Source organism: Bos indicus x Bos taurus, chromosome X (genome assembly GCF_003369695.1).
Source record: "Bos indicus x Bos taurus breed Angus x Brahman F1 hybrid chromosome X, Bos_hybrid_MaternalHap_v2.0, whole genome shotgun sequence".
Lineage (NCBI taxonomy): Eukaryota > Metazoa > Chordata > Mammalia > Artiodactyla > Bovidae > Bos > Bos indicus x Bos taurus.
In genome coordinates this window covers 110,703,966-110,776,054 of record NC_040105.1, presented here as the reverse complement: position 1 = coordinate 110,776,054, position 72,089 = coordinate 110,703,966, and the positions used below count along the sequence as shown (strand labels likewise).

The following is a 72,089-nucleotide window of genomic DNA, read 5'->3' as shown; positions in this document are numbered from 1 at the left end:
GAGGTCTTAATAAAAAGACATAGAGTTCCTCTTGACTACTGATAAAATAAGCTTCTCATTTAGGTTCCTTTGACTTCTGATCCACTCTCTACTTTATTGTTTTTACTATATTTTCAAACAGATTCTTGGACTTACTTGGCAGAAGTGAGTGATTCTCTCCCTTACAGTCTTAGATAATCCAATTTCTGATAATATTTTATATCACCACACTGTTGATTTCTACTCCTTTTTCATCTCTGGCATGCATTTCTGATAAGACAAGTACTCAAAAATCTATTCTACAAACTGCAGGTAATGAACTGCAAGTGATTAGAGAACGTGAAAATATTAATACACAAGAGAATGATTAAGAACATTTCCTTAGGAGGTGACCATTAGGCTGGCCTCAAATGGTTGCTAGTTTCTGAGTCACAGAATATAGGATGGACACAGGCATAAAGAAAGTAGCAGGTCTTAGGGAAATCATTGTATCAGTCAATAGAGGTTGTTATGGCCACAGCTAGAGGGGTCAGTTGGAATTTTTTCACAGCGAACGTGTATAAGTGGAAGTATAAAGAGTTTCTACTACTCTTTTTGAGTGCTAATGAGCAAACACCCCACCCCCATACAACACAGCGTTTGCAATAGGACTTGTCATGTTTGAATCACAATATACTGTCCTTTTCCAGGAGAGCTACAGGAGTCTGACATTGATTTATTGTTGTTGATCTAAATGGATATACCCTTTCTCAACTCATGACTTAGTGTTTATGTTTTTCTCTTTTAACCCTAAGAGTCTTTGGATCCTTTTTGAACTCTATGCATCCTCAATTCTTTCTGTAAGGTGGCAGTATATCCATGGATACTAAAATATATACCAGCGCTACTTTAGGGAAACAAGGCCCTTCTAACCTCCACTTTTGGTACACCTCAGAAATTTCCTGATAGCTCAGCTGGGAAAGATTCTGGCTTCAAAGCTGTAGACATCAGTTCAATTCCTGGGTAGGGAAGCTCTGCTGGAGAAAGGATAAGCTACCCACTCTAGCATTCTTTGGCTTCCCTGGTGGCTCAGCTGTTACAGAATCTGCCTTCAATGTGGGATACCTGGGCTTGTTCCCTGGTTTGGGAGATCCCCTGGAGTAAGGAAAGGCTACCCACTCCAGTATTCTGGCCTGAAGAATTCCATGGACTGTATAGTCCATGGGGTCACCAACCATCGAACACGACTGAGCAACTTTCACTTTCAGGTCCTCAAGCCTAATAATCTGTTACCTTCCCCTAACAGCAAGTATTTCGGTCAGTCCTACAACAGGGCGTTAAAGTGTGATAATGTTAAATGGTGATAATATATACAGATCTGGAATCACAGCAACCACCGATAAGGTCTCTCTGTCCATATCAGCCTGGTAGCTGCTTACCTGATTAATTTTCACTGGCAGGGTTGATAATTCTCCCACTTCCTTTGAAAGGAAAACAAACCTAGGGTCTTCTTCACTCTTAATGATTTTAAATCACATTCAGTGACTGACTTTGAATCATCAACTGTGTCTCTTAGGAGTTAAAATGTCAAAAACCTTTAACTAGGGAGCTGCAGTCCAGATAAAAGATACCTTAGCATTGACTTAAAATCTGAACTCAACTCTTTTGATGCTGATGGTGAAACACTGTTTTAGTTGTTTCTAAAATGCTTTCTGAAAACACACGGGATTCCTCTGGTAGAGACTCTGCCTTATATATCTCCATATTTGATTGACTACTCCTTGAAACTATTCAAACACTTCAAAACTAAAGTTAACACCAAATATTCGAAACTCTTCTTTTTAAACCATGAAAACTTGTAGAACTTGGACTAACAAAAGTGTTTATTGGGGAAGAATGTTTTACGACTGTAGTTATTTAGAAATACTAGGGGATGGTGATAAATATAAGACCAGCTTTTACACAGTCTTCTACTAATACTTTTATCAAAAGTCTCTGTCCTGACTTCTCTGGCTGTTCTGTGGTTATGACTCCATGTTTTCACTAGAAGGGGAACCGGTTGAATCCCTGGTCAGGGAACTAAGATCCCACAAACTGCATGGTGCCCCCCACACAAAAACATTATCTGTGTGTTGTGATCCTGTTAGTCATCTGCACCAGGATTGGGCTACCTCCACTGCCCTGCCGTTGGGAACACACTGCTCCCACACATCTTAGGATAAGAGTGGCCTAATTGATATTTGGTCTCATCCCTCCAAACATTATTTTAATCTTTGGGAGTGCTAATTATGGGTTTTAGTTGTATCAGCATTTTGTTCCTCCTGAGCACCTTTAGCTGACAGCATAGGTGAGTGATGCAACGAAGTCTGTTATGACGTAAGTGGCCAGGAGGTGATTTCTGCCTGCCTCACTCAGGGGAAGTATGACATTCACCATCCCCATGTGAAGCCCTCTTCCCATCTGGGTTCTGGCAATCTAGACCCTAATGTCACTCCACACCCCAATCAATGGCAGTAACACCGCACCACTACTCCTTGCCACTGAGATCAATTGTTAAGCAGGGATATTCACATTCAGTGCAGACTCCTGACCAAGTTGAGACCTCTGCTCTCTGGCTAACTGGGGACCTGAGGGTCTGTTCCTTCAGCTCTTGGGACCCCATATCCCTCCCCACTCAGGTGCCCACCTCTTTGCTTCCTTCCCTCCCTTGCCATCAGAAAATTCACACACACACAAATATCATCTTTTCACCATTTGATGTATATTTTAGTCACAGCCATCAGTTTACTATGTTAGTGTGAGAGTCAGTCGTTTCCTGGTTGGCCATTTCTAAGAAAGCAGACCTCTGGAGATAAAATTCTAAACTGCCTGACCTTTTCTATTCAGTTCCTGGCTGGCCAGCTTATACTTCTCCAGATTCTCTCCTTCTGGGGTGGCTGAGCTTACCTTCTCTTTTGATTCTGCCTCCTTCTTTGACTCTGCCTCATATTTTGGTACCCTTTTCAGCTTTGATTCAGTTTCTTATGTGCACAGGAACAGAAAAAACAGTTTGGTTTTCTTGTTTTCTTCACCTTCTTCGACTGAGTGGCATATGATCGGATTTTCTTTCTCAAGGTTCCTTTTAGAGGTCTTCTGACCCTCATGGTCATATTCCGTGCCTTGAAAGACAAGAGAAGGGTATTAGTTTTGAGGAAAGGGTATAACATTTGAGTTGCAAAGGAGATTTCATGAAAAGGCAGGTGGGCTAATGAGGGCTTTTGTGTCAAGCAAGGGCAGTGTAGAGGTCTTGGGCAGCAATGTCAATGGAGAACGTGGGGAGCATAGATGGAATTATCTTACCTTCACACTGCCTCTGTATCTGTGTGGACAAAGGGTGTTCTTTCATCCTTTCACCCTTGAAGCACACCGCATTGGAACTCTTCTTGGATGCCGTGGCTTCCTGGTTACCTTAAGATGATAGCATGACATGGCCTAACCCAGAATCTCTGCCTCTGACCTCCCTATATATACCTTCTCAGGACAATGAGGAGCCACACCCTTCAATGTGATTGGTCAGCTAGACACTCCCCCAGCCAATGGTGGCTTTGGGGTCTTAGACATCACAATGTACCACTGTGCCCATCAACATGGGTTAGTGGGTGCTGAGGGAGGCCATGATACAGCTTTCTCACCCCTGACACCTCTGTGTGTCTGATTCTGGGGAGTGGTGATTCAGGGGTATGCTGTTTCTTCTCATGACCCTCAGACTTTCCTTCAGTGCCCTTAATTCTTTGACTTATATGTCCCCCTTCAACACTCCTGCCTCCTCCATCCCTGTATGAACCTCTACCAAACACTCTTCACTCCAAATCCATTCCTCAGAGTCGTCTCTTCATTTCATCCTTCGACCACACTCTTCCTAGTGGGGATTCTTGAGGGGTTTAAGGAACTTAAGAGCAAGCACTTAACATGGAAAAAGGTAATTAAGAACAGATTGGGAGAGGAGCTAAGATGGCGGAGGAGTAGGACGGGGAGAACACTTTCTCCCCCACAAATTCATCAAAAGAACAGTTAAATGCCGAGTAAATTCCACAAAACAACTTCTGAATGCTGGCAGAGGACATCAGGCACCCAGAAAAGCAACCCAAGTCTTTGAAAGAATGTAGGAAAAAATATAAAAGACAAAAAAAGGGAAAAAAGAGGGAGGGATGGAGTTCTGTCCTGGGAAGGGAGTCTTAAAAAGAGAGAAGTTTCCAAACCCCAGGAAACCTTCTCACTGCCGAATCTGTGCCGAGCCTTGGAAGCACAGAGGGCAACATAACAGGGAGGAAAAATAAATAAACAATTAAAACCCGCACATTGCCAGCCCTACGGTAACTCCCCCATTGGAGAAGCAGCGCAGATGCCTGCATCCGCCATTAGCAAGCAGGGGCTGGGCAGGGGGGCGTGGCGCGGGCTGCATCGCAAGAATCTGGACTGAATACCCAGAGCACTATCTAAGCGAAATAATTTGGGCTAGCAAACCAGACTGTGGGATATCTACCACGCGAAAAGCCAGCCCTAACCTAAGACACCGCCAGGCCCGCGCATGGAACAAAGAACTGAACAGAGATAGCCGGCGGCAGACCATCCCCCTCCGGTGATAGGCAGCCAGAGCCGGAAGGGGACAATCACAGCCCCAGAGAGACATTATCTATAAAGCTGTAAGCAGGCTTCTTTGCTAACTAAAACTTCTTGGGGGTCTGAACAGTCAACATCTGCCTGAGAAGGTGTGCCGGTGCACACCTAGATAACCGAGTGGTGGGGAGGCGATAAGTAGCAGCAATCGCACGCGCCAAACACCTCATCACCTGAGCTGCTCGGATCTGGGAAGGGCACAAAACGCAGGCCCAACTGAGAGATGCGTCTCTGAGGACTACCCAAGTGCCTGAACCTGAGAGGCTTGGACCTGGGAAGTACAGGCAGCCCAGGGCCGCCACGGATGGTTCCCGGCGGAGCAACCTAGAGCCTGATCAGCGTGGGCAGGGAAGCTACACGCGCCGTGAATGGGGGGCAGACCCAGTGTGGCTGAGGCACTGCGAGCACACGCTAGTGTTACTTGTTTGCAGCATCCCTCCCTACCTCCCCTCAGCGCGACTGAACAAGTGAGCCCCCCCCCCCAAAAAAAAAGTGTCCTCCACCGTACCCTTTGTGTCAGGGCAGAAACCAGACACTGAAGAGGCCAGCAAACAGAAGAAGCTATAACAGAGGGAACCGCCTTCGAAGCTACAGGCAATAGATTAAAACCCTGTGGTTACTACCAATTACATAGGAAGGGGCCTATAGAACTTGAGAAATATAAGTAGGACCAAGGAACTAGCCAAAAATGAACTGAACCCACAATACTCACGACAAAACTGGAGAAAGTCCTAGATATATTTTTACTATTTGTACGATCATTCTTTCTTTCTTTTTTTTTTAATATTTTTTTTAAATTTTTTTAAAAAAATTTAAATCCTCTATTATTCCTTTAATTTCAACTTTTATAACCGATTACTTTGCAAAAAAAAAAAAAAAGACCCTATTTTTTTTAAAAGCAAACTTCATATATATATATTCTTTTATAATTTTTGACCTTTTTTTTTCCTTCTTTTCTTTAACATTATATTTTTGAAATTCCAAATTCTACTCTAGATTTTTAATTTTAGCTTTTTGGTATTTGTTATCAATTTTGTACCTATAGTTTTTTTTTTTTTTTTTAATAATTTCTGTGACCCTTTTTTCTTTTTTCTTTTTCTTTTTCTCTGTTTCTTTCTCTTCTTCTTTTAAATAACATTGTATATCTGAAATTCCAAACTCTACTCTAGATTTTTAACTTTTGCTTTTTGGTATTAGTTATCAATTTTGTACCTATATTTTCTTTATAATTTTTGCGACCTTGTTTATTTTTGTTTGTTCATTTGTTCTCTCCTTTTCCTTCTTCTTTTCTTTAACATCGTATTTTTGAAATTCCAAACTCTACTCTAGATTTTAAATTTTTGCTTTTATGTATTTGTTACCAATTTTGTACCTTTAAGAACCCAATCTTCAGTACCCATTTTTCACTAGGGAGCGAGATTACTGGCTTAACTGCTCTCTCTCCCTTTGGACTCTCCTTTTTCTCCACCAGGTCGCCTGTGTCTCCTCCCTAACCCTTCTCTACTCTAACCAACTATGTGAATTTCTGTGTTCCAGACGGTGGAGAACACTTAGGGAACTGATTACTGGCTGGATCTGTCTCCCTCCTTTTCATTCCCCCCATTTATCCTCCTGGCCACCTCTGCCACCTTCCTCCTTCTTCTCTTCTCTGTATAACTCTGTGAACAACTCTGAGCGGTCCAGTTGTGGAGTGCACATAAGGAAGAGATTACTGAATAGCCCACTCTCTCCTCTATTGACTCCACCTCATCTCATTCGGGTTACCTCTAACTCCCTCCTCACTCTTCTCTTCTCCATATAATGCTGTAAACCTCTCTGGGTGAAACAAGTTTCAGGGCAAGACATACCAAGCAAATTCTCCAGCAGCATGGAACACAGCACTGAGCTCCAAGATACAGGCAGCCAAAGTCACCCCAAAACCATAGACATCCCATAACTCATTACTGGACATTTCATTGCACTTCACAGAGAAGAAATACAGCTCCATCCACCAGAACACCGACACAAGCTTCCCTAAACAAGAAACCTTGACAAGCCACCTGTACAAACCCACACACAGTGAGGAAACGCCACAATAAAGAGAACTCCACAAACTGCCAGAACACAGAAAGGACACCCCAAACTCAGCAATTTAAACAAGATGAAGAGACAGAGGAATACCCAGCAGATAAAGGAACAGGATAAATGCCCACCAAACCAAACAAAAGAGGAAGAGATAGGGAATCTACCTGATAAAGAATTCTGAATAATGATAGTGATATTGATCCAAAATCTTGAAAACAAAATGAAATCACAGATAAATAGCCTGGAGACAAAGATTGAGAAGATGCAAGAAAGGTTTAACGAGGACCTAGAAGAAATAAAAAAGAGTCAATATATAATGAATAATGCAATCAATGAAATTAAAAACACTCTGGAGGCAACAAATAGTAGAATAACAGAGGCAGAAGATAGGATTAGAGAATTAGAAGATAGAATGGTAGAAATAAATGAATCAGAGAGGATAAAAGCAAAACGGATTAAAAGAAATGAGGACAATCTCAGAGACCTCCAGGACAATATTAAACGCTACAACATTCGAATCATAGGGGTCCCAGAAGAAGAAGACAAAAAGAAAGACCATGAGAAAATACTTGAAGAGATAATAGTTGAAAACTTCCCTAAAATGGGGAAGGAAATAATCACCCAAGTCCAAGAAACCCAGAGAGTCCCAAACAGGATAAACCCAAGGCGAAACACCCAAGACACATATTAATGAAATTAACAAAGATCAAACACAAAGAACAAATATTAAAAGCAGCAAGGGAAAAACAACAAATAACACACAAGGGGATTCCCATAAGGATAACAGCTGATCTTTCAATAGAAACTCTTCAAGCCAGGAGGGAATGGAAAGACATACCTAAAATTATGAAAGAAAATAACCTACAGCCCAGATTATTGTACCCAGCAAGGATCTCATTCAAGTATGAAGGAGAAATCAAAACCTTTACAGACAAGCCAAAGCTGAGAGAATTCAGCACCACCAAACCAGCTCTCCAACAAATACTAAAGGATATTCTCTAGACAGGAAACACAAAAACGGTGTATAAACTCAAACCCAAAACAATAAAGCAAATGGCAAAGGGATCATACTTATCAGTAATTACCTTAAACGTAAATGGGTTGAATGCCCCAACCAAAAGACAAAGACTGGCTGAATGGATACAAAAACAAGACCCCTACATATGTTGTCTACAAGAGACCCACCTCAAAACAGGGGACACATACAGACTGAAAGTGAAGGGCTGGAAAAAGATTTTCCATGCAAATACAGACCAAAAGAAAGCAGGAGTAGAAATACTTATATCAGATAAAATAGACTTTAAAACAAAGGCTGTGAAAAGAGAAAAAGATGGTCACTACATAATAATCAAAGGATCAATCCAAGAAGAAGATATAACAATTATAAATATATATGCACCCAACACGGGAGCACCGCAATATGTAAGACAAATGCTAACAAGTATGAAAGGAGAAATTAACAATAACACAATAATAGTGGGAGACTTTAATACCCCACTCACACCTATGGATAGATCAACTAACAGAAAATTAACAAGGAAACACAAACTTTAAACAATACAATAGACCAGTTAGACCTAATTGATATCTATAGGACATTTCATCCCAAAGCAATGAATTTCACCTTTTTCTCAAGCACACATGGAACCTTCTCCAGGATAGATCACATCCTGGGCCATAAAGCTAGCCTTGGTAAATTCAAAAAAATAGAAATCATTCCAACCATCTTTTCTGACCACAATGCAGTAAGATTAGATCTCAATTACAGGAGAAAAACTATTAAAAATTCCAACATATGCACGCTAAACAACACACTGCTGAATAACCAACAAATCACAGAAGAAATCAAAAAAGAAATCAAAATTTGCATAGAAACGAATGAAAATGAAAACACAACAACTCAAAACCTGTGGGACGCTTTAAAAGTATTCCTAAGGGGAAACTTCATAGCAATACAGGCATACTCAAGAAACAAGAAAAAAGTCAAATAAATAACCTAACCCTACACCTAAAGCAACTAGAAAAGGAAGAAATGAAGAACCCCAGGGTTAGTACAAGGAAAGAAATCTTAAAAATTAGGGCAGAAATAAATGCAAAAGAAACAAAAGAGACCATAGCAAAAATCAACAAAGCCAAAAGCTGGTTCTTTGAAAGGATAAATAAAATTCACAAACCATTAGCCAGACTCATCAAGAAACAAAGGGAGAAAAATTAAATCATAAAATTAGAAATGAAAATGGAGAGATCACAACAGACAGCACAGAAATACAAAGGATCATAAGAGACTACTATCAACAATTATATGCCAATAAAATGGACAACGTGGAAGAAATGGACAAATTCTTAGAAAAGTACAACTTTCCAAAACTGGACCGGGAAGAAATAGAAAATCTTGACAGATCCATCACAAGCACGGAAATGGAAACTGTAATCAAAAATCTTCCAGCAAACAAAAGCCCAGGTCCAGACGGCTTCACAGCTGAATTCTACCAAAAATTTAGAGAAGAGCTAACACCTATCCTGCTCAAACTCTTCCAGAAAATTGCAGAGGAAGGTAAACTTCCAAACTCATTCTATGAGGCCACCATCACCCTAATACCAAAACCTGACAAAGATCCCACAAAAAAAGAAAACTACAGGCCAATATCACTGATGAACATAGATACAAAAATCCTTAACAAAATTCTAGCAATCAGAATCCAACAACACATTAAAAAGATCATACACCATGACCAAGTGGGCTTTATCCCAGGGATGCAAGGATTCTTCAATATCCGCAAATCAATCAATATAATACACCACATAACAAATTGAAAAATAAAAACCATATGATTATCTCAATAGATGCAGAGAAAGCCTTTGACAAAATTCAATATCCATTTATGATAAGAACTCTCCAGAAAGCAGGAATAGAAGGAACATACCTCAACATAATAAAAGCTATATATGACAAGCCCACAGCAAACATTATCCTCAATGGTGAAAAATTGAAAGCATTTCCTCTGAAGTCAGGAACAAGACAAGGGTACCCACTTTCACCATTACTATTCAACATAGTTTTGGAAGTTTTGGCCACAGCAATCAGAGCAGAAAAAGAAATAAAAGGAATCCAAATTGGAAAAGAAGAAGTAAAACTCTCACTGTTTGCAGATGACATGATCCTGTGCATAGAAAACCCTAAAGACTCCACCAGAAAATTACTAGAACTAATCAATGACTATAGTAAAGTTGCAGGATATAAAATCAACACACAGAAATCCCTTGCATTCCTATACACTAATAATGAGAAAACAGAGAGAGAAATTAAGGAAACAATTCCATTCACCATTGCAACGGAAAGAATAAAATACTTAGGAATATATCTACCTAAAGAAACTAAAGACCTATATATAGAAAACTATAAAACACTGGTGAAAGAAATCAAAGAGGACACTAATAGATGGAGAAATATACCATGTTCATGGATTGGAAGAATCAATATAGTGAAAATGAGTATACTACCCAAAGCAATTTATAGATTCAATGCAATCCCTATCAAGCTACCAACAGTATTCTTCACAGAGTTAGAACAAATAATTTCACAATTTGTATGGAAAGACAAAAAAACTCGAATAGCCAAAGTGATCTTGAGAAAGAAGAATGGAACTGGAGGAATCAACCTACCTGACTTCAGGCTCTACTACAAAGCCACAGTTATCAAGACAGTATGGTACTGACACAACACAGAAATATAGATCAATGGAACAAAATAGAAAGTCCAGAGATAAATCCATTCACATATGGACACCTTATCTTTGACAAAGGAGGCAAGAATATACAGTGGATTAAAGACAATCTCTTAAACAAGTGGTACTGGGAAAACTGATCAAACACTTGTAAAAGAATGAAACTAGACCACTTTCTAACACCATACACAAAAATAAACTGAAAATGGATTAAAGATCTCAACGTAAGACCAGAAACTATAAAACTCCAAGAGGAGAACATAGGCAAAACACTCTCCTCTGACATACATCACAGCAGGATCCTCTATGATCCACCTCCCAGAATATTGGAAATAAAAGCAAAAATAAACAAATGGGACCTAATTAACCTTAAAAGCTTCTGCACATCAAAGGAAACTATTAGCAAGGTGAAAAGGCAGCCTTCAGAATGGGAGAAAATAATAGCAAAAGAAGCAACTGACAAACAACCAATCTCCAAAATATACAAGCAACTGCTACAGCTCAACTCCAGAAAAAAATGACCCAGTCAAAAAATGGGCCAAAGAACTAAATAGACACTTCTCCAAAGAAGACATACAGATGGCTAACAAACACATGAAAAGATGGTCAACATCACTCATTATCAGAGAAATGCAAATCAAAACCACTATGAGGTACCATTTGACAACAGTCAGAATGGCTGCAATCCAAAAGTCTACAAGCAATAAATGCTGGAGAGGGTGTGGAGAAAAGGGAACCCTCTTACACTGTTGGTGGGAATGCAAACTAGTACAGCCACTATGGAGAACAGTGTGGAGATTTCTTAAAAAACTGGAAATGGAACTGCCTTATGATCCAGCAATCCCACTGCTGGGCATACGCACTGAGGAAACCAGAAGGGAAGGAGACACGTGTACCCCCATGTTCACCGCAGCACTGTTTATAATAGCCAGGACATAGAAGCAACCTAGATGCCCATCAGCAGATGAATGGATAAGAAAGCAGTGGTACATATACACAATGGAGTATTACTCAGCCATTAAAAAGAATCATTTGAATAAGTTCTAATGAGGTGGATGAAACTGGAACCTATTACACAGAGTGAAGTAAGCCAGAAAGAAAAACACCAATACAGTATACTAATGCATATATATGGAATTTAGAAAGATGGTAACAATAACCCTGTGTACGAGACAGCAAAAGAGACACTGATGTATAGATCAGTCTTATGGACTCTGTGGGAGAGAGAGAGAGTGGGGAGATTTGGGAGAATGGCATTGAAACATGTATAATATCATGTATGAAACGAGTCGCCAGTCCAGGTTTGATGCACGATACTGGATGCTTGGGGCTGGTGCACTGGGACGACCCAGAGGGAGGGTATGGGGAGGGAGGAGGGAGGAGGGTTCAGGATGGGGAACACAGGTATACCTGTGGCAGATTTATTTCGATATTTGGCAAAAATAATACAATATTGTAAAGTTTAAAAATAAAATAAAATTAAAAAAATAAAGAACAGATTGGATATTTTTGCTATTCCAATGAGATTTAGAGACCCCAAGACTTGGTGAATCCTCAGTCTGTTGCCCCAAGGTCTATACACCGTCTCCATAAAATTGCACATCATAGCAAAAAAAGTCATAAATATCTCCTCCACTAATATTGTTGGGGACAATTCAACTCTCATATTGAGTAGGGAAACTCAATTTGCCCAATCTACCAGAAATACATTCCCGATTAAAAAAAAAAAAAAAAAAAGGCAAGGTGCCCAAAGGCAAGAGTCAGATGACCAATGCACCACTGTCTCTTGACTGAATCACTTCCCCAGTGGTCCCTCATTGACATTTATCATCAGGTAGGGCCCAATGTGGAGCTGAACAATAATTGAGCAGGAGAAGTACCAGTAGATATCTCACTGATAGTTGGTTGCTTATTGGCAGGGCCGAGAGATGCACTGTCCAATTGCTGTGCAAGACCTGTTGCTTAGTAACAGGATGTGGAATAACACGGCAAAGCAATGGCTACCTGCTAATGGCTGTGCTCATGCTGCTCTGTTCCATAAGGATACGTTGGGTCCAGTGTGCTTTAATCTTTTTAACTGACTCCTTTCCCACCTCAGATTTTGATTTCACATGCTTGTTTGACTTTTGTACATCATTCTTTTCATTGTGTTCCAGGCATGCCAGTCAGCAGTGCTTACTATATACCTCTCCAACAGCTGCCACATGATGGCATGTGCCGCATATATTATAGCTAATATTTCAAAGCCAACAAGAATGTCAAAGCCAGCCCACCTTGAGAACTACTTTGAGAAACCTTAAACTCACAGTGATTCTTATTCTATTCACAGTGTAACAGAGCAGAGTGAGCACGGCCCTATGAAGTTAGCCATTGATGTGCTTCATTTCAACGCATGCTGTTCCTAGGCAACAGGTGTAGCTCAGCCTTGCTTGGTGCCTCAGATGGCCCCATTCACAAGCAGCCAACTGTCAATAAGTGACCATTCGTTGTTCTGCTCAGCTACTGATCAGCACCACAGTGGGGCCTGCCCCCCAGTTACTGTCAAGAAGGGAGTATTGGGGAAGTGATTAAGGAAGGGTGGTGTGCTGGTCATCAGCTGGAAAGTGAGAGAAGAGGCAGATTCAGGCATTCTTTTCGAAGGCCTGGAGATCACCCAGCCTTGGGCCATTGGGTGAGCTGGAGGTCCCAGGGAATAGACTGGGGACGACACCCTGTAGTGCCCCAGAGCCCTCACTAAGGCCCTCCAGTAGCCTTGGCCCAGGCCTTGAGGAGTGGTGAACCTCTCCCCCATCCCTGTCTCTGCAACCTACTAGCAGTGGCCATCTTCCTGGGCATCAGTCTGTGAGAACTGGTCTCCTCACTTGGACAGCCTGAGGAGACAGGACCTATTGGGTTGGGTGGCTGATTCCATCAAGGATGAGAGCTGGGCAGAATGTGGGAACCTTGCCCTGAAAGAGCTGCCAAATGAGATCTGTTTCTGCTTATCCAGGATGGGATATTTCAAGGTGAAAGTTGTGCCTTGAGACTTTGCCCTCTCCTGACAGGGCAAGAATGACAGAATATAACATTCATCTGGTAGAGATATATAGGAACATTATTACCTGACTGTGACCTAACTTTAAGCACAAAGGATGTGACACCAAGAAGTCTATAACAACTTACCACAACTCTCTGTGACATTTGGTTTTAAATGGACTTAACTGAAAACGTTCAGTAACTTTGGGTTCTTAGGGCAAGAGCCACCCACATCCTTGTATGAATCTGTAATAAACCTTTCCCTGTTCCAAACTCTAACATTTAGTTTTGATGGGCCTCATTCTGCATCAAGCACATGGATTTGCAATTTTGATAACAACCATAATGTCGAAGGGCTGACTTGGCCTCTCTTAAACAACAGCAGAGACTAGCCAAATGCTCACAGTCATCCATAACATACCCACTGACAAGACTTGGCTAAACTTTAGCCATGCTTCTCTCCTCTGAACTTCAGCTTTCCCCCACGCTTGAGCAAGCACTAAGAGTCAGACTTTTCTGACTCCTTTAACAGCCCATTCTAAGAATCAGCTCACTACAGAAAGAAACACTTCCTGTCAAACTGCTCCATCATGCTGTCTCTTCATCCATCCCACATATTTCCCCATCTCACACACACACACACACATACACACACACATCTTATACACACACATAGTTGCTGCGCACCCTCCTTATCTTCCTTGTTAATGAAATATCTTTTTCTGTTCCATTTTGAGACACGTTAAAAACTTGTGTTCAAGGCATTCTTCCTATTGCAATCAGTTCATTTCATTTGTTCCATTGTGTCCGACTGTGTGCAAGCCTATGAACTGCAGCACACCAGGATTCCTTGTCCATCACCAACTCCCAGAGATTGCTGAAACTCAAGTCCATCAACTCCCCAAAGTCATCCAACCATCTCATCCTCTCTCATCCCCTTCTCCTTGGCCTTCATTCCTTCCTAGATTCAGGATCTTTTCCAATGAGACAGTTCTTAGCATCAGGTGGACAAAGTACTGGAGTTGCAGCTTCAGCGTCAGTCCTTCTAGTGAATAATCAGGACTGATACCACACGTCCATGGAGTGGTGGCTGCATGGGCACAGGAGGGACTAGAGGAGCTGCTCCACATTCACAGTCAGGAGTGGTGGCAATGAGGAGATATACCTCGTCCAAGGTAACGAGCAGTGGCTGCGCTTTGATGGAGCAGCCATGAAGTGATTCCCCAGGTCAAAGGTAAGAGAGACCCACGTAAGACGGTAGGTGTTGCAAGCTGGCATCAGACGGCAAACACAATGAAACCATAATCACAGAAATCTAATCAATCTAATCACACTAGAACCACAGCCTTGTCTAACTCAATGAAACTAAGCCAGGCCCTCTGGGGCCTCCCAAGTTGGGCGGGCCATGGTGGAGACGTCTGACAGAATATGATCCACTGGAGAAGGGAAGGGCAATCCACTTCAGTATTCTTGTCTTGACATCTGCATGAACAGGATGAAAAGGCAAAATGATAGGATACTGAAAGAGGAACTTCCCAGGTCAGTAGGTGCCCAATATGCTACTGGAGATTGGTGGTGAAATAACTCCAGAAAGAATGAAGGGATTGAGCCAAAGCAAAAACAATACCCAGTTGTGGATGTGACTGGTGACAGAAGAAAGGTCCAATGCTATAAAGAGCAATATAGCATAGGAACCTGGAATGTTAAGTCCATGAATCAAGGCAAATTGGAAGTGGTCAAACAGGAGATGTCAAGAGTGAACGTCAACATTCTAGGAATCAGTCAACTAAAATGGACTGGAATGGATAAATTTAAGTCAGATGACCATTCTATCTACTACGGCAGGTAGGAATCCCTCAGAAGAAATGGAGTAGCCATCATGGTCAACAGAAGAGTCCAAAATGCAGTAGCTGGATGCAATCTCAACAACTATAGAATGATCTCTGTTCATTTCCAAGGCAAACCATTCAATATCACAGTAATCCAAGTTTATGCCCCACAACTAATGATCAAGAAGCAGAAGTTGAATGGTTCTATGAATACCGACAAGACCTTTTAAAACTAACACCCAAAAAAGATGTCCTTTATGTTATAGTGGACTGGAATGCAAAAGTAGGAAGTCAAGAAACACCTGGAGTAACAGGAAAAATTGGCTCTGGAGTATGGAATCAAGCAGGGCAAATGCTAATAGAGTTTTGCAGAGAGAACACACTGGTCATAGCAAACACCCTCTTCCAACAGCACAAGAAAAGACTCTACAGATGAACATCACCAGATGGTCAACACTGAAATCGGATTGATTATATCGTTTGCAGCCAAACACGAAGAAGCTCTATACAGTCAGAAAAATAAGACTGGGAGCTGACTGTGGCTCAGATCATGAGCTCCTTATTGCCAAACTCAGATTTAAATTGAAGAAAGTAGGGAAAACCACTATACCGTTCAGGTATGACATAAATCCAATCCCTTATGATTATACAATGGAAGTGAGAAATAGATTTAAGGGACTAGACCTGACAGAGTGCCTAATGCACTATGGACGGAGGTTCGTGACATTGTACAGGAGACAGGGATCTAGATCATCCCCATGGAAAAGAAATGCCACAGATCAAAAGGACTGTCTGGGGAGGCCTTACAAATAGTTGTGAAAAGAAGAGAAGTGAAAAGCACAGGAGAAAAGGAAAGATATAAGCATCTGAATGCAGAGTTCCAAGGAATAGCAAGAAGAGATAAGAAAGCCTTCCTCAGTGATCAGTGCAAAGAAATAGAGGAAAACAACAGAATGGGAAAGACTAGACATTGTTGGGGGCCAGAGTGAGGTACTCCACCCATGGCAAAGGTCATCAGGAAGGAGGCTCGACATACACAAAGGCGGGATCGAGCCTCAGGAGTCCCCCTGGAAATCCTCGAGCATCTACCCCCATAACCAGAGCCTGCCTACTTTAGTACTTTGTGCTCTCACCTACACCTCTGACTTTACGGGGGGCTGTCCCCCACCACCTCTTTCGGAGAAGGAGTTAATTTAGAGTTCCAGTTAATAATAATTCCTGGGCGTGATAAGAGTGTTTTAACCTACAAACTCCTCTGAAGGTTCTCTAGCCTGCCTGACAGGCTTGTCTGGCCACATGTGATTGCTCACAGCCTCCTAACCGTGAGAGGCACGAGATGCTTTAAACCTTCTAAAAACAGGTTCCTTAGAAAAGTTAGAAAACTATTAGTATAAGTGTAATGGGCTGATTAGAAATTGTATTGGTGAAGGGTTTTTCATTTGTTGAGCCAATGTTTGTTGCTAAGTCTCCATATCCCCTGCCCTTACACACATTAATGAATATATAGAAGAAATAAGGATTAACCTTTGATATTAATCACGTTAGACCTTAGGCTAAGTAAATTCTTTCCTTAACTAAAACCCACTACACCCTCACCCTATAGGAATGTAACTTTATTTGGGTGGCATCTGTTTTAAGAATAATCACCCTTGGAGAAAAAAGTGTTCTGGTTGACTGACCACTGTCACAAGGAGAGGGTCCTAAATTGTCAGCAGGTCCCCCTGGCCAGAAGATGATGTAACACCCCTAAGACCTCTGTATACATTTGTGTGAAGCACCTGACTTTAATAAAAGTCAGGACTGCTGTCCCCGCATGACTTTTGTATAACATCTCAGTGTATAAAAACAGACTCTGGAAAATAAAGAATTGGGATCAGTTTCTTGAAATACTGGTCTCCCCATGTCTCTCTCTCTTTCACTCTGGCTGAGTCTCCATCTGGAGCACGGAACCCACCATGCTTACTAATTATGCCTGGGCTTCTAAGATCCGACCGGGGAGGCCTCAGTGTCTCCTCTCCTTCGGGAGAGTGGAAGGACGCCTGTGGCCTACGTAAGTGGTGCAAACTTCTTGTCTTGAAGTTTTATTGGTCTCCCGCATAAACCAAGCCACTCAGCCTCTTTTCTCCACTGAATTTTCCTACTGAGCTATCCTTATTCTATTACTCTTTATATCTTTAATTAATATCTAATTGAAGCTATTGTAACCTGACCCTCGCCGAAGCCGTCCCTGCTTCCAATACCCTGGATCAGCCAGGGCTGGACCCCGGCAAGACATCTCTTCAAAAAATTCAAGGTACCAAGGGAACATTTCATGCAAAGATGGGCTCAATAAAGGACAGAAATGGTATGGACCTAACAGAAGCAGAAGATATTAAGAAGAGGTGGTAAGAATACCCAGGAGAACTGTACAAAAATAATCTTCATGACCCAGATATTCATGATGCTGTGATCACACACCTAGGGCCAGACATCCTGGAATGTGAAGTCAAGTGGGCCTTAGTCTGAGTGAATTCCGGGAGATGATGATGGACAGGGAGACCTTGAGTGCTGTGATTCATGGGGTCGCAAAGAATCAGACACGACTGAGTGACTGAACTGAACTGAACTGAAGACACCTCTTAACCCTTAGTACATGGTTTAGCTCTTCAACCTAGATCATAGACTGGCTTTGCAATATTCCTGGATATGAACTTAATGAACTGGCTCTCTCCCAGAAACCTCCTTACTTGTTTCACTTGTAACTCAAGTCACTTGGTATTTTATATGTACAGATATCTGTGTGCCCTGTGTGTTTTACGCCCTAGTTTTTCAAATCTGCAAACAACTAACTTTGTCAGCAAAAGGACCACTTTCTTTTGCAGATAGCCTCTTTTACAGAGAGTAAACAGGCTTTTCCCTCTCCATTTGCACAACTCTATTTTGACCCCAAGCAATACAGACAGTGCTTGTGCAATCATTCTGGTGTCTGTCGTTAACCCATGGTAATTTCAGCCAGTCACTTGCTGCCCAGTTTCCTCCTTGAATTCTGATAGCAAGGTCACATTAGAAGGGGAATGTTTTGGGAAGAAATGGAAATGACTAAAGGTTGCAAGTGTGTGTGTTGGCAAGGGGAGGGTTGGGTGCAAGTATATTCCCTTTAATTATACTTAAAAGTCAAATGTAAATTATATTACTGGTTGTTTGGAGATCCATGGTTTTTCTTCCACCCATTAATATAGTGTATGAGTTCCTATTGCTGCTATAACAAATGATGACAAACTTAGTGGCTTAAAAATAACACAACTTTATTACCTAACAGATTTGAACATCAGAAATCCAAAATGATTCTCACTGAGTTAAAATCAAAGTGTTTATAGGGCTGCATTTCTTCTGAAGGCTCTAGGGGAGAATCTGTTTCCTTGACTTTTCTGCCTTCAGCCCACATTCTTTGGCTTATAGCTCTCTTCCTCCAACTGCAAAGCCAGTGATGTTGGGCTAAATCCTAATGCTGCCATCTTCCTGATTCTCTTCTGCCTTCTTCCTCTTCTTTTAAGGACACTTTTGACTACACTGGGCCCAACTGAAAAATCCAGGATTATTTCTCTGCTTTAAAGTCAGCTGATTAGGAGCTTGGGATTAAAATGCACACACTACTATACATAAAACAGATAATCAACAAGGACTTACTGTATAACACAAGAAGCTTTACCCAATATTCTAAACCTACAGGTGAAAAGAAGGGATATATCTGTATGTATAACTGAGTCACTTTGCATTTGAAATGAATATAACATTGTATATCAACTATACCCCCAAATAAAACAAAGATTAAATTTAAAAAAGATAATATTCTTGCTTGATTTTGTAAGAGGTCATGTGATCCATTACAGTGACTCTCAAATCTGGAATTGTGTCAGTTGTTAATAACACAACATTTAATGGACAGCCATCTGTCTCAAAAAAGCTTATATAAAATAAATGAATACATTAAAAACTTCAAAAAAAAGAAAGCATCACTACAAACAAAGCTAGTGGAGGTGATGGAATTCCAGTTGAGCTATTTGAAATCCTGAAATATGATGCAGTGAAAGTGCTGCGCTCAATATGCGAGCTAATTTGGAAAACTCAGCAGTGGCCACAGGATTGGGAAAGGTCAGTTTTCACTCCAATCCCAAAGAAATGCAATGCCAAAGAATGCTCAAACTACCACACAATTGCACTCATCTCACATGCCAGTAATTAATTCTTAAAATTCTCCAAAGCAGGCTTCAGCAATATGTGAATCATGAACTTCCAGATGTTCAAGCTGGTTATACAAAAGGCAGAGGCATCAGATATCAAATTGCCAACATCCGCTGGATCATGGATAAAGCAAGAGAGTTCCGTAAAAATATCTATTTCTGCTTTATTGACTATGCCAAAGCCTTTGACTGTGTGGATCACAGTAAACAGTGGAAAATTCTGAAAGACATGGGAATACCAGACCACCTGACCTGCCTCTTGAGAAACCTCTATGCAGGTCAGGAAGCAACAGTTAGAACTGGACATGGAACAACAGACTGTTTCCAAGTAGGAAAAAGAGTACATCAAGGCTGTATATTGTCACTCTGCTTATGTAATTTATATGCAGAGTGCATGATGAGAAACGCTGGGCTGGAGGAAACACAAGCTGGAATCAAGATTGCCGGGAGAAATATCAATAAGCTCAGATATGCAGATGACACCACCGTTATGGCAGAAAGTGAAGAAGAACTAAAGAGCCTCTTGATGAAAGTGAAAGAAGAGAGTGAAAAAGTTGGCTTAAAGCTGAACATTCAGTAGCAAAGATCATGGCATCCGGTCCCATCACTTCATGGGAAGTAGATGGGGAAACAGTGGAAACAGTTGCTGAGTTTATTTTTCTGGGCTCCAAAATCACTGCAGATGGAGACTGCAGCTATGAAATTAAAGGAAGCTTACTCCTTGGAAGTAGAGTTATGACTAACCTAGACAGCATATTAAAAAGCAGAGACTCTGAGGGTGAGGGTGTGGTGATTTGGGAGAATGGCATTGAAACATGTATAATATCATATATGAAACGAATCACCACTTCAGGTTCAATGCATGATACAGTATGCTTGGGCCTGGTGCACCGGGTTGACCCACAGGGATGGTATGGGGAGTGAGGTTGGAGGGGGGTACAGGATGGGGAACACATGTAAACCTGTGGCAGGTTCATGTTGATGTATGGCAAAACCAATACCATATGTAAGGTAATTAACCTCCCATTAAAATAAATAAATTTATATTAAAAATAAAAACTAAAAAGCAGAGACATTACTTTGGCAACAAAGGTCTGTCTAGTCAAGGCTATGGTTTTTGCAGTGGTCAGCTAATGATTGAGAGTTGGACTATAAAAAGCTGAGGGCCAAAGAATTGATGCTTTTCAACTGTGGTGTTGGAGAAGACTCTTGAGAGTCCCTTGGACTGCAAGGAGATCCAACGAGTCCATCCTAAAGGATATCAGTCCTGAGTGTTCATTGGAAAGACTGATGTTGAAACTGAAACTTCAATATTTTGGCCACTTGATTCGAAGAGCTGACTCATTGGTAAAGACCCTGATGCTGGGAAATATTTAGGGCAGGAGGAGAAGGGGACGACAGAGGTAGAGATATTTAGATGGCATCACGAACTCAATGGACATGGGTTTTGGTGGACTCCGCGAGTTGGTGATGGACAGGGAGGCCAGGTGTGCGGCGGTTCATGGTGTCGCAAAGAATCAGACATGACTGACAAACTGAAATGACTGCCTCTCAGTCTTTAGTGGAGACCAGTCCTTCTGTCTTCCCATTTGTCTCTGCCTCTCTGAATTTAAGTGCATCAATTATGTATTATGGTCTTGAAGGGGTGATCTTGTTGGGGAGCATCACTGTACAGTCTATACCATAGTCAGCGGGTGGTGGGTGTGGGCGTGGGGCTGGATTTGATGGACCACAAGTCAAATCTTTCCTTAGGGTGTGCCAGCACCTATGGCTGGGAAGTTGAGTGGTACCAGGTCTGAAGCCAGATGTGAGGCAGAGACTTCCTTTTCCTCAGTGGCTTTCACTGTTCTAATGGGGGCAGGGTGGGCTCCCAAGTTGTGGAGCAGAAGCCCTGAATGTCAGGCCAGATCTGGCTGTGTTCCCTCAAGTATGTACTCTCCCCTCTCCCAGCACTGCAACCCTTGCCACAGAGGGCCAACAGCAGCATGTTCTGGTTAGAAAAATAACAAAAGGAGCAAATCTCCAGGCTGGCTGCTTACAGCAATCCAGGCTACCTCCCATGTGCAATCTGTGCCATCACCATCAGTAGCGTCTCCTGCCCTGCTCAAACATACCTTCTGATCCGAGACCTCCATCAGAGATCAGGACTTCTCCTGATATGCTGCCTATGTAAGCACCCTCCATGAGCATGATCCAGGCCCTTCTACCCACATGATGCCCTGGGCAAGATGCATCTCTGTTTCCCACATCCCAGCTGTCTGCCTGGTCATGGCAGCCCCTGCTCCAATGCAGATTGGCCACACAGAGTAAGCAGGGTGTGTGTAAGGGTGGGCAGTTGTTGGGTAAACAGGCATCCCCAAATGGGGTCTCAATCTGTCCTCTTTACTGTGGCTTGGAAGCAAGCCCCTGAGCACATGCTCCTGGAGGGGGGAGTCTGGGCTTCCCACAGACCTCCTGTTAGTCCACATAGCCCTGCAACCATCTAAGGTTGTTTGTCTTCCCTGTGTGAGACCCCAGGACTTGTGTGTCCAATATATGGCTCGAACCACTCACACCCAGGGCATATCTCCAACCATGTAATTTCCCTTATATTCTGAGTCCTCTCCCATGGGCACACATCAGGACTTGAATCATCCTTTTCCCTTCATGCCCTGTTCCCTGTGGATCTTTCTTTGAGAGTAAGCTTGGGAATCTTTCTGCACTTTCCAATTAGGTTTTTGAGCTAATTGTTCTACATGTTGACGGATTCTTTTTATTTTTTTCATTCAAGTATATTTGATTTACCATGTTGCATTTCAGAAGTCCAGCAAAGTGATTCAGCTTTACATATACATGTATTTGGGCTTCCCACTTGGCTCAGTTGTTAAAGAATCACCCTGCAATGAAGGAGATTTGGGTTCAATCCCTGGGTTGGGAAGATATGCTCAGTGTGACATGACAAGCCTCTCCAGTATTCTTGCCTGGGGAATCTCATGGACAGAGGAGCCTAGCAGGCTACCGTCCAATGGGTCACAAAGAATAGGGCACATCTGAATCAACTGAGCTTGCACAGGCACACAAACATATATCTATTCCTTTACAAATTATTTTTCCTTTTATGTTGTTACAGAATTTCTGGCAGAGTTGCCTGTGGTTTTGTAGTAGGTCCTTGTGGTTATCTATTTTATATATACTGGTGTCTATATATATGTTAATCCCCAACTCCCAATTCCTCCCCCCGCCTCAACTTGCCATTTGGTAGCCATCAGCTTGGCTTCTATATAGATGTGTTTTTGATGTTCTTTATTGGAGGCAGTATAATCATTTGAGGTAGTCCTACTTTTCTATTTTTGCTTTGGTTGCCTATGCTTTTGGTGTCACATACATAAAATCACTTCTAAGATCAATGTTTACAACTTCTCCAGGATGTTTTCTTCTAGTTGATTTATAGTTTCAGATCTTGCATTTAAATCTTTAATCAACTCTGAGTTTGGTTTTTTGTGGTATAAGGTAAGGGTCCTATTTCAATCTTTTGCATTCAGATTTCTAGTTGCCCACGGCAGTTAATTGAAGAGGTGATGAGGTGAAACTTAATCATGATCATCTGAAGGCAGTAATAAGTGACAAGCCTTTAGGAAAGGCACTGGAGTGAGGGACTTGGCCAGGAGCATGTAAAGTTTGGGGACTCCACTTGATTCCTGCTGATACGTGGATGTGATTCTGGGCAGATGCGTTCTGACCCTAGGCACATAGACTTGCTCTTGACCTCTGCCAATCAAGAGAAGCCTCTGGGCCAGCAGTATTGTGCACTCATCATGAGTCCATGGACACTGCTTTGGCTTTTGCATTTGGTGTCATGCAAATGGGTGGTATTAATACAAAGACATAGAGTTCCTCTTGACTACTGATAAAATAAGCTTCTCATTTAAGTTCCTTTGACTTCTGATCCACTCTCTAGTTTACGGGTTTTACTATATTTTCAAACAGATTTTTGGACATGCTTCGCAGAAGAGAATGATTCTCTCCCATACAGTCTTAGATAATTCCAACTTCTGAAAATATTGTATAGCACCACACCATTGATTTCTAAACCGTTTTCCTCTCTGGCATGCATTTCTGATAAGATACATACTCAAAAATCTATCCTTCAAACTGCATGTAATGAACTGCAAGTGATTAGAGAACGTGAAAATATTAATACACAAGAGAATTATTTAGAACATTTCCTTGGGAGATGATCATTTGGCTGGCCTCAGGTGGTTGCTAGTTTCTGAGTCACAGAAGATAGGATGGACACAGGCATAGAGGAAAGTAGAAGGTCTTAGTGAAATTATTTTATCAGTCAGTAGAGGTTGTTATGGACACAGCTAGAGAGGTAAGTTGGAATCTATTCATAGCGAACCTGTATAAGTGGAAGTATAAAGAGTTTCTACTACTCTTTGTGAGTGCTAATGAGCAAACACCCCACCCCCATACAACACAGCGTTTGCAATAGGACTTGTCATGATTGAATCACAATATACTGTCCTTTTCCAGGAGAGCTACAGGTGTCTGATATTGATGTATTGTTGTTAATCTAAATGGATATACCCTTTCTCAACTCATGACTTAGTGTTTATGTTTTTCTCTTTTAACCCTAAGAGTCTTTGGAGCCTTTTTAAACTCTATGCATCCTCAATTCTTTCTGCAAGGTGGCAGTATAGCCATGGATAATAAAATATACCAGCGCTACTTTAGGGAAACAAGGCCCTCTAACCTCCACTTTTGATCCACCTCAGGATTTTTGTAATAGCTCAGTTGGGAAAGATTCTGCCTGCAAAGCTGTAGACATCAGTTCAAATCCTGGGTAGGGAATCTCTGCTGGAGAAGGGATAAGCTACCCACTCTAGCATTCTTTGACTTCCTTTGTGGCTCAGTTGTTGAAGAATCCGCCTATAATACGGAATGCCTGGGCTAGATTCTTGTGTTGGGAAGATCCCCTGGAGTAAGGAAAGGCTACCCACTCCAGTATTCTGGCTTGGAGAATTCCATGGACTGTATAGTCCATGGAGTCACCAATCGTCTGACATGACTGACAAACTTTCACTTTCAGCTCTTCAGGCCTAGTAATCTGTTACCTTCCCCTAACAGCAAGTATTTCAGTCAGTCCTACAACAGGGCATTAAAGTGTGGTAGTGTTAAATAGTGATAACATATACAGATCTGCAGTCACAGCACCCACCTATAAAGTCTCTTCGTCCATATCATCCTGGTAGCTGCTTACCTAACTAATTTTCACAGGCATGGTTGAAAGTTCTCCCACTTCCTTTGAAAGGACAACAAACCCAGGGTCTCTTTCACTATTAATGATTTTAAATCACATTCAGGGACTGACTTTGAATTATCAACTGTGTCTCTCAGGAGTTAAAGTGCCAGAAAGATTTAACTAGGGAGCTGCAGTCCAGATAAAAGATACCACAGCATTGACTTAATATCTAACTCTTTTGATGCTGATGGTGAAACTCTGTTTTAATTGTTTCTAAAAGGTTTTCTTAAAACACAACATTCCTCTGGTAGAGACTCTGCCTTTTATATCTCCATATTTGATTTACTACTCCTTGAAACTATTCATACACTTCAAAATTAAAGGTAACACCAAATTAAATATTCGATACTCTTCTTTTTAAACCATGAAAACTAGTAGAACTTGGACTAACAAAAGAGTTTATTGGGGAAGAATGTTTTACGACTGTAGTTATTTAAAAATACTAGGAGATGGTGATAAATATAAGACCAGCTTTTACAGAGTTTTATATTAATACTTTTATCAAAAGTCTCTGTCCTGACTTCTCTGGCTGTCCAGTGGTTAGGACTCCATTCTTTCACTAAAAGGGGAACCGGTTCAATCCCTGGTCAGGGAACTACGATCCCACAAACTGCATGGTGCCCCCCACCCAAAAACATTATCTGTGTGTCATGATCCTGTTAGTCATCTGCAACAGGATTGGGCCACCTCCACTCCCCTGGTTTTGGGAACACACTGCTCCCACAAATTTCTTAGAATAACAGTGGCCTATTGATTTGGGTTTGATCCCTCCAAACATTATTTTAATCTTTGGGAGTGCTAATTGTGGGTTTTAGTTCTATCCGTATTTTGTGCCTCCTGAGCACTTTTAGCTGACAGCATAGGTGAGTGATGCAACAAAGGCCGTTATGATGTAAGTGGCCAGGAGGTGATTTCTGCCTGCCTCACTCAGGGGAAGTATGACATTCACCATCCCCATGTGAAGCCCTCTTCCCATCTGGGTTCTGGCAATCTAGACCCTAATGTCACTCTACACCCCAAGCAATGGCAGTAACACCGCACCACTATTCCTTGCCGCTGAGATCAATTGTTAAGCAGGGATATTCACCTTCAGTGCAGACTCCTGACCCAGTCGAGACCTCTACTGTCTGGCTAACTGGGGACCTGAGGGTCTGTTCCCTCAGCCCTTGGGACCCCACATCCCTCCCCACTCAGGTGCCCACCTCTTTGCTTCCTTCCCTCCCTTCCCATCAGAAAATTCACACACACACAAATATCATCTTTTCACCATTTGATGTGTATTTTAATCGCAGCCATCAGTTTATTATCTTAGTGTGAGAGTCAGTCTTTTCCTGGTTGGCCATTTCTAAGAAAGCAGACCTCTGGAGACACAGTTCTAAAATGTCTGACCTTTTCTATTCAGTTACTGGCTGCCCAGCTTGTACTTCTCCAGGGTCTCTCCTTCTGGGGTGGCTGAGCTTATCTTCTCTTTTGATTCTGCCTCCTTCTTTGACTCTGCCTCATATTTTGGTACCCTTTTCGGCTTTGATTCAGTTTCTTACGTGCACAGGAACAGAAAAAACAGTTTGGTTTTCTTGTTTTCTTCACCTTCTTCGACTGAGTGGCATATGATCGGATTTTCTTTCTCAAGGTTCCTTTAAGAGGTCTTCTGACCCTCATGGTCATATTCTGTGCCTTGAAAGACAAGAGAAGGGTATTAGTTTTGAGGAAAGGGTATAACATCTGAGTTGGAAGGAAGATTTCATGAAACGGGATGTGGGCTGATGAGGGCTTTTGTGGCAGGCAAGGGCAGTATAGAGGTCTTGGGCAGCAAAGTCAAAGGAGAACGTGGGGAGCATAGATAGAATCATCTTACCTTCACACTGCCTCTGTATCTCTGTTGACAAAGGGTCTTCTTTCGTCCTTTCATCCTTGAAGCACACGGCATTGGAACTCTTCTTGGCTGCTGTGGCTTCCTCGTTACTTTATGATGATAGCATGAAATGACCTAAACCAGAATCTCTGCCTCTGACCTCTCTATATACCTTCTCAGGACAATGAGGAGCCACACCCTTCAATCTCATTGGTCAGCTAGGCACTTCCCCAGCCAATGGTGGCTTTGGGCTCTTAGACATCACAATGTACCACTGTGCCCATCAACATGGGTTAGTGGGTGCTGAGGGAGGCCATGATACAACTTTCTCACCCCTGACACCTCTGTGTGTCTGATTCTGGGGAGTGGTGATTCAGGGGCATGATGTTTCCTCTCATGACCCTTAGACTTTCCTTCACTGCCCTTTATTCTTTAACATATATGTCCCATTTCAACACTCCTGCCTCCTCCACTCCTGTAGTTCCTCAGAGTCGTCTAGTCATTTCATCGTTCAACCACTCTCTTCCTAGTGGGAGTTCTTGAGGGGCTTAAGGAACTTAAGAGCAAGCACTTAACATGGAAAAAGGTAATTAAGAACAGGCTGGATGTTTTTTCTACTCCAATGAGCTTTAGAGACCCCAAGACTTTGTGAATTCTCAGTGTGCTGCCCCAAGGTCTATACACCATCTCCATAAAATTATACATGAAAGCCAAGAAAGTCATAAATGTCTCCTCCACTAATATTGTTGGGGACACATCAACACTCATATTGAGTAGAGAAACTCAACATGCCCCATCTATCAGAAATACATTCCCAATTATAAAATAATAATAATAAGGTGCCCAAAGACAAGACTCAGATGACCAATGCACCACTGTCTCTTGACTGAATCACTTCCACAGTGGTCCCTCATTGAGAGTTATCATCAGGTAGGGCCCAATATGGAGCTGACCAATAACTGAGCAGGAGAAGTACCAGTAGGTATCTCACTGACAGTTGGTTGCTTAGTGGCAGGGCCGAGCGATGCACTGTCCAATTGCTGGGCAAGACCTGTTACTTAGTAACAGGATGTGGAATAATACGGCAAAGCAATGGCTACCTGCTAATGGCTGTGTTCATGCTGCTCTGATCCATAAGGATACGTTGGGTCCAGTGTGCTTTAGTTTTTTTGACTGACTCCTTTCCCACCTCAGATTTTGATTTCACATGCTTGTTTAACTTTTGTACATCATTCTTTTCATTGTATTCCCAGGCATGCCAGTCAGCAGTGCTTATCTATATGCCCCTCCAACAGCTGCCACATGATTGCATTTGCCGCATATATTATAGCTAATATTTCAAAGCCAACAACAATGTCAAAGCCAACCCACCTTGAGAACTGCTTTCACAAGCTTAACCTCACTGTGATTCTTATTCTATTCACAGTGTAACAGAGCAGAGTGAGCATGGCCCTATGCAGTTAGCCATTATGTGCTTAATTTCAACCCACCCTGTTCCTAGGCAACAGGTGTAGCTCAGCCTTGCTTGGTGCCTCAGATGGCCCCATTCACAAGCAGCCAACTGTCAATGAGTGACCATTCGTTGTCCTGCTCAGCTATTGATCAGCACCACAGTGGGCCCTGCCCCCCAGTTACTGTCAAGAAGGGAGTATTGGGGAAGTAATTAAGGAAGGGTGGTGTGGTGGTCATCAGCTGGAAAATGAGAGAAGAGGCAGATTGAGGCATTCTTTTGGAGGGCCTGGATTTCACCCAGCCTTGGGCCAGTGGGTGAGCTGGAGGTCCCAGGGAATAGACTGGGGACGACACCCTGTGGTGCTCCAGAGCCCTCACTAAGGCCCTCCAGTAGCTTTGGCCCAGGCCTTGAGGAGTGGTGAACCTCTCCCCCATCCCGGTCTCTGCAACCTGCTAGCAGTGGCCATCTTCCTGGGCCTCAGTCTCTGAGAACTGGTCTCCTTACTTGGACAGCCTGAGGAGACAGGGCCTATTGGGTTGGGTGCCTGGCTCCATCAAGGATGAGAGCTGGGAAGAATGTGGGAACCTTGCCCTGAAGGAGCTGCCAAATGAGATCTGTTTCTGCTTATCCAGGATGGGACATTTCAAGGTGAAAGTTGTGCCCTGAGACTTTGCCCTCTCTTGACAGGGCAAGAATGATAGAAAATAACATTCATCTGGTAGAAATATATAGGAACAGTATTACCTGACCATGACCTAACTTGAAGCACAAAGGATGTGACACCAAGACATCTGTAACAACTTACCACAACTCTCTCTGACATTTGCTTTTACATGTACTTAACTGAAAACATTCAGTAACTTTGGGTTCTTAGGGCAAGAGCCACCCACATCCTTGTATGAATCTGTAATAAACCTTTCCCTGTTCCAAACTCTAAACATTTAGTTTTGATGGGCCTCATTCTGCATCAAGCACATGGAATTGCAATTTTGATAACAACCATTCTGTCCAAGGGCCAACTTGGCCTCTCTTAAACAACAGCAGAGACTGGCCAAGAGCTCACAGTCATCCATAACATACCCACTGACTAGGCTTCCTAAACTTTAGCCATACTTCTCTTCTCTGAACTTGAGCTTTCCCCCACGCTTGAGCAAGTGCTAAGAGTCAGACATTTCTGACTCCTTTAACAGCTCCCTTCTAAGAATCAGCTCACTACAGAAAGAAACACTTCCTGTAAAACTGCTCCATCATGTGGTCTGTTCATCCATCCCACATCTTGCACCATCTCTCTCTCTCACACACACACACACACACACATCCACACACACACATGCACACATACACAAACTTTCACACACACACATAGTTCCTGCACACCCTCCTTAACTTCCATGTTAACAAAATATCTTTTTCTGTTCCATTTTGAGACACGTTAGTAACTTGTCTTCAAAGCATTCTCTCCATTGCAATCAGTTCATTTCATTTGTTCAGTTGTGTCCGACTGTGTGCAACCCCATGGACTGCAGCGCACCAGGATTCCTTGTTCATCACCAACTCCCAGAGCTTGCTGAAACTCAAGTCCATCAAATCGCCGATGCCATCCAACAATCTCATCCTCTCTCATTCCCTTCCCCTTGGCCTTAATTTCTTCATAGCATCAGGATCTTTTCCAATGAGACAGTTCTTAGCATCAGGTGGACAAAGTACTGGAGTTGCAGCTTCAGCGTCAGTCCTTCTAGTGAATAATCAGGACTGATACCACACGTCCATGGAGTGGTGGCTGAATGGGCACAGGAGGGACTAGAGGAGCTACTTCACGTCTAGTTCAGGAGTGGTGGCAGTGAGGAGATATACCTTGTCCAAGGTATGGAGAAGTGGCTGCACTTTGCTGGAGCAGCCATGAAGAGGTACCCCACGTCCAAGATAACCGAAACCCACATAAGACAGTAGGTGTTGCAAGACAGCTTCAGAGGGCAGATACACTGAAACCATAATGACTGAAATCTAGTCAAACTAATCACACTAGAACCACAGCCTTGTCTAACTCAATGAAATTAAGCCAGGCCCTGTGGGGCCTCCCAAGTTGGTCGGGTCATGCTGCATAGGTCTGACAGAATGTGGTCCACTGGAGAAGGAAAGGCAAACCTCTTCAGTTTTATTGCCTTGTGATCCGCATGAAGAGTATGAAAAGGCAAAATGATAGGATACTGAAAGAGGAACTTCCCAGGTCAGTAGGTGCCCAATATGCTACTGGAGATTGGTGGTGAAATAACTCCAGAAAGAATGAAGGGATTGAGCCAAAGCAAAAACAATACCCAGTTGTGGATGTGACTGGTGACAGAAGAAAGGTCCAATGCTATAAAGAGCAATATAGCATAGGAACCTGGAATGTTAAGTCCATGAATCAAGGCAAATTGGAAGTGGTCAAACAGGAGATGTCAAGAGTGAACGTCAACATTCTAGGAATCAGTGAACTAAAATGGACTGGAATGGATGAATTTAACTCACATGACCATTCTATCTACTATGCAAGGCAGGAATCCCTCAGAAAAAATGGGGTAGCCATCATGGTCAAAAAAAGAGTCCAAAATGCAGTAGCTGGATGCAATCTCAAAAACTATAGAATGATCTCTGTTCGTTTCCAAGGCAAACCATGCAATATCACAGTAATCCAAGCCTATGCCCCAGCAAGTAACAATGAAGAAGCTGAAGTTGAATGGTTTATGAAGACTGACAAGACCTTTTAGAACTATCACCCAAAAAAGATGTCCTTTGCATTATAGTGGACTGCAATGCAAAAGTAAGAAGTCAAGAAACACCTGGAGTAACAGGAAAATTTGGCTCTGGAGTATGGAATCAAGCAGGGCAAAGACTAATAGAGTTTTGCAAAAAGAACACACTGGTCATAGCAAACACCCTCTTCCAACAACACAAGAAAAGACTCTACAGATGAACATCACCAGATGGTCAACACTGAAATCAGATTGATTATGTCATTTGCAGCCAAAGATGGAGAAGCTCTATACAGTCAGCCAAACAAGACTGGGAGCTGACTGTGGCTCAGATCATGAGCTCCTTATTGCCAAATTCAAATTTAAATTGAAGAAAGTAGGGAAAACCACTAGACCATTTAGGTATGACGTGAATCCAATTCCTTATGATTATACAGTGGAAGTGAGAAATAGATTTAAGGGACTAGACCTGACAGATAGAGTGCCTGATGAACTATGGACGGAGGTTCATGACATTGTACAGGAGACAGGGATCAAGACCATCCTCGTGAAAAGAAAGGCCAAAAAGCAAAAGGGCTGTCTGGGGAGGCCTTACAAATAGTTGTGAAAAGAAGAGAAGCGAAAAGCACAGGAGAAAAGGAAAGATATAAGAATCTGAATGCAGAGTTCCAAAGAATAGCAAGAAGAGATAAGAAAGCCTTCCTCAGTGATCAATGAAATGAAATAGAGGAAAACAATGGAATAGGAAAGACTAGACATCTCTTCAAGAAAATTCGATATACCAAGGGAACATTTCATGCAAAGATGGGCTCGATAAAGGACCGAAATTGTATGCACCTAACAGTAGCAGAAGATATTAAGAAGAGGTGATAAGTATACCCAGAAGAACTGGACAAAAAAGACTTCATGACCCAGATAATCATGATGGTGTGATCACACACCTAGGGCCAGACATCCTGGAATGTGAAGTCAAGTGGGCCTTAGAAAGCATCACTATCAATAAGGCTAGTGGCGGTGATGGAACTCCAGTTGAGCTATTTCAAATCGTGAAAGATGATGCAGTGAAAGTGCTGCACTCAAAACGCGAGGTAATTTGGAAAACTCAGCAGTGGCCACAGGGCTGGAAAAGGTTAATTTTCACTCCAATCCCCTATAAAGGCAAAGCCAAAGAAGTCTCAAACTACCGCACAATTGCACTCATCTCACATGCCAGTAAAGTAATTCTTAAAATTCTCCAAAGCAGGCTTCAGCAATATGTAAATCATGAACTTCGAGATTTTCAAGCTGGTTATAGAAAAGGTAGCGGAATCAGAGATCAAATTGCCAACATCCGCTGGATCATGGAAAAAGCAAGAGAGTTCCATAAAAATATCTATTTCTGCTTTATTGACTATGCCAAAGCCTTTGACTGTGTGGATCACAGTAAACTGTGGAATATTCCATAAAAGATGGGAATACCAGACCACCTGACCTGCCTCTTGAGAAACCTCTATGCAGGTCAGGAAGAAACAGATAGAACTGGACATGAAACAACAGACTGGTTTCAAGTAGGAAAAAGAGTATATCAAGGCTGTATATTGTCACTCTGCTTATGTAATTTGTATGCAGAGTGCATCATGAGAAACTCTGGGCTGGAGGAAGCACAAGCTGGAATCAAGATTGCCGGGAGAAATATCAATAAGCTCAGATATGCAGATGACACAACCGTTTTGACAGAAAGTGAAGAACAACTAAAGAGCCTCTTGATGAAAGTGAAAGAAGAGAGTGAAAAAGTTGGCTTAAAGCTGAACATTCAGAAAGCAAAGATCATGGCATCTGGTCCCATCACTTCATGGGAAGTAGATGGGGAAACAGTGGAAACAGTGTCAGACTTTATTTTTCTGAGCTGCAAAATCACTGCAGATGGTGACTGCAGGCATGAAATTAAAGGAAGCTTACTCCTTGGAAGTAGAGTTATGACTAACCTAGACAGCATATTAAAAAAAGAGAGTCTGTTGGAGAGGGTGGTGTGATTTGGGAGAATGGCATTGAAAGAAGTTAATATCATATATGAAATGAATCGCCAGTCAAGGTTTGATGCATGATACAGGATGCTTGGGGCTGGTGCACGGGGGTGACCCAGAGGGATGGTACGGGGAGGGAGGTGGGAGAAGGGTACAGGATGGGAAACACATGTACACCTGTGGCAGGTTCATGCTGATGTATGGCAAAACCAATACCATATGTAAAGTAATTAACCTCCCATTAAAATAAATATATTTATATTAAAAGTAAAAAGCAGAGATATTACTTTGGCAACAAAGGTCTGTCTAGTCAAGGCTATGGTTTTTCCAGTGGTCAGCTATGGATTGAAAGTTGGACTATAAAAAAGCTGAGCGCCAAACAATTGATGCTTTTGAACTGTGATGTTGGAGAAGATTCTTGAGAGTCCCTTGGACTGCAAGGAGATACAACCAGTCCATCCTAAAGGATACCAGTCCTGAGTGTTCTTTGGAAAGACTGATGTTGAAACTGAAACTCCAATATTTTGGCCACCTGATGCAAAGAGCTGACTCATTGGTAAAGACCCTGATGCTGGGAAATATTGAGGGCAGGAGGAGAAGGGGACGACTGAGGAGAGATGTTTAGATGGCATCACCAACTCAATGGACATGGGTTTGGGTGGACTCCGCGAGTTGGTGATGGACAGGGAGGCCTGGTGTGCTGCGGTTCATGGTGTCACAAAGAATCAGACACGACTGACAAACTGAACTGACTTCCTCTCAGTCTTTCAGTGGAGACCAGTCCTTCTGTCTTCCCATTTGTATCTGCCTCTCTGAATTTAAGTGCATCAATTATTTATTATGATCTTGAAGGGGTGATCCTATAGGGGAGCATCACTGTACAGTCTGTACCATAGTCAGTGGGGGGTGGGGGTGGGGTTGGGGCTGGATTTGATGGACCACAAGTCACATCTCTCCTTAGGGTGTGCCAGCACCTATGGCTCGGAAGTACAGTGGTACCAGGTCTGAAGCAAGATGTGAGGCAGAGACTTCCTTTTCCTCAGTGGCTTTCACGGTCCTATTGGGGGCAGGGTGGGATCCCAAGTTTCTGGAGCGGAAGCCCTGAATGTCAGGCCAGATCTGGCTGTGTTCCCTCAAGTATGTACGCTCCCCTCTCCAGCACTGCAACCCTTGCCACAGAGGGCCAACAGGAGCATGTTCTGGTTAGAAAAATACAAAAGGAGCAAATCTCCAGGCTGGCTGCTTACAGAGATCCAGGCTACCTCCAACATATGCCATCTGTGCCATCACCATCAGTAGCGTCTTCTGCCCTGCTTAAACATACTTTCTGGTCTGACCTCTTGGTCCCTCACAGCTGATCACTTCCCCCACCGTCTGCTATCCCTGCCTTGTTGAAGAGGGGTGCTATTGGGCAGTGAGGCCCTCATGGGCTCTGGGCACATACTGGGTCATCTGCTGTGGCATTCTCGCCTCCATCAGAGATCAGGTCTTCTCCTGATACGCTGCCTATGTAAGTGGCCTCCATGAGCATGACCCCGGCTCTTCCACCCGCTTGCCGCCCTGGGCCACATGCACCTCTGTTTCCCACATCCCAGCTGTCTGCCTGGTCATGGCAGCCCCTGCTCCAATGCAGATCGGCCACATGGAGTAAGCAGGGCATGTGTAAGAGTGGGCAGTTGTTGGGAAAACAGGCATCCACAAATGCGGTCTCCATCTGTCCTCTTCATTGTGGCTTGGGAGCAAGCCCCTGAGCACATGCTTCTGGAGGGGCGAGTCCGGGCTTCCCACAGACCTCCTGTTAGTCCACATAGCCCTGCAACCATGTAAGGGTGTTTCTCTTCCCTGTGTCAGACCCCAGGACTTGTGTGTCCAATATATGGCTCGAACCACTCACACCCAGGGCATATCTCCAACCATGTAATTTCCCTTATATTCTGAGTCCTCTCCCACGGGCACATGTCAGGACTTGAATCATCCTTTTCCCTTCATACCATGTTCCCTGTGGATCTTTCTTTGAGAATAAGTTTGGGAATCTTTCTGCATTTTCCAATTAGTTTTTTGAGCTAATTGTTCTACATGTTAATGGATTCTTTTTATTTCTATTCATTCGAGTATACCATGTTGCATTTCAGGTGTACAGCAAAATGATTCAGCTTTACAAATACATTTATTTGGGCTTCCCACTTGGCTCAGTTGTTAAAGAATTACCCTGCAATGAAGGAGATTTGGGTTCAATCTCTGGGTTGGGAACATATGCTCAGAGGAAAATGATGAGCTTCTCCAGTATTCTTGCCTGGAGAATCTCATGGACAGATGAACCTAGCAGGCTACAGTCCATAGGGTCACAAAGAGTAGGGCACATCGAATCAACTGAGCGTGCACAGGCACACATACATATATCTATTCCTTTACAAACTCTTTTTCCATTTATGTTGTTACAGAATTTCTAGCAGAGTTGCCTGTGGTTTTGTAGTAGGTCCTTGTGGTTATCTATTTTATATATACTGGTGTCTATATATATGTTAATCCCCAACTCCCAATTCCTCCCCCCGCCCCAACTTGCCATTTGGTAACCTTCAGCTTGGCTCTATGTAGATGTGTTTTTGATGTTCTTTGGGGGAGGCAGTTTAATCGTTTGAAGTCGTCCTACTTTTCTATTTTTGCTTTTGTTGCCTATGCTTTTGGTGTCACATACATAAAATCACTTCTAAGATCAATGTTTACAACTTCTCCAGGATGTTTTCTTCTAGTTGATGTATAATTTCAAATCTTGCATTTAAATATTTAATCCACTCTGAGTTTAGTTTTTTATGTGGTATAAGGTAAGGGTCTTCTTTCAGTCTCTTGCATTCAGATTTCTGGTTGCCCACAGCAGTTAATTGAAGAGATGGTGAGGTGAAACTTAATCATGATCATCTCAAGGCAGTAATGAGTGACAAGCCTGTAGGAAAGACACTGGAGTGAGGGACTTGGCCAGGAGAATGTAAAGTTTGGGGATTCCCACTTGATTCCCACTGATACGTGGATGTGATCCTGGGCAGATGCGTTCTGACCCTAGGCACATAGACATGTTCTTGACCTCTGCCAATCAAGGGAAACCTCTGGGCCAGCAGTATTGTGCACTCATCGTGAGTCCATGGGCGCTGCTTTGGCTTTTGCATTTGGTGTCATGCAAATGGGTGGTCGTATTACAAAGACATAGCGTTCCTCTTGATGACTGATAAAATAAGCTTCTCATTTAAGTTCCTTTGACTTCTGATCCACTTTCTAGTTTATGGTTTTTACTATATTTTCAAACAGATTCTTGGATATACTTGGCAGAAGAGAGTGATTCTCTCCCTTACAGTCTTAGATAATCCAACTTCTGATAATATTTTATATCACCACACTGTTGATTTCTAATCCGTTTACCTCTCTGGCATGCATTTCTGATAAGATACATACTCAAAAATCTATCCTACAAACTGCATGTAATGAACTGCAAATGATTAGAGAACGTGAAAATATTAATACACAAGAGAATGATTAAGTACATTTCCTTGGGAGCTGACCATTAGGCTGGCCTCAGATGGTTGCTAGTTTCTGAGTCACAGAAGATAGGATGGACACAGGCATAGAGGAAAGTAGAAGGTCTTAGGGAAATCATTGTATCCATCAATAGAGGTTGTTATGGCCACAGCTAGAGATGTCAGTTGGAATCTATTCATAGCGAACGTTTATAATTGGAAGTATAAAGAGTTTCTACTACTCTTTGTGAGTGCTAATGAGCAAATCCCCCACCCCCCATAAAACACAGCGTTTGCAATAGGACTTGTCATGTTTGAATCACAATATACTGTCCTTTTCCAGGCGAGCTACAGGTGTCTGATATTGATTTATTGCTGTTGATCTAAATGGATATACCCTTTCTCAACTCATGACTTTGTGTTTATGTTTTTCTCTTTTAATCCTAAGAGTCTTTGGATCCTTTTTAAACTCTATGCAACCTCAATTCTTTCTGCAAGGTGGCAGTATATCCACGGATATTAAAATATATACCAGTGCTACTTTAGGGAAACAAGGCTCTCTAACATCCACTTTTGGTCCACCTCAGGACGTTCCTGATAGCACAGTTGGGAAAGATTCCGCCTGCAAAACTCTAGACATCAGTTCAATTCCTGGGTAGGGAAGCTCTGCTGGAGAAGGGATAAGCTACCCACTCTAGCATTCTTTGGCTTCCCTTGTGGCTCAGCTGGTGAAGATTCCGCCTTCAGTGTGAGATGTCTGGGCTTGATCCCTGGGTTGGGAAGATCCCCTGGAGTAACGAAAGGCTACCACTCCAGTATTCTGGCTTGGAGAATTCCATGGACTGTATAGTCCATGGGGTCACCAACCGTCGGACATGACTGAGCAACTTTCACTTTCAGTTCTTCAGACCTAGCAACCTGTTACCTTCCCCTAACAGCAAGTATTTCAGTCAGTCCTGCAACAGGTCATTAAAGTGTGATAGTGTTAAATGGTGATAATATATACAGATCTGGAATCACAGCACCCACATATAATGTCTTTCTGTCCATACCATCCTGGTAGCCGCTTAACTTACTAATTTTCACAGGCATGATTGATAGTTCTCCCACTTCCTTTGAAAGGACAACAAACCCAGGGTATCCTTCACTCTTAATGATTTTAAATCACATTCAGTGACTGACTTTCAATCATCCACTGTGTCTCTCAGGAGTTAAAGTGCCAGAAAGATTTTACTAGGGAGCTGCAGTCCAGATTAAAGATACCACAGCATTGACTTAAAATCTGAACTCAACTCTTTTGATGCTGATGGTGAAACTCTGTTTTAGTTGTTTCTAATATGCTTTCTGAAAACACACGTGATTCCTCTGGTAGAGACTCTGCCTTATATATCTCCATATTTGATTGACTACTCCTTGAAACTTTCAAACACTTCAAAATTAAAGTTAACACCAAATTAAATATTCGATACTCTTCTTTTTAAACCACAAAAACTTGTAGAACTTGGATTAACAAGAGTTTATTGGGGAAGAATGTTTTATGACTGTAGTTATTTAGAAATACTAGGGGATGGTGATAAATATAAGACCAGCTTTTACAAAGTCTTCTACTAATACTTTTATCAAAAGTCTCTGTCCTGACTTCTCTGGCTGTCCAGTGGTTAGGACTCCATTCTTTCACTAAAAGGGGAACCAGTTCAATCCCTGGTCAGGGAACTACGATCCCACAAACTGCATGGTGCCCCCCACCCAAAAACAGTATCTGTGTGTCGTGATCCTGTTAGTCATCTGCACTAGGACTGGGCCACCTCCACTGCCCTGCCCTTGGGAACACATTGCTCCCACAAATTTCTTAGATAACAGTGGCCTAATTGATATTTGATCTGATCCCTCCAAACATTATTTTAATCTTTGGAGGTGCTAATTCTGGGTTTTAGTTTTATAAGCATTTTGTGCCTCCTGAGCACTTTAGTTGACAGCATAGGTGAGTGATGCCACAAAGCCCGTTAAGACGTAATTGGTCAGAAGGTGATTTCTGCCTGCCTCACTCAGGGGAAGTATGACATTCACCATCCCCATGTGAAGCCCTCTTCCCATCTGGGTTCTGGCAATCTAATCCCTAATGTCACTCCACACCCCAAACAATGGCAGTAACACCGCACCACTATTCCTTGCCCCTGAGATCTATTGTTAAGCAGGGTTATTCACATTCCGTGCAGACTCCTGACCCAGTCGAGACCTCTACTCTGTGGCTAACTGGGAATCTGAGGGTCTGTTCCCTCAGCTCTTGGGACCACACATCCCTCCCGACTCAGGTGCCTACCTCTTTACTTCCTTCCCTCCCTTCCCATCAGAAAATTCACACACACACAAATATCATCTTTTCACCATTTGATGTGTATTTTAATCGCAGCCATCAGTTTACTATGTTAGTGTGAGAGTCAGTCTTTTCCTGGTTGGCCATTTCTAAGAAAGCAGACCTCTGGAGATGCAATTCTAAACTGTCTGACCTTTTCTATTCAGTTACTGGCTGCCCAGCTTGTACTTCTCCAGGGTCTCTCATTCTGGGGTGGCTGAGCTTACCTTCTCTTTTGATTCTGCCTCCTTCTTTGACTCTGCCTCATATTTTGGTACCCTTTTCGGCTTTGATTCAGTTTCTTAGGTGCACAGGAAGAGAAAAAACAGTTTGGTTTTCTAGTTTTCTTCACCTTCTTCAACTGAGTGGCATATGATCGGATTTTCTTTCTCAAGGTTCCTTTTAGAGGTCTTCTGACCCTCATGGTTATATTCCGTGCCTTGAAAGACAAGAGAAGGGTATTGGTTTTGAGGAAAGGGTATAACATCTGAGTTGGAAGGGAGATTTCATGAAACGGGATGTGGGCTGATGAGGGCTTTTGTGGCAGGCAAGGGCAGTGTAGAGGTCTTGGGCGGCAAAGTCAATGGAGAATGTGGGGAGCATAGATGAAATCATCTTACCTTCACACTGCCTCTGTATCTCCGTAGACAAAGGGTCTTCTTTCGTCCTTTCACCCTTGGAGCACACCGCATTGGAACTCTTCTTGGCTGCCGTGAGTTCCTGGTTACCTTATGATGATAGCATGAAATGGCATAACCCAGAATCTCTGCCTCTGACCTCCCTATATATACCTTCTCAGGACAATGAGGAGCCACACGGTTCAATCTGATTGGTCAGCTAGGCACTCCCCCAGCCAATGGTGGCTTTGGGCTCTTAGACATCACAATGTACCACTGTGCCCATCAACATGGGTTAGTGGGTACTGAGGGAGGCCATGATACAACTTTCTCACCCCTGACACCTCTGTGTGTCCGATTCTGGGGAGGGGTGATTCAGGGGCATGGTGTTTCTTCTCATGACCCTCAGACTTTCCTTCAGTTTCCTTTATTCTTTGACTTATATGTCCCCCTTCAACAGTCCTGCCTCCTCCATCCCTGTATGAATCTCTACCAAACACTTTTCACTCCAAATCTGTTCCTCAGAGTTGTCTAGTCATTTCATCTTTCGACCACCCTCTTCATAGTGGAGGTTCTTGAGGGGCTTAAGGAACTTAAGAGCAAGCACTTAACATAGAAAAAGGTAATTAAGAACAGGTTGGATGTTTTTGCTACTCCAATGAGGTTTAGAGACTCCAAGACTTGGTGAATCCTCAGTCTGTTGCCGCAAGGTCTATACACCGTCTCCATAAATTTATACATCAGAGCAAAGACAGTCATGAATGTCTCCTCCAATAATATTGTTGGGGACATTTCAACTCTCATATTGAGTAGGGAAACTCAACTTGCCCCAGCTACCAGAAATACATTTCCGATTAGGAAAAAAAAAAAAAAATTAAGGTGCCAAAGGCAAGAGTTAGATGACCAATGCACCACTGTCTCTTGACTGAATCACTTCCCCAATGGTCTCTCATTGACAGTTATCATCAGGTAGGGCCCAATGTGGAGCTGACCAATAGCTGAGCAGGAGAAGTATCAGTAGGTATCTCACTGATAGTTGGTTGCTTAGTGGCAGGGCCGAGCGATGCACTGTCCAATTGCTGGGCAAGACCTGTTTCTTAGTATCAGGATGTGGAGTAATATGACAAAGCAATGGCTACCTGCTAATGGCTGTGCTCATGCTGCTCTGTTCCATAAGGATACATTGGGTCCAGTGTGCTTTAATCTTTTTGACTGACTCCTTTCCCACCGAAGATTTTGATTTCACATGCTTGTTTAATTTTGTACATCATTCTTTTCATTGTATTCACAGGCATGTCAGTCAGCAGTGCTTATCTATAGGCCCCTCTAGCACCTGCCACATGATTGCATGTGCCGCATATATTATAGCTAATATTTCAAAGCCAACAACAATGTCAAAGCCAGCCAACATTGAGAACTACTTTGACAAACCTTAACCTCACAATGATTCTTACTCTATTAACAATGTAACAGAGCACAGTGAGCACAGCCCTATGCAGTTAGCCATTGATGTGCTTCATTTCAACCCACCCTGTTCCTAGGCAGCAGGTGTAGCTCAGCCTTGCTTGGTGCCTCAGATGGCCCCATTCACAAGCAGCCAACTGTCAATGAGTGACCATTCGTTGTCCTGCTCAGCTATTGATCAGCACCACAGTGGGCCCTGCCCCCCAGTTACTGTCAAGAAGGGAGTATTTGGGAAGTGATTAAGGAAGGGTGGTGTGGTGGTCATCAGCTGGAAAATGAGAGAAGAGGCAGATTCAGGCATTTTTTAGAAGGGCCTGGAGATAAGCCACCCTTGGGCCAGTGGGTGAGCTGGAGGTCCCAGGGAATAGACTGGGGACGACATCCTGTAGTGCTCCAGAGCCCTCACTAAGGCCCTCCAGTAACCTTGGCCCAGGCCTTGAGGAGCGGTGAACCTCTCCCCCATCCCTGTGTCTGAACCCACTAGCAGTGGCCATCTTCCTGGGCCTCAGTCTCTGAGAACTGGTCTCCTCACTTGGACAGCCTGAGGAGACAGGATCTATTGAGTTGGGTGCCTGGTTCCATCAAGAATGATAGCTGGGCAGAATGTGGGAACCTTGCCCTGAGGGAGCTGCCAAATGAGATCTGTTTCTGCTTATCCAGGATGGGACACTTCAAGGTGAAAGTTGTGCCTTGAGACTTTGCCCTCTTTTGACAGGGCAAGAATGACAGAAAATAACATTCATATATAGGAACAGTATTACCTGACCATGACCTAACTTGAAGCACAAAGGATGTGACACCAAGACATCTGTAACAACTTACCACAGCTCTCCCTGACATTTGCTTTTATATGTACTTAACTGAAAACGTTCAGTAACTTTGGGTTCTTAGGGCAAGAGTCACCCACATCCTTGTATGAATCTGTAATAAACCTTTCCCTGTTCCAAACTCTAACATTTAGTTTTGATGGGCCTCATTCTGCATCAAGAACATGGATTTGTAATTTTGATAACAACCATACTGTCCAAGAGCTGCCTTGGCCTCTCTTAAACAACAGCAGAGACTGGCCAAGTGCTCACAGTCATCCATAACATACCCACTGACTAGGCTTGGCTAAACTTTAGCCATGCTTCTCTCCTCTGAACTTCAGCTTTCCCCCACACTTGAGCAAGCGCTAAGAGTCAGACATTTCTGACTCCTTTAACAGCTCTTTGTAAGAGTCAGGTCACTACAGAAAGAAACACTTCCTGTCAAACTACTCCATCATGCTGTCTGTTCATCCAGCCCCACCTTTTTCCCCATCACACACACACACACACACACACACAAACTTACAAACGCACACATAGTTGCTGCGCACCCTCCTTATCTTCCATGTTAATGAAATATCTTTTTCTGTTCCATTTTGAGACACGTTAAGAACTTGTGTTCAAAGCCTTCTCCCTATTGCAATCTGTTCATTTCATTTGTTCAGTTGTGTCCGACTGTATGCAACCTCATGGCCTGCAGCACACCAGGATTCCTTGTCCATCACCAACTCCCAGAGCTTCCTGACATTCAAGTCCATCAAATCCCCTATGCCATTCAACCATCTCATCCTCTCTCATCCCCTTCTCCTTGGCCTTCATTTCTTCCTAGATTCAGGATCTTTTCCAATGAGACAGTTCTTAGCATCAGGTGGACAAAGTACTGGAGTTGCAGCTTCATAGTCAGTGCTTCTAGTGAATAATCAGGACTGATACCACACGTCCATGGAGTGGTGGCTGCATGGGCACAGGAGGGACTAGAGGAGCTACTGCACGTTCAAGGTCAGGAGTGGTGGCAGTGAGGAGATATATCTCGTCCAAGGTATGGAGAAGTGGCTGCACTTTGCTGGAGCAGCCATGAAGAGATGCCCCACGTCCAAGGTAAGAGAAACCCACGTAAGATGGTAGGTGTTGCAAGACGGCATCAGAGGGCAGACACACTGAAACCAGAATCACAGAAATCTAGTCAGTCTAATCACACTGGAACCACAGCCTTGTCTAACTCAATGAAACTAAGCCAGGCCCTGTGGGGCCTCCCAAGTTGGGCGGGTCATGGTGGAGAGATCTGACAGAATGTGGTCCACTGGAGAAGGGAAGGGCAATCCACTTCAGTATTCTTGCCTTGAGATCCGCATGAACAGGATGAAAAGGCAAAATGATAGGACAGTGAAAGAGGAACTCCCCAGGTCAGTAGGTGCCCAATATGCTACTGGAGATCGGTGGAGAAATAACTCCAGAAAGAATGAAGGCATTGAGCCAAAGCAAAAACAATACCCAGTTGTGGATGTGACTGGTGACAGAAGAAAGGTCCAATGCTATAAAGAACAATATAGCTTAGGAACCTGCAATGTTAAGTCCATGAATCAAGGCAAATTGGAAGTGGTCAAACAGGAGATGGCAAGAGTGAACGTCAACATTCTAGGAATGAGTGAGCTAAAATGGACTGGAATGGGTAAATTTAACTCAGATGACCATTCTATCTACTACGGCAGGTAGGAATCCCTCAGAAGAAATGGAGTAGCCATCATGGTCAACAAAACAGTCCAAAATGCAGTAGCTTGATGCAATCTGCAAAATGAAAGAATGATCTCAATTCGTTTCCAAGGCAAACCATTCAATATCACAGTAATCCAAGTCTATGCCCCAACCAGTAACACTGAAGAAGCTGAAGTTGAATGGTTCTATGACGACCTACAAGACCTTTTAGTACTAACACCCAAAAAAATGTCCTTTTCATAATAGGGGACTGGAATGCAAAAGTAGGAAGTCAAGAAACACCTGGAGTAACAGGAAAATTTGGCCTTGGAATATGGAATGAAGCAGGGCAAAGACTAATAGAGTTTTGCCAAGAAAATGCACTGGTCATAGCAAACACCCTCTTCCAACAACACAAGAGAAGACTCTACACATGGACATCATCAGATGGCCAACACTGAAATCAGATTGATTATATTGTTTGCAGCCAAAGATGGAGAAGCTCTATACAGTCAGCAAAACCAAGACCAGGAGCTGACTGTGGCTCAGACCATGAAGCCTTATTGCCAATTTCAGATTTAAATTGAGGAAAGTAGGGAAAACTACTAGACCATTCAGGTATGACCTAAATCAAATCCCTTCTGATTATACAGTGGAAGTGAGAAATAGATTTAAGGGCCTAGATTTGAAAGATAGAGTGCCTGATTAACTATGGAATGAGGTTCGTGACATTGTACAGGAGAGAGGGATCAAGACCATCCCCATGGAAAAGAAATGCCAAAAAGCAAAGGGCTGTCTGGGGAGGCCTTACAAATACTTGTGAAAAGAATAGAAGTGAAAAGCAAAGGAGAAAAGGAAAGATATAAACATCTGAATGCAAAGTTCCAAAGAATAACAAGAAGAGATAAGAAAGCCTTCCTCAGTGATCAATGCAAAGAAATAGAGGAAAACAATGGAATGGGAAAGACTAGACATCTCTTCAGGAAAATTAGAGATACAAAGGGAACATTACATGCAAAGATGGGCTCGATAAAGGACAGAAATGGTATGGACCTAACAGAAGCAGAAGATATTAAGAAGGGGCGGCAAGAATACACAGAAGAACTGTACAAAACAATCTTCATGACCCAGGTAATCATGATGGTGTGATCACTGACCTAGAGCCAGACATCCTGGAATGGTGAAGTCAAGTGGGCCTTAGAAAGCATCACTACGAAGAAAGCTAGTGGAGGTGATAGAATTCCAGTCGAGCTATTCCAAATCCTGAAAGATGATGCTGTGAAAGTGCTGCACTCAATATGGCAGCACATTTGGAAAACTCAGCAGTGGCCAAAGGACTGGAAAAGGTCAGTTTTCTTTCAAATCCCAAAGAAAGGCAACACCAAAGAATGCTCAAACTACCACACAATTGCACTCATCTCACACGCTAGTAAAGTAATGCTCAAAATTCTCCAAGCCAGGCTTCAGCAATATGTGAACCGTGAACTTCCTGATGTTCAAGCTGGTTTCAGCAAAGGCAGAGGAACCAGAGATCAAATTCCCAACATCCGCTGGATCATGGAAAAAGCAAGAGAGTTCTAGAAATACATCTATTTCTGCTTTATTGACTATGCCAGTGCCTTTGACTGTGTGGATCACAATAAACTGTGGAAAATGCTGAAAGAGATGGGAATACCATACCACCTGATCTGCCTCTTGAGAAATTTGTATGCAGGTCAGGAAGCAACAGTTAGAACTGGACATTGAACAACAGACTGGTTCCAAATAGGAAAAGGAGTACGGCAAGGCTGTATATTGTCACCCTGTTTATTTAAATTCTATGCAGAGTACATCATGAGAAATGCTGGACTGGAAAAAACACAAGCTGGAATCAAGATTGCTGGGAGAAATATCAATAACCTCAGATATGCAGATAACAGCACCCTTATGGCAGAAAGTGAAGAGGAAATAAAGAGCCTCTTGATGAAAGTGAAAGTGGAGAGTGAAAAAGTTGGCTTAAAGCTCAACATTCAGACAACGAAGATCATGGCATCCGGTCCCATCACTTCATGGGAAACAGATGGGGAAACAGTGTCAGACTTTATTTTTCTGGGTTCCAAAATCACTGCAGATGGTGACTGCAGCCATGACATTTAAAGACGCTTACTCCTTAGAAGGAAAGTAATGACCAACCTAGATAGCATATTCAAAAGCAGAGACATTACTTTGCCAATAAAGGTCCGTCTAGTCAAGGCTATGGTTTTTCCTGTGGTCATGTAGGGATGTGAGAGTTGGACTGTGAAGAAGGCTGAGCGCCGAAGAATTGATGCTTTTGAACTGTGGTGTTGGAGAAGACTCTTGAGAGTCCCTTGGACTGCAAGGAGATCCAACAAGACCATTCTGAAGGAGATCAGCCCTGGGATTACTTTGGAAGGAATGATGCTAAAGCTGAAACTCCAGTACTTTGGAAGCCTCATGCAAAGAGATGACTCATTGGAAAATACTCTGATGCTGGGAGGTATTGGGGGCAAGAGGAGAAGGGGACGGCAGAGGATAAGATGGCTGGATGGCTTCACTGATTCGATGGAGGTGAGTCTGAGTGAACTCCAGGAGTTGGTGATGGACACGGAGGCCTGGCGTGCTGCAATTCATGGGGTCTCAGAGAGTCAGACACAACTGAGTGGCTGATCTGATCTGATCTGATACTTGATTTACCATGTTGTTTCAGATGTACATAAAAGAGATTCAGCTTTACATATACATGTATGTGGGCTTCCCACTTGGCTCAGTTGATAAAGAATCACCCTGCAATGAAGGAGATTTGGGTTCAATCCCTGGGTTGGGAATATATGCTCAGAGGGTCATGACAGGCCACTCCAGTATTCTTGCCTGGAGAATCTCATGGACAGAGGAATCTAGCAGGCTACAGTCCATAAGGTCACAAAGAGTAGGGCACATGTGAAGCAACTGAACTTACACAGGCACACTTACGTATATCTATTTCTTTACAAATTCTTTTTCCATTTATGTTCTTACAGAATTTCAAGCAGAGGTGCCTGTGGATTTGTGGTAGATCCTTGTTGGTTATCTATTTTATATATAGTGGTGTGTATATATGTGTTAATCCCCAACTCCCAATTCATCCCCCCCTCCGCCCCAACTTCCCATTTGGTAATCATCAGTTTGTCTTCTATGTAGATGTGTTTTTGATGTTCTTTGGGGGAGGCAGTTTAATCGTTTGAAGTAGTCCTACTTTTCTATTTTTGCTTTTGTTGCCTGTTTTTGGTGTAACATACAGAAAATCACTTCTAAGACCAATGTTCACAACTTCTCCAGGATGTTTTCTTCCAGTTGATTTATAGTTTCAGATCTTGCATTTAAATCTTTAACAACTCTGAGTTTAGTTTTATATGTGGTATAAGGTAAGGGTCCTATTTCAATCTTTTGCATTCAGATTTCTCGTTGCCCATGGCGGTTAATTGAGGAGATGGTGAGGTGAAATTTAATCATGATCATCTCAAGGCAGAAATGAGTGACAAGCCTATAGGAAAGGCACTGGAATGAGAGACTTGGCCAGGAGCATGTAAAGGTTGGGGACTCCCACTTGATTCCTGCTGATACGTGGATGTGATCCTGGGCAGATGAGTTCTGACCCTAGGCACATAGACTTGCTCTTGACCTCTGCCAAGCAAGAGAAGCCTCTGGGCCAGCAGTATTGTGCACTTATCATGATTCCATGGGCACTGCTTTGGCTTTTGCATTTGGTGTCATGCAAATGCGTGGTCTTAATACAAAGACATAGAGTTCCTCTTGACTACTGATAAAATAAGCTTCGAAGTTCCTATGACTTCTGATCCACTCTCTAGTTTATGGTTTATACTATATTTTCAAACAGATTCTTGGACAAACTTGGCAGAAGAGAATGTTTCTCTCCCTTAAAGTCTTAGATAATCCAACTTCTGATAATATTTTATATCACCACACTGTTGATTTCTTTTTTTTTTTTTTTTTGGAGTTTTGTTTGTTTTGTTTTGTTTTATTTTAGTTTAGTTTTCTTTTTCTTTTTTTTTTAATTTTATTTTAATCGATTTACCTCTCTGGCATGCATTTCTGATAAGATACATACTCAAAAATCTATCCTACAAACTGCATGTAATGAACAGCAAGTGATTAGAGAACGTGAAAAATTAATACTCAAGAGAATGATTAAGAATATTTCCTTGGGAGGTGACCATTTGGCTGGCCTCAGATGATTGCCAGTTTCTGAGGCACAGAAGATAGGATGGACACAGGCATATAGGAAAGTAGATGGTCTTAGGGAAATCATTGTATCAGTCAATAGAGGTTGTTAAGGACACAGCTAGAAAGGTCAGTTGGAATCTATTCATAGGGAACCTGTATAAGTGGAAGAACAAAGAGTTTCTCCTACTCTTTCTGAGTGCTAATGAGCAAATCCCCCACCCCCATAAAACACAGCTTTTACAATAGGACTTGACATGTCTGATTCACAATATACTGTTCTTTTCCAGGAGAGCTACAAGCATCTTATATTGATTTATTGTTGTTGATCTACTTGGATATTCCCTTTTTCAAATCTTGACTGATTATTTATGTTTTTCTATTTTAACCCTAAGAGTCTTTGGATCCTTTTTAAACTCTATGCATCCTCAATTTTCTCCAAAGTGGCAGTATGTCCATGGATATTAAAATATATACCAGCGCTACTTAGGGAAACAAGGCCCTCTAACATCCACTTTTGGTCCACCTCAGGATTTTGCTGATAGCTCAGTTGGGAAAGATTCTCCTGCAAAGCTGGAGACATTAGTTCAACTCCTGGGTAGGGAAGCTCTGCTGGAGAAGGGATAAGCTACCCACTCTAGCATTCTTTGGCTTCCCTTGTGGCTCAGCTGGTGAAGAATCCACCTTCAATGTGGGAGACCTGGGTTTGATCCCTGGGTTTGGAAGATCCCCTGGAGTAAGGAAAGGCTACCCACTCCAGTATTCTGGCCTGGAGAATTCCATGGACTGTATAGTTCATGGGGTCACCAACAGTCGGACACGACTGAGCAACTTTCACTTTTAGCTCTTCAGGCCTAGCAATCTGTTACCTTCCCCTAACAGCAAGTATTTCAGTCAGTCCTACAACAGGGCATTAAAGTGTGATAGTGTTAAATGGTGATAATATATACAGATCTGGAATCACAGCACCCACCTATATGTAGACATAAGGTCTCTCTGTCCATATCATCCTGGTAGCTGCTTTTACTGACTAATTTTCAGCAGGCAGGGTTGATAGTTCTCCCACCTCCTTTGAAAGGACAACAAACCCAAGGTATCCTTCACTTTTAATGATTTTAAATCACATTCAGTGACTGACTTTCAATCATCCACTGTGTCTCTCAGGAGTTAAAGTGCCAGAAAGATTTTACTAGGGAGCTGCAGTCCAGATAAAAGATACCGCAGCATTGACTTAAAATCTGAACTCAACTCTTTTGATGCTGATGGTGAAACTCTGTTTTAATTGTTTCTAAAATGTTTTCTGAAGGCACACTGGATTCCTCTGGTAGAGACTCTGCCTTATATATCTCCATATTTGATTGACTACTCCTTGAACCTATTTAAACACTTCAAAATGAAAGTAAATACCAAATTAAATATTCCATACTCTTCTTTTTAAACCACGAAAACTTGTAGAACTTGGATTAACAAAAGAGTTTATTAGGGAAGAATGTTTTATGACCATAGTTATTTAGAAATACTAGGGGATGGTGATAAATATAAGACCAGCTTTTACACAGTCTTATAATAATACTTGTATCAAAAGTGTCTGTCCTGACTTCTCTGGCTGTCCAGTGGTTAGGACTCCATGCTTGCACTAGAAGGGGAACTGGTTCAATCCCTGGTCAGGGAACTAAGATCCTACAACCTGCATGGTGCCCCCCACCCAAAAAAAAATTATCTGTGTGTGGTGATCCTGTGTGTCATTTGCACTGGGATTGGGCCACCTCCACTGCCCTGCCCTTGGGAGCACACTGCTCCCACCAATTTCTTAGGATAACAGTGGCCTAATTGATATTTGGTCTGTTTGCTCCAAACATTATTTTAATCTCTGGGAGTGCTAATTTTGGGTTTTCCTTGTATCTGCATTTTGTCTTCCTGAGCACCTTTACCTGACAGCACAGGTGAGTGATGCAACAGGGCCCGTTATGATCTAAGTGGCCAGGATGTGATTTCTGCCTGCCTCACTCAGGGGAAGTATGCCATTCACCATCCCCATGCTAACCCTCTTTCCATCTAGGTTTTGGCAATCTAGACCCTAATGTCATTCCACACCCCAAACAATGGCAGTAACATCACACCACTACTACTTGCCGATGAAATGAATTGCTAAGCAGGGTTATCCATCTTCCGTGCAGACTCCTGACCCAGTCCAGACCTCTACTCTCTGGCTAACTGGGGACATGAGGATCTGTTCCCTCAGCTCTTGGGACCCCCACATCTCTCCCCACTCAGGTGCCCACCTCTTTGCTTCCTTCCCTCCCTGCCCATCAGAAAATTCACACACACACAAATATCATCTTTTCACCATTTGATGTGTATTTTAATTGCAGCCATAAGTTTACTATGTTAGTGTGAGAGTCAGTCGTTTCCTGGTTGGCCATTTCTAAGACAGCAGACCTCTGGAGACACAATTCTAAACTGTCTGACCTTTTCTATTCAGTTACTGGCTGCCCAGCTTGTACTTCTCCAGGGTGTCTCATTCTGGGGTGGCTGAGCTTATCTTCTCCTTTGTTTCTGCCTCCTTCTTTGACTCTGCCTCATATTTGGTACCCTTTTTGGCTTTGATTCAGTTTCTTACGTGCACAGGAACAGAAAAAACAGTTTGGTTTTCTTGTTTTCTTCACCTTCCTCGACTGAGTGGCATATGATCGGATTTTCTTTCTCAAGGTTCCTTTTAGAGGTCTTCTGAACCTCTTGGTCATATTCTGTGCCTTGAAAGACAAGAGAAGGGTATTAGTTTTGAGGAAAGGGTATAACATCTGAGTTGGAAGGGAGATTTCATGAAAAGGGATGTGGGCTGATGAGGGCTTTTGTGGCAGGCAAGGGCAGCGTAGCAGTCTTGGGCAGCAAAGTCAATGGAGAATATAGCGAGTGTAGATGGAATCATCTTACCTTCACACTGCCTCTGTCTCTGTTGACAAAGGGTCTTCTTTCGTCCTTTCACCCTTGAAGCAAACCGCATTGCAACTCTTCTTGGCTGCTGTGGCTTCCCAGGTTGCCTTAGTCATGATGATAGCATGAAGTGGCCTAACCCAGAAGCTCTACCTCTGACTTCCCTATATATACCTTCTCAGGACAATGAGGAGCCACACCCTTCAATCTGATTGGTCAGCTAGGCACTCCCCCAGCCAATGGTGGCTTTGGGCTCTTAGACATCAAAATGTACCACTGTGCCCATCACATGGGTTAGTAGGTGCTGAGGGACGCCATGATACAACTTTCTCACCCCTGACACCTCTGTGTGTCTGATTCTGGGGCGTGGTGATTCAGGGGCATGGTGTTTCTTCTCATGACCCTCAGACTTTCCTTCTTTGACTTATATGTCCCCCTTTAGCACTCCTGCCTCCTCCATCCCTGTATGAACCTGTACCAAACACTTTTCACCCCATTTCAGCACCTCAGAGTTCTCTAGTCACTTCATCTTTTGACCACCCTCTTCCTATTGGGGTTTCTTGAGGGGCTTAAAGAACTTAAGAGCAAGCCCTTAACATGGAAAAAGGTAATTAAGAACAGGTTGGATGTTTTTTCTACTCCAATGAGCTTCAGAGACCCCAAGACTTGGTGAATCCTCAGTCTGTTGCCCCAGTATGTTTATACCGTCTCCACAAGATTACACATCAGAGCAAAGTAAATGTTAAATGTCTCCTCCACTAATATTGTTGGGGACACTTCAACTCTCACATTGAGTAGGGAAACTCAACCTGCCCCATCTACCAGAAATATATTCCCGATTAAGAAAAAAAAAAAAAAAAGTAAGGTGCCCAAAGGCAAGAGTCAGATGACCACTGCACCACTGTCTCTTGACTGAATCACTTCCCCAGTGGTCCCTCATTGACAGTTATCATCAGTTAGGGCCCACTGTGGAGCTGACCAATAGCTGAGCAGGAGAAGTACCAGTAGATATCTCATTGATAGTTGGTTGCTTATGGGTAGGGCCCAGGGATGCACTGTCCAATTGCTGGGCAAGACCTGTTGCTTCCTAACAGGATGTGGAATAATAAGGCACAACAATGGCTACCTGCTAAGGGCTGTTCTCATGCTGCTCTGTTCCATAAGGATACGTTGGGTCCAGTGTGCTTTAATCTTTTTGACTGACTCCTTTCCCACCGAAGATTTTGATTTTACATGCTTGTTTAACTTTTGTACATCATTCTTTTCATTGTATTCCCAGGCATGCCAGTCAGAAGTGTTTATCTATATGCCCCTCCAACTACTGCCACATGATCGCATGTGCCGCATATAGTATAGCTAATATTTCAAAGCCAACAAGAATGTTAAAGCCAGCCCACCTTGAGAACTACTTTGACAAACCTTAACCTCACAGTGATTCTTATTCTATTCACAATGTAACAGATCAGAGTGAGCACAGCCCTATGAAGTTAGCCATTGATGTGCTTCATTTCAACCCACCCTGTTCCTAGGCAACAGGTGTTGCTCAGCCTTTCTTGGTGCCTCAGATGACCCCATTCACAAGCAGCCAACTGTCAATGAGTGACCATTCATTGTCATGCTCAGCTATTGATCAGCACCACAGTGGGCCATGCCCCCAGTTACTGTCAAGGAGGGACCATTGGGGAAGTGATTAAATAAGGGTGCTGTGGTGGTCATCAGCTGGAAAGTGAGAGAAGAGGCAGATTCAGGCATTCTTTTCGAGGGCCTGGAGATCACCAGCCTTGGGCCATTGGGTGAGCTGGAGGTCCCAGGGAATAGACTGGGGACTACATCCTATAGTGGTCCAGAGCCCTCACTAAGGCCCTCCAGTAGCCTTGACCCAGGCCTTGAGGAGTGGTGAACCTCTCTCCATCCCTGTCTCTGCAACCTGCTCATAGTGGTCGTCTTTTTGGATCTCAGTCTGTGAGAACTGGTCTCTTCACTTGGACAGCCTGAGGAGACAGGACCTATTGGGTTTGGTGCCTGGCTCTTTCAAGGATGAGAGATGGGCAGAATGTGGGAACCTCGCCCTGAAGGAGATTCCAACTGACATCTGTTTCTACTTAACCAGGATGGGACACTTCAAGGTGAAAGTTGTGCCTTGAGACTTTGCCCTCTCTTGTCAGGACAGAAAATAACATTCATCTGGTAGAAATGTATAGGAACATCATTACCTGACCATGACCTAACCTTTAAGCACAAAGGATGTGCCACCAAGAAGTCTGCAACAACTTACCACAACTCTCTCTAACATTTGCTTTTAAACATCCTTACTGAAAACTTTCAGTAACATTGGGTTCTTAGGGCAAGAGCCACCCACATCCTTGTATGAATCTGTAATAAACCTTTCCCTGTTCCAAACTCTAACATTTAGTTTTGATGGGCCTAATTATGCATCAAGCACATGGACTTGCAATTTTGATAACAACCATACTGTCCTAGGGCTGACTTGGCCTCTCTTAAACAACAGCAGAGACTGGCCAAGTGCTCAGTCATCCATAACATGCCCACTGACTTGGCTTGGCTAAACTTTAGCTAAGCTTCTCTCCTCTGAACTTCAGCTTTGCCCCACGCTTGAGCAAGCTCTAAGAGTCAGACATTTCTGGCTCCCTTAACATCTCATTCTAAGAATCAGCTCACTACAGAAAGAAACACTTCCAGTCAAACTGCTCCATCATGCTGTCTGTTCATCCATCCCCACCTCTTGCTGCATCTCACACACACACACACACACACACACACACACACACACACACAGACAAATACACAAACTCACACACACACAGTTGCTGCTCACCCTGCTTATCCTTCCATGTTAAAGAAATATATTTTTCTGTTCCATTTTGAGACACGTTACGAACTTGTGCTCAAAGCATTCTCCCTGTTGCAATCAGTTCATTCCAGTCGTTCAGTTGTGTCCGACTTTGCCAGTGTCCGTCTCCAGCAGCCAGGGATTCAACCTGAAAGGAGGGACCATGTTGGCGAGTAATGACGCAGCCTCTCAATTTCCTGGACTGCCCATTTATTTCAAGTTTAAGATTTTCTTTTATACTTTTACAAAAGCATTAGGTCAGAGGTTTGCCATTTTCAATTCCCCCTCATCCAGATTTATTATCTCCATAAATCATTGTTACAATGTACTGCCTTGATGTAGTCTTTTCCCAGTTTGGAACCAGTCCTTTGTTCCATGTCCAGTTCTAACTGTTGCTTCTTGACCTGCTTACAGATTTCTCAAGAGTCAGGTAAGTTGGTCTGGTATACTGATCTCTTTAAGAATTGTCCACAATTTGATGTGATCCACTCAGTCAAATGCTTTGGCATAGTCAGCAAAGCAGAAGTAGATCTTTTTCTGGATTTCTCTTGCTTTTTCTATGAACCAACAGATGTTGGCTATTGGATCTCTTGTTCCTCTGCCTTTTCTCAATGCAGCTTGAACATCTGAACGTTCTTGGTCTATGTATTGTTGAAGCCTATCTTGGAGAATTTTCAGCATTACTTTTGTTGTGTGGGTGATGACCCTATCACCATTGTCATTTCAAATCAAGTTCCTTCTCACATTAGTCTGGATTTGTTTTATTTAATTGCAAAAATAGACATAAATTCTTAGGTGTAATGTTTATTTCCCTCTTAAAAGGTATTAATTAACCCCCAGTATGGAACAACAGACTGGCTCCAAATTGGGAAAGGAGAATGTCAAAGCTGTTTATTGTCACCCTGCTTGTTTAACTTATATGCAGAGTACATTATGCAAAATGCTGGACTGGATGAAGCATAAGCTGGAATCAAGATTGCTGGGAGAAATATCAATAATCTCAGATATGCAGATGACACCATGCTTATGGTAGAAAGTGAAGAAGAACTAAAGACTCTGTTGATGAAAGTTCAAGAGGAGAGTGAAAACTCAACATTCAGAATACTAAGATCCTGGCATCTGGTCCCATCACTTTATGGAAAATAGATGGGGAAACAATGGAAACAGTTACTGACTTTATTTATTTATTTATTGTCTGAAAAACCACTTCATATGATGGCTGCAGCCATGAAATTAAAAAAAAAAAAAAAAAACCCTTGCTCCTTGGAAGAAAATTTATCACCAACCTAGACAGCATATTAAAAAGCTGAGACATCACTTTGTCAACAAAGGTCCATCTAGTCAAAGCTATGGTTTTTCCAGTGGTCATGTATGGATGTGAGAGTGATACTATAAAGAAAACTGAGTGCTGCAGAATTGCTGCTCTTGAACTGTGGTGTTGGATAAGACTCTTGAAAGTCACTTGGATTGCAAGAAGATCCAACCAGTGCATCTTAAAAGAAATCAGTCCTGATTATTCATTGGAAGGACTGATGCTGAAGCTGAAACTCCAATACTTTGGCCACCTGATGAGAAGATCTGACTCATTTGAAAAGACCCTAATACTGGGAAAGACTGAAGGTGGGAAGAGAAGGGGATGATAGAGGATGAGATGGTTGGATGGCATCACCAACTCAGTGGACACGAGTTTGAGTAAGCCCTAGGAGATGGTGATGGACAGGGAGGCCTGGTGTGCTACGGTCCATGGGGTCACAAAGAGTCGGACATGACTGAGCGACTTAACTGAACTGATTGAACCCTCTGCAGTGTTTCAGGTAGTGTTCTGGGTGCAAGGTACACATTGGTAACCAATACCCAAGACCCTTCTCTCATGGGGCTTACATTCTAGTCAGGAAAGATGGAAGGTAAACATTAATGACAAAATAGTGAATTATACCATATAGAGAGAACCTTATGAGATATGAGATTTGGGGAGTTTTCCACCCCTGAGGTTAGTGCGGGTACGGCCTTTTTAATCCAGGACATTTGAGCAAAGACTTAATTAACAACATGAGGGACTGATCTTGTGGCTATCTTGGGGAATAAATTCTGGGCAGAGGAAATAGCCAGGGCAAAAGCCCCCAATTGGTATTGTCTATGTCCTTCCAATAAAACAAGGAGGCTGGTGCAAGTGGGACCAGGTGAGTAGGAAGAAACTAGAAAGTGATGAGCTGTTGTTGAGAGAAAACAGAGCAGGAAAAGGAGGAGTGTAATGTTAAACTTATATTTCCATTTATGTGATGAATTAATTCACAGTACACAAACCACACTGGGCTGTGGTGGTAATGAGGAGAGGCATTTGTCATAGTTTGATGGCAAGGAGGTAGGGGAAGGGTTCTTTTAAGTAAAGACACCCAAGATGAAGCCTGAGCCACCTGAAGCAAAATAGATCACCAAGTGAAAAGTTGTGCAAGTGTTTCCCAGACAGGGGGGGAGAAAATGCAAAGGCACTGAGACCCAAGAAAGCTGGCTAAACATGCATTGAGTATAACTGGAAACTAAGGTATGATGTGGAAATTGCGAAGAAACATGGACTTGGAGGTAGAAAGAAGAACTTTAAGGGATACCTGGGCATATGTTAATTTAATGTCTGGGTTGCTGCTGCTGCTGCTACATCAATGTCAGTTGTGTCTGACTCTGTGTGACCCCATAGATGGCACGCAACAGGCTCCTCTGTCCCTGCAATTCTCCCGGCAAGAATACTGGATTGGGTTGCCATTTCCTTCTCTAATGCATGAAAGTGAAAAGTGAAAGTGAAGTCGCTTAGTCGTATCTGACTCTTAGCGACCCCATGGACTGTAGCCTACTAGGCTCCTCCATCCATGGGATTCTCCAGGCAAGACTACTGAATTGGGTTGCCATTGCCTTCTCTGAATGTCTGGGTTACTCTGCTTCAAAAGAGCATTATTTGTTTTCTAATTGTAAATATGTACTCGAGGCAAAGCAATATGGGAATTCAAAAAGTATAAAAATGAAATTCAGTTCAGTTCAGTCGCTCAGTCATGTCCAACTCTTTGCGACTCCATGAATCGCAGCACGCCAGGCCTCCCTGTCTATCACCAACTCCCAGAGTTCACTCAAAGTCATGTCCATCGAGTTGGTAATGCCATCCAGCCATCTCATCCTCTGTCGTCCGCTTTTCCTCCTGCCCCCAGTCCCTCCCAGCATCAAAGTCTTTTCCAATGAGTCAACTCTTCGCATGAGGTGCCCAAAGTACTGGAGTTTCGGCTTTAGCATCATTCCTTCCAAAGAACACCCGGGTCTGATCTCCTTTAGAATGGACTGGTTGAGGACACCAATAAGTGTGGCAATAGAAATATATACTGTTAATATTTTGTCTTTGTTGTTCTACTTAAATGTTTATTATATATATATATGTGTGTGTGTGTGTGTGTGTGTGTGTGTTATATAACACTAGAATATATATCGGAGAAGGCAATGGCAAGCCACCCCAGTACTCTTGCCTAGAAAATCCCATGTATGGCGGAGCCTGGTAGGCTGCAGTCCATGGGGTCGCTACGAGTCGGACGTGACAGAGCGACTTCACTTTCACTTTTCACTTTCACGCAATGGAGAAGTAAATGGCAACCCTCTCCAGTGTTCTTGTCTGGAGAATCCCAGGGACGGGGTAGCCTCATGGGCTGCCGTCTATGGGGTCGCACAGAGTCAGATACGACTGAAGTGACTTAGCAGCAGCAGCAGAATATATATAATACACATATATTTGGATGAGCATATATACATCAGTGAAATTTTTTTAATTTATACAGATTGAATCAAACTATATTTTAGCCTTCCTTTTCTATACAATATGCTGGAAGAATTTTTCCATCTCAAAGAACATGTATCTGTCATTATTTCTAAGGATTACTGTAGTGTTCAGATGCTTGCTTATCCCATACTCCATGCAAGTGCTTTGAAGACAGGAACCATGTGTGTTTTGTTCACTGGTTGCTTCCATATTTTTTCTATTGTAAATAAGGCTGTAATAAACATTGGAATTTATGTATCTTTTCAAATTAGTGTTCATTGTCTTCTCATATATACCTGGGAGTGGAATTGCTGGGTCACATGGTAGTTGTTTTTTCAGCTTTTTGAGAAACTTCCATGATGTTTTCCATAGTGACTGCACAAATTTACATTCCCATCCATTAAGTACAAGGGCTTCCTTTTCTCCACATCCTTGCCAACATTTGTTATTTTCAGACTTTTTCATTTGATGATAGCCGTAACAGCAGCAGTAGCAGTAGCAGCATTCTGATGGGTGTGAGGTGATATCTCCTTGTGATTTTAGTTTAATTTCCCTGACGATTAGTGCTGTTTAGCATTTTTTCATGTGCCTATTAGTCATCTGTATATCTTCTTTGAAGGAATTCAGATCTTCCCATTGTTGTTGTTTTTTTTTTAATATCGAGTTGAGTAATTTGTTTATATATTTTGCATATTAACCCCTTATAGTCATATCATTTGCAAATACTTCCTGGCTCAGACGGTAAAAAGCATCTGCCTTCAATGTGGGAGACCTGGGTTTGATCCCTGTGTAGGGAAAATCCCCTGGAGAAGGAAATGGCAACCCACTCCAGTACTCTTGCCTGGAAAATCCCATAGATGGAGAAGCCTGGTAGTCTACAGTCCGTGGGGTCACAAAGAGTCAGACACAACTGAGTGACTTCGCTTTCACTTTCTACTCCCATTCAGTAGGTTGTCTTTTCATTTTGTCAGTGTTTTCATTTGCTGTGCAAAAGTCTTGAAGTTTAATTAGATCTCATTTTTTTCTTTTGTTTCCTTTGCCTTAGGAGACAGGTGGAAAAAAAAATGTTGCTATGAATTATGTCAAAGAGTGTTCTGCCTACATTTACTTCTAGGAGTTTCATAGTTCCCAGCCTTTCATTTAGGGTTTTAATTCATTTTGATTTCATTTGTTTAATCATTTTTTGTGGTGGTTTATAGTTTTCTGTATATAGTATCATGTCAACTGCAAGTAGTGTCAGTTTTCCTTCTTCCTTCCAATTTGGATGACTTTTATTTCTTTTCCTTGAATGATTGCTGTGCCTCGTACTTCTAGCATTTTAGAAGTGTCAAGAGTGGGCATCTGTGTCTTGTTCCTGATTTAGAGGAAAAGCTTTCAGCTTTTTGCCCTGAATATGATATTATCTCTGTTGTTATAAATCACCTTTATTATGTTCAGACCACATGGACTATACAGTCCATGGAATTCTCTAGGCCAGAATACTGGAGTGGGTACAGAGTGACTTCCACTTCCACTTTCATTATGTTCAGGTATATCCCTCCATATCAAGTATGGTGAGAGTTTTTGAAATGAATGAATATTGAATTTTGCCAAATGCTTTTACAGCATCTGTTGAGATGATCATGTGATTTTTGTCCTCATCCCTAATGTGATGTACCACATTGACTAATTTGCAGATATTGAACCATCCTTGTACCCCTGGAATAAGTCCATCTTGATTATGGTATATGATGGTTTCAATGTGGTGTTGAATTTGGTTCTCTAATATTTTGTTAAGAATTTTAACATCTATATTCAATGGAAATACTGGCATTTAATTTCCTTTTTTGGTGGTGTCTTTGTCTGGTTTTGGTGTTAGGATAATAATGGCTTCATAAAATAATTTGGGAGTACTCCATTTTCTCAATTTTTTCGAATAGTTTGAGAATGTTGGATATAAGCTATTCTGTATATGTTTGGAAAAATTCTGCTGTGAAGCTGTGTGGTCCTGAACTTTATTTTGCTAAGAGCTTTTTTATTATAAATTCAATTTCATGACTAGTGATTCATCTATTCCGATTATACATTCCTTCCTGATTAAATTTTGAAAGATTGTATGTTCCTAGAGATTTATCAGTTTCTTCTAGGTTGTCCAACTGTCTGACATATAACTATTTGTAGTATCCTCTTATGATTTTTTCCTATTGCTGTGATATTGGCAGTAATGTCTCCATTGCATTTCTTATTTTGTTTATTTGAGTCATCTATCTTTTATTTTTGATGAACCTTGCTAAAGACTTAATTATTTTGTTTATCTTTTCACTTAACTGATATTTTCTTTTTTTTTTTTTACTTTAGGAAAGGGGAAGTCTCAATTTTATTAATGTCCTCTCTGATCATTATTATTGCCTTCATTCTGAGGATTTGGGGCTTTATTTATTCTTCCTTTTCCAATTCATTTATATAGTAAGTTAAGTTGTTTATTTCAGTTTTTTTTTTTTTTTTCCCTTGAGGGAAGCATCTGTCACTATGAATTTCCCCCTAGAACTGCTTTTGCTAAATCCAATAGATTTTGGGAAGTTGGTGTTTTTATTAGTCTCAAAGTATTTTCTGATTCCCTTTTTGATTTCTTCATTAGCTCATTGGTTTGTAGTAGCATGTTGTTTAGTCTCCATATGTTTGTGTTTGTCCCATATTCCCCTCCTGTAACTGATTTCTTATTTTGTACCATTGTGGTCAGAAAAAGTGCTTGATATAATTTCTGTCTTCTTAAATGTGTTGAGACTTGTTTTGCGGCCTAGCATTTGATCATCCCTGAAGAAATGTCCTGTGTGCACTTGAAAATGTGTATTCTGCTAATTTGGGATAGACTATGCCAGGTGGCAAAGAGGAAAAGAATCTGCCTGCAATGCAGAAGATGCAGAGTTGATGCCTGGGTCAGCAAGATCCCTGGAAAAAGGAAATGCAATACACTCCAGTATTCTTGCCTGGGAAATCCCATGGACAGAGGAGCCTGGAGGGCTACAGTCCATGGGGTTTCAAAAGAATCAAACAACTTAGTAACTGAAGAACAACAACAAATACTGTAGGTATCTATTAAGTTCAACTACTCTAATCTGTAATTTAAGACTACAGTTTTCTTATTGCTTTTCTATCAGGACGCTCTGTTCATTGATGTAATAGGGTGTTTATTGTAGTTAGCGTTTAATTTACAATTCATTTGTCTTTTAATTTTCATACTAGATTATCTAATTGGTTGATCCACAGCCTTTACTATGTGTTTGTGTGTACTGGTGGGAGTTTTTCCCTTCTCTGTATATTTTTAATTCTTTTTCCACTTAGAGAAGACTCTTTAATATTTCTTTCACAGTTGGTTTAGTTTGGATAAACTCTTAGTTTTTGCTTGTCTGAGAAGTTCTTCTCTCCAATTCTGGATGATAATCTTGCTGGATAGAGTATTATATGTTGCAAGTTTTTCCCTTTTGGCATGTTAAATATACATTTTTTTTGACCCCTTTCTCTCTCTCTTTTCCTTCTACGACCCCAATAAAGTGAATGTTAGTATACTTGATGTTGTCTAGAAGTCTCTTAAACTGTTCTCATTTTTAATTTGTTTTTCTTCTTGCTTTTCCTATTGGGTGATTTCCATGATTTTATGTTCCAGATTAATTTGCTTCCTGTGTATTGGCAACTCTCACTTTGGTGAGAGGTAGGGCTAGAGATAGAGGGGCCAGAACCAATGCCACGTATGAGCCCGGACTCCTCCTGTGCTCAGTAGCCAACCCTGCCTATTGGGGAGTTAGGCTGAGTCTCCAGTTGGTGGTACAGAAGCCCTGAGTTTCAGGTCCATGCTGATTCCATTTCATGTAAGTGTGTGCCGTACCCCCTTCCAGCATTGGAAATTTTGCCCCAGAAGAAAGAAGAGCTGGAGCAAGAAGGGATGCCCAATATGGGCTTGGGTGCATAATGGGACAGTCCCAGCACACCAGTCAGAGTTCCAGATACTCCCACTGCGCCACCTCCATAAGCAATGGTAATGAGTGCTCTCAACTTGTTCAGATGTAGGCCAGATCTGAGTTGGCTTCATTCCTGGCACTTGTACATTCTTCTCAGCCATGGAAGCCTTTGCCATAGTTTTGGGAAGGGGTGTTCTATGAAATAAGAGGGGCTGGAGCAGGCATTCAGAGTGGGTTAGGTCATGACCTGGGATTGTTATGGGAAAACAGCCAGCATCCTGTGTAATTTCAACATGTTTCCTCTGCCTTGTTTTGTGAGTAAGCAAACGTGTGGTTGCCTCCACAAACTCTTCACATATAGAGTCTAGATTTCTTACAGCCTTCTTGTTAGTCCCAGTGGTTTTCAAATCAGCTAAGGGGACTCATTTTCCCAGTTTCTGACTCCAGGGTGGGGTTTCCAAGATGTAATTTGAACTGCTCACTCCCCATGAGTTTCTCTGAGCCTGTGAAATCTCCCACTCCTTTACATCCCCTCCCAGGAGTGCAGTCCTAAACTGATGGCTTCTTTTCCCTTCCTACCCAAATCCTTGTAGACCTTCTTATACAGCCTTGGTTGTCTAAGTTTCTACCTGCCAGACTCCAGTTTATTTTCAGTGAGCACAGATATGTTTGATGTGTTCATGGTGGGAAGTGAGCCCAGCATCCACCAACTTCACCATCTTGCTTTCTTCAAATGGATGTTCTTTCTAAGACTTTTTATATGAATTGCCAAACCATCTTTCAGAAAATATTTTATTTCCAATTCGCAGTCTCACCAAAAATAGATGAGAATGTCATTTTCCTCAGTATTCGCCAACAGAAAATATCAATTTTTGCAAATATGATATGTGAAAAGATTATCTCACTTTAAAATATGTGAGGAGGGAGGAGGGTTCAGGATGGGGAACACATGTATACCTGTGGCAGATTCATTTTGATAAATGGCAAAACTAATACAATTATGTAAAGTTTAAAAATAAAATTAAAAAAAAGAGAGAGAGATTGCTCCAGAATATTACCCCACATGTCTTCTTTCTAAAGCTATTCCTTATGCCAGATCAAAATAAATAAATAAATAAATAAAATAAAATATGTATGTATGTGATAACTTGTTGTTGTTAAGTTGCTCAGTCAAGTCCCACTCTTTGCAACCCCATGGACTGCACCACGCCAGCCTTCCCTGTCCATCACTATCTCCCAGAATTTGTTAAAACTCATGTTCATTGAATCGGTGATGCCATCCAACCGTCTCAACCTCTGTCACCCCCTGCTCCTCCTGCCTTCCATCTTTCCCAGTGTCAGGGACTTTTCCAATGAGTCCGTTCTTAGCATGTGGTGGCCAAAATATTGGAGCTTCAGCATCAGTCCTTTCAATGAATATTCAAGCCTGATATCCTTTTGGATTGAAAGAGAAAATTATTTTTATATTTTATTGACATTTATCACTTGTGTTTTTTCTATTGTGAATTTCTTGATCACATCCTTTGCTGTTTGTCATTTTGCATTTGTGTTTTCCTGTTTTATAATAGCCTTTTATTTTTATAAAAGAAATTATTATCTGTATTTCAAGGCAGCAAATATTGGAGTTGCTTCTACAGCATCAATTTTACCCTTTCCAAATTGTATATCATTCACATGGTTTCAAATTGATTAGCCCCACACCCAGCTCCAGTAATAGACTTGGATTGTCCTAAACTATAAGGAATAATTCCATTGTCTTTCCTCAGTGATTATTTCAGGAACTGGCACCTAACTGAGCCCAAAGACAATCAGTGATTGGTTCAGAGGTGGCAAGTATCACTCCCATGGAAGAACACTAAACTAAGGAAATTGGGGTAATTTCATGCTATAGTCCACAGGGATAGGCATTAGCTCAGGCTTAATGTGGAGAAATAACTCCAGAAAGAGTGAAGAGATGGAGCCAAAGCAAAAGCAACACCCAGTTGTGGATGTGACTGGTGATAGAAGCAAGGTCCGATGCTGTAAAGAGAAATATGGTATCGCAACCTGGAATGTTACGTCCATCAATCAAGGCAAATTGGAAGGGGTCAAACAGGAGATGGCAACAGAGAATGCTGACATTTTATGAATCAGTGGACTAAAATGGACTGGAATGGGTGAATTTAACTCAGATGACCATTATATCTACTACTGTGGGCAAGAATCCCTTAGAAGAAATGGAGTAGCCCTGACAGTCAACAAAAGAGTCCAAAATGCAGTCCATGGATGCAATCTCAAAAACGACAGAATGATCTCTGTTCATTTCCAAGGCAAACCATTCAATATCATGGTAATCAAGTCTATGCCCAGACCAGTAATGCAGAAGAAGCTGAAGTTGAAGGGTTCTATGAAGACCTAGAAGACCTTTCAGAACTAACACACAAAAAAGATGACCTTTTCATTATAGGGGACTGGAATGCAAAAGTAGGAAGACAAGAAACACCAGGAGTAATGGGCAAATTTGGCCTTGGAATATAGATTGAATCAGGGAAAAGGCTAATAGAGTTTTGCCAAAAGAACACATTGGCCATAGAAAACACCCTCTTCCAACAACACAAGAGAAGACTCTACACATGGACATCACCAGATGGCCAATACCAAAATCAGATTGATTATATTCTTTGCAGCCAAAGATGGAGAAGCTCTATACAGTCAGCAAAAACAAGACCAGGAGCTGACTTTGGCTCAGATCATGAATGCCTTATTGTCAAATTCAGACTTAAATTGAAGAAGTAGGGAAAACCACTAGACCATTCATGTAGAACCTATCAAATCCCTTACAGTTATACAGTGGTAGTGACAAATAGATTTAAGGGACAAGATTTGATAGACAGAGTGCCTGATGATCTATGGACTGAGGTTTGTGATATTGTACAGGAGAGAGGGATTAAGAACATCTCCAAGGAAAAGAAATGCAAAAAACAAAATGACTTTCTGAGGAGAACTTACAAATAGCTGTGAAAAGAAGAGTGGGATGATCCAGAGGGAGGGCATGGGTAAGGAGGTGGGAGGGGGGGTTCAGGATTGGGAACATGCGTACACCCGTGGCGGATTCATGTTGATGTATGGCAAAACCAATACAATATTGTAAAGTAAAAAATAAATAAATAAATAAGAGAGAGAGAGAAGTGAAAAACCACGGAGAAAAGGAAAAACATACCCATTTGAATGTAGAGTTCCAAAGAATAGCAAGGAGAGATAAGAAAACCTTCCTCAGTGATCAGTGCAAAGAAATAGAGGAAAACAGTAGAATGGTAAAGACTAAAGATGTCTTTAAGAAAATAACAGATAGCAGGGAACATTTAATGCAAAAACGGGCTTAATAGAGGACAGAAATGGTATGGATCAAACAGAAGCAGAATATATTAAGAAGACGTGGAAGGTATACACAGAAGAACTGTACAAAAAAGATCTTCATGACCCAGATAATCACGATGATGCGACCACTCACCTAGAGCCAGACATCCTGGAATGTGAATTCAAATGGGCCTTAGAAAGTATCACTATGAACAAAGCTAGTGGAGGTGATGGAATTCCAGTTGAGCTATGTCAAATCCAAAAAGATGATTTTGTGAAAGTGCTGAACTCAATATGCCAGCAAATTTGGAAAACTCAGCAGTGGCCACAGGACTGGAAAAGGTCAGTTTTCATTCAAATCCAAAAGAAAGACAATTCCAAAGAATTCTCAACCTACTTGACAGTTGGCCTCATCTCCCACACTAGTAAAGTAATGCTCAAAATTCTCCAAGCCAGGCTTCAGCAATACTTGAACCGTGAACTTCCAGATGTTCAAGCTGGTTTTAGCAAAGGCAGAGGAACCAGAGATTAAATTGCCAACATCTGCTGGATCATCAAAAAAGCAAGAGAGTTCCAGAAAAACATCTATTTCTGATTTATTGACTACACCAAAGCCGTTGACTGTGGATCACAATAAACTGTGGAAAACTCTGGAAGAGATGGGACTACCAGACCCCCTGACCTGCCTCCTGAGATATCTGCATGCAGGTCAGGAAGCAACAGTTAGAACTGTACATGGAACAACAGACTGGTTCCAAATAGGAAAAGGAGTATGTCAAAACTGTATATTGTCACCCTGCTTATTTAACTTATATGCAAAGTACATCATGAGAAACGCTGGACTGGATGAAGCACAAACTAGAATCAAGATTGCTGGGAGAAATAGCAATAACCTCAAATATACAGATGACACCACCCTTATGGCAGAAAGTGAAGAAGAACTAAAACGCCTCTTGATGAAAGTGAAAAGGAGAGTGAAAATGTTGGCTTAAAGCTCAACATTCAGAAAACTAAGATCGTGGCATCCGGTCCCATCACTTCATGGCAAATAGTTGGGGAAACAGTGGAAACACTGGCAGACTTTATTTTCTGGGGCTGCAAAATCACTGCAGATTGTGACTGCAGCCATAAAATTAAAAGATGCTTGCTTCTTGGAGGAACGTTATGACCAATCTAGACAACATATTAAGAAGCAGAGACATTACTTTGCCAGCAAAAGTCCATCTAGTCAATGCTATGGTTTTTCCAGTAGTCATGTATGTATGTGAGAGTTGGACTATAAAGAAAGCTGTGAGTGAAGTGAAGTCACTCAGTCATTTCCAACTCTTTGCGACCCCATGGATGGAGTAACCTGCACCAGGCTACTCCATCCATGGGATTTTCTAGGCAAGGGTACCGGAGTGGTTTGCCATTTCCTTCTCCAGGGAATCTTCCTGACCCAGGGATCGAACCCAGGTCTCCTGCATTGTAGACAGATGCTTTACCGTCTGAACCACCAGGGAAGCCTGAGAAATCTGAGAGCTGAAGAACTGATGCTTTTGAACTGTGGTATTGTAGAAGTCTCTTGAGAGTCCCTTGAACTGCAAGGAGATCCAATCAGTCTATCTTAAAGGAGATCATTCTGAGTGTTTATTGGAAGGACAGATGTTGAAGCTGAAAGTCCAATACTTTGGCCACTGATGGGAATAACTGATTAATTTGAAAAGACCCTGATGCTGGGAAAGATTGCAGGCGGGAGGAAAAGGGGATGACAGAGGATGAGATGGTTGAATGTCATCATGGCCTCAAAGGACATTAGTTTGGGTGAACTCTGAGATTTGATGATGGACAGGGAGGCCTAGTGTGCTGTGGTCCATGGGGTCACACAGAGTCGGACACGACTGGTGTGCTATGGTCCATGGGGTCACAAAGAGTCAGACGCGACTGAGCAACTGAACTGAACTGAATTAAAGTGAAACAGGTGATGTAAATAGTCCCTGAACAGAGTGTTTGTATTTAAGAATGATCTAATCAGAACTAATATTAAGTTGTTTTTTGATAGTTAGGGGAAATAGAATATTTTTCCTCTTGGATTAAAAAAGGGATAATACAGCCCCAGTGCCAGTCACAAATATCTTACGATTTTGCAAGAAGCCAAATTGAAGATGAAGCCAACACCAGAAATTATTTGGAATTGAGAAAAATGATTAGACCCAGAGCTGGGATATAACCATGCTAGAAATCTCCTCAAACTGAGAAAATATAATTAAAAAAAATATTTTAAAGCAGTGTAATTTGTGCTGTCACTCATAACTAAAACCACCTGATGGTTGTAATTTTATAATTTTCTTCATTTTTAAAGTTCTTCTTTGTCACTTTGTTCATGATACTTTCATAATGTTTTACCATTTATTCAAATATATTATTCTTGGTGTATTTTTACAACTATGACATTTGTCCTAGTTGTCATACAAAGTCAGTGCTAAGTCTCAAGACCCACACAACATTTCAAGGGGTCATTTTTTTTTATTACCATTCTACACACACCAAAATGCATATTTATTTCTCAGGATTCGTGTTTCTCCTTTACCCAATAGAAATCATATGATCTCCATAAACCCTTACTTTTCTAATTCTGTGGCTATTATTTTACTGAGCCCATTAAAGAACGTTGGCTGTGGACTTCTTCTGATACATTGTTGGGCCCTTGAGTGAGACAGAATACACTTTCTAAATAGTATTTAGTTTCCCAAATTGCAATTTTGTGTATAATTTTTGCTATTATTTTAAGAACATCTTCTAAAATTGAACAGCATATCTTAAACATCAGTATAAAATGATGAGCTACTGAATTAATTTTGATGTTTCAGAAGGTTTTATTGACACTCATTCACATTCAAGTTATATAATATACAGGCAACTTCTGATATATTTGTTTTTAATTTTAATTTTTTAATGTCAAAAACAGTTTGTATTGGGGTATACCTGATTAACAATGTTGTGGTAATTTTAGGAGAACAGTGAAGCAACTCAGTATTCATTCTCCCCTCATTTCTTTATTTTTTCTTTTTAAAAATTAATTATTTTATTGAAGGATAATTGCTTTAAGAATTTTGCTGTTTTCTGTCAAACCTCAGCAAGAATCAGCCATAGATATACATATATCCCCTCACTTTTGAAACTCCCTCCCTCCTCATTTTTGAAACCACCTCTCTAGTTTGCTACAGAGCCCCTGTTTGAGTTTCCTGAGCCATAAAGCAAATTCCCGTTGGCTATCTATTTTACATACAGTGATGGAAGTTTCCATGTTACTCTTTCCATACATCTCACCCTCTCCTCCCCTCTCCCCATGTCCATAAGTCTATTCTCTATGTCTGTTTCTCCATTGTTTCCCTGTAAATAAATTCTTCAGTACCATTGTTCAAGATTCCGTATATATGTGTTAAATTCCATATTTATCTTTCTCTTTCTGACTCACTTCACTCTGTTTAATAGATTCTAGGTTCATCCACCTCATTATAACTGACTCAAATGCATTCCTTTTTTATGGCTGAGTAATATTCCATTGTGTATATGTACCACAACTTCTTTATCCATTCATCTGTTGATGGACATCTAGGTTGCTTCCATGTTCTAGCTATTGTAAATAGTGCTGCAATGAACAATGGGATACAAATGTCTCTTTCAATTTTGGTTTCCTCAGGGTATATGCCTAGGAGTGGGATTGCTGGGGCAAATGGTGGTTCTATTCCTAGTTTTTTTTTTTAAAGGAATCTCCATACCGTCTTCCATAGTGGCTGTATCAATTTACAGCCACTATGGAAGAGGGTTCAAGAGAAGTTCAAGGAGGTTCTCTTTTCTCCATACCCTTTCCAGCATTTATTATTTGTAGACTTTTTGATGATGGACATTCTGACTGGTATGAGATGATATCTCATTGTATTTTTGATTTGCATTTCTCTAATTGTAAGCGATGTTGAGCATCCTTTCATGGGTTTGATAGCCATCTGTATATCTTCTTTGGAGAAAGTTTGTTTAGATCTTTCTCCCACTTTCTCATTGGGTTTTTTGTTTATCTGGTACTGAGTTCTATGAACTGCTTGTATATTTTGGAAATTAATCCTTTGTCAGTCATTTCATATGTTACTTATTTCTCCCATTCAGAGGGTTGTCTTTTCACCTTGCTTATAGTTTCCTTTGCTGTGCAAAAGCTTTTAAGTTTAATGAGGTCCTACTTATTTACTTTTGTTTTTATTTCCATTACTCTAGGAGGTGGGTCATAGAGGATCTTGCTTTGATGTATGTCATCGAGTGTTCTGCCTATGTTTTCCTCCAAGAGTTTCATAATTTCTGGTCTTACATTTAGGTCTTTAATCCATTTTGAGTTTATCTTTGTGTATGGCGGTAAGAAGTGTTCTAATTTCATTCTTTTACATGTAGTTGCCCAGTTTTCCCAGCACCATTGATTGAAGAGGCTATCTTTGCCCCATTGTATATTCCTGCCTCCTTTGTCAAAAATAAGGTACCCATAGGTGCACGGGTTTATTTCTGGGCTTTCTATCTCATTCCATTGGTCTATATTTCTGTTTTTGAGCCAGTACTATACTTTCTTGATGGCTGTAGCTTTGTAGTATAATATGGAGTCAGGAAGGTTGATTCCTCCAGCTCCATTCTTTGTTCACAGGATTATTTTAGCTATTCAGGGTCTTTTGTGTTCCCATATGAATTGTGAAATATTTTGTCCTAGTACTGTGAAAAATGCCATTGGTAACTTGATAGGGATCACATTGAATATATAGATTGCTTTTGGTAATATAGTCATTTTTACAATATTGATTTTTCTTACCCAGGAACATGGAATATCTCTCCATCTGTTTGTCACCTTTGATTTCTTTCATTTGTGTCTTATAATCTTCTGTGTAGAGTAATTTTTTCTCCTTAGGTATGTTTATACCTAGATATTTAATTCTTTTTGTTGCAATGGTAAATGGGATTGATTCCTTAATTTCTCCTTCTGACTTTTCATTGTTAGTAATAGGAATGCAAGTGATTTCTGTGTATTGGTTTTGTATCCTGCAGCTTTGCTAAATTCACTGATTAGCTCTAGTAATTTTCTCATACTATCTTTAGGGCTTTCTATGCACAGTATCATGACATCTGCGCCCAGTGAGAGCTTTACTTCTTTTCCCATCTGGATTTCTTTTATTTCTTTTTCTTCTGTGATTGCTGTAGCTAGGACTTCCAGAACTATGTTGAATATTAGTGGCAAAAGTGAGTGGACATCTTTGTCTTGTTCCTGATCTTAGAGGGTATGTTTTCAGTTTTTCACCATTGAGAATATTGTTTGCTGTAGGCTTATCATATATGACCTTTACTCTGTTGAGGTAGGTTCCTTTTATGCCATTTTTGGAAGAGTTTTAATCATAAATGGGTGCTGAATTTTGTCAAAGGCTTTTTGTGCATCTATTGGGATTATCATATGGTTTTTAACTTTTAATTTGTTAATATGCTATATCACATTGTTTGACTTGTGTATATTGAACAATCCTTGCATCGCTGGAATAAACCCAACTTGATCATTTTGCATTTTGTTGTTGAATTCTCTTTGCTAAAATTCTGTTGAGGATTTTTGCAGCTATGTTCATCAGTGATATTGGCCTGTAATTTTCTTTTCTTGTGTGTTGTCTTTGGTTTTGGTATCAGGGCGATGGTGGCTTCGTAGAATGAATCTTGAAGTGTTCCTACCTCTGAAATTTTTTTTGAAAGAGTTTTAGAAGGATAAGCATTAGCTCTTCTCTAAATGTTTGATAGAATTCTCCTGTGAATCCACCTGGTCCTGGGCTTTTGTTTTGGGGGGATGTATGATCACAACTTCAATTTCAGTGCTTGTATTTGGGTTGTTCATAATTTCGATCTCTTCCTGGTTTGGTCTTGGAAGATTGAACTTTTCTAAGAACTTGTCCATTTCCTTCAGGTTATCTATTTTATTACCATAGAGTTGTTCATAATAGTCTCTTAAAATCCTTTGTGTTTCTGTATTATCTATTGTAACCTCTTTTTTACTTCTAATTTGGTTGATTTGATTCTTCTCTCTTTTTTTCTTGATGAGTCTGGCTAAAGATTTGTCAAATTTGTTTACCTTCTCAAAGAACCAGCTTTTAGTTTTATTCATCTTTACTATTGTTTGATTTCTTTATCCTCAGATAATTATGATTTCTTTCCTCCTACTAATTTTTGGGTTTTGTTGTTCTTTTTCCAGTTGTTTTAGGTGTAAACTTAAGTCGTCTATTCATGTTTTTCTTGTTTCTTTAGGTAGGATTGTATAGCTATAAGCTTCCTTCTTAGAACTGCTTTTGCTGCATCCCATAGCTTTTGAGTTGTCCTGTTTTCATTGGCATTTGTTTCCCATAGCTTTTGACTTGTCGTGTTTTCATTGGCATTTGTTTCTAGAAATTTTTTGATTTCTCTTTTGATTTCTTCAGTAACCTGTTGGTTATATAGAAGCGTGTTGTTTGTCTCCATGTGTTTGTGTTTCTTATACTTCTTTTTTCCTGTAATTGATATCTAATCTTATAGCATGTGATAGGAGAAGATGCTTAATATGATTTCAATTTTCTTAAATTTACTGAGGTTTGATTTGTGACCCAAGATGTGGTCTATCCTAGAGAATATTCCATGTGCACTTGAGAATAAGATGTATTCTTCTCCATTTGGATGGAATGTCCTGAAGATATCAATGAGGTCCATGTCATCTAATATATCATTTAAAACTTGTGTTTCCTTATTAATTTTCTATTTTGATGATCTGCCCACTGGTATGAGTGGGGTGTTAAAGAGTCCTACTATTATTGTGTTACTGCCAATTTCTCCTTTTATGTCTGTTAGTGTTTGTCTTATGTATTGTGGTGCTCCTGTGCTGGGTGCATAGATATTTAAAATTTTTATGTCTTCGTCTTGGATTGATCGTGTGATCATTATGTAGTATCCTTCCTTATCACTTGTAATCTTCTTTATTATAAGGTCTATTTTTTCTGATATGAAGACTGCTACTCCAGCTTTCTTATGCTTACCATTTGCATGGACTATATTTTTCCATCATCTCACTTTCAGTTTATATGTGTCTTGAGGTCTGAAATGGGTTTTCTGTAGAGAGCATACATAAGGCTCTTGTTTTTGTATCCGTTTAGCCAGTGTGTGTCTTTTGGTTGGAACATTTAATTCATTTACATTTAATGTAATTATTGATATATATGTTCCTATTGCCATTTTCTACTTGTTTGGGATTGATTTTGTAGGTCTTTTTTCCTCTCTTGTATTTCTTGACTATATAAGGCTCTTAAACATTTGTTGTAAAGCTCATTTGGTGGTAGTGAATTCTCTTAACTTTTGCTTGTCTGAAAAGCTTTTTATTTCTCCCTCAATTTTGAATGAGATCCTTACTGGGTACAGTCATCTCGGTTGCAGATTTTTCCCTTTCAGTACTTTAAATATATCTTTCCATTCCCTTCTGGCCTGCAGATTTGCTGCTGCAAGATCAGTTGTTGAGTATATAGGGTTTCCCTTGTATGTTACTTGTTGCTTCTCCCTTGCTGCTTTTAATATTCTTTCTTTGTGCTTAGTCATTTTTAGTTTGATTAGTATGTGTCTTGATGTGTTTCTCCTTGGGCTTATCCTATATGGGACTCTTTGTGCCTCTTGGGCTCGATGGACTATTTGCTTTCCCATGTTGGGGAAATTTTCCAACTATATTCTATTCAAAAATTTTCTCATACCCTTTGTTTTTCTCTTCTTCTTCTGAGACCCCTATAATTTGA

At 41.6% G+C, this 72,089-nt stretch overlaps 3 long non-coding RNA genes across 3 annotated transcripts; all 3 read right to left on the bottom strand.

The window, feature by feature from the left end:
• Window positions 1-26,009: 26,009 nt before the first annotated feature.
• Window positions 26,010-26,773, bottom strand: LOC113887009. The gene is made up of 2 exons (XR_003509630.1): window positions 26,607-26,773; window positions 26,010-26,425 (listed from the first exon to the last, which is right to left on the bottom strand). It is a non-coding gene; the product is annotated as an uncharacterized LOC113887009 (long non-coding RNA).
• Window positions 26,774-38,672: 11,899 nt separating this feature from the next.
• LOC113887020 lies at window positions 38,673-39,455 on the bottom strand. The gene is made up of 2 exons (XR_003509632.1): window positions 39,271-39,455; window positions 38,673-39,089 (listed from the first exon to the last, which is right to left on the bottom strand). It is a non-coding gene; the product is annotated as an uncharacterized LOC113887020 (long non-coding RNA).
• A 10,331-nt stretch (window positions 39,456-49,786) lies between these two features.
• On the bottom strand, window positions 49,787-50,526 carry LOC113887271. The gene is made up of 2 exons (XR_003509692.1): window positions 50,385-50,526; window positions 49,787-50,203 (listed from the first exon to the last, which is right to left on the bottom strand). It is a non-coding gene; the product is annotated as an uncharacterized LOC113887271 (long non-coding RNA).
• Window positions 50,527-72,089: the final 21,563 nt, after the last annotated feature.